The sequence below is a fragment of the Jaculus jaculus genome, chromosome X (genome assembly GCF_020740685.1).
Source record: "Jaculus jaculus isolate mJacJac1 chromosome X, mJacJac1.mat.Y.cur, whole genome shotgun sequence".
NCBI lineage: Eukaryota > Metazoa > Chordata > Mammalia > Rodentia > Dipodidae > Jaculus > Jaculus jaculus.
In genome coordinates this window covers 135403689-135475777 of record NC_059125.1, presented here as the reverse complement: position 1 = coordinate 135475777, position 72089 = coordinate 135403689, and positions in this window count along the sequence as shown.

The window sequence follows — 72089 nt, the reverse complement described above, 5'->3', positions numbered from 1 at the left end:
AAACTCATAGCAATCTAACTTACACTCTTACCTCTGCCTCCTGAGTGCTGGGATTAAAGGCGTGCACCACCATGCCCAGCTTAAATCATTATATTTATTAAGGTTACCATTTTATCTTTATTTTTATTTATTTATTTTAGAGAGAGCATGAGAAAGAGGCACAGAGAGAAAGAGAGAGGAAGAGAAAGATAGAATGGGAATGCCAAGGCCTCTAGCTACTGCAAATGAACTCCAGATGCATGAGCCACCTTGTGCTTCTGGCTTACGTGGGTCCTGGGAAATTGAATATGGATCCTTTGGCTTTGCAGGCAAGCACCTTACCTGCTAAGCCATCTCTCCAGACCACACTTACCATTTTTACATTAAAGTTATTTAGTCTTTATAATTAAAATTATAATGATTGCCATATTTAGGATTTTTTGTGTGAATAGTTATCATCCCAAGCACTTTACATGTATCACCTCATTTGAAATGTGGCCTAGTTTTCAGGTGAAAAACACAGTCACAGAGAGATTGAATCACTTGTTCAAGGTCCCCTGGCCAGTTACTGGAAAATTTGAAGTTGGGCTCTAAAACCTATTAGAACCTTTGGATTTAGTCTACAGTTATAACTAGACAAGCTCTGTCCTCAACATGCTTATAGCAGTGAGGAAGATGGAGTAGGAAACAGACAATTATTACACCATAAGCTGCTAGAATGAAAGTGGACAAATATGTTTTTGCTAAGGGTACTAATTAGAAAAGGGCACGATATCAGATGATTCGGGTTCTTTTTCTTTTAAGCCAGGAAATCTCTCAGGCTTATGTAAGAGATGGATAACATAATACCTAGCATCTTAAAGATATTATTTATTTATTTATATGAGAGAGAGAGATTGAGAGAGAGAGAGATATCATGGGCACACCAGGGCATCCAGACACTGCAAACATGCGCCACCTTGTGCATCTGGCTTACAGAGGTCCTGGGGAGTTTAACCTGGGTCCTTTGGCTTTGTTTTTTGCAGTTTAACTGCTAAGCCACCTCTCTAGCCCAATAACTAACATTTTAAAGTGGACAAGAGAGTGGATGTGCAATCACCACCATCCATGTTTCAGAGGGAAACTGTGTTCCCATTAAATAATACCCTCATTTACCCCAACAGTGTTCTGTCTATCCTAAGTATTTTGCTTAAGTAGAGTCATATTAACTTATTTCTGCTAGCATCAATAATGCATGTTTCTAATTTCATTCATGTTTTAGTGCCTATTAAATATCCTATATTGGTTCACACCTTTAATCCCGGCACTCAGGGGCCTGAGGTATAAAGTTAGGAGGATTTTGTTCAAGATCAGCCAGAGCAACAGAAGGAGTTCCAGGACAGCTTGAGCTGCAGTGAGACCCTGCCTCAAAGAAAAAGCCTTATATTTTAAAAGTTGAATAATATTCTACTGTGTGTGTGTGTGTGTCTGTGTGCACACATTTAACATTGGTTGATAGACATTTGAGTTGTTTCTACTTTTGGCTGCATGAACAATGGTATTACATACAAATGTCTGAGTCTCTGCATTCAATTTTTTTGGGTATGACCTAGTAGTGGAACTGATGGCCATCTGGTAGGTCTAGGTTTAATCTTTTAAGAAACCACCTGTTTTCCACAATGGCTGTATCATATAAAATTTTCCCTGCCTTTGTCTGAGAGTTCCAATTTTGTCACATCCGTGTTTGTTTCTTTTTTTCTTTGGCCATCTGAGTGGGTATGAGTTGTTATCTTATTGTGGTTTAAATTTGCATTTCTAGAGAAGTAATGTTGAGTGTCTTTTCACATGCTTCTTAGCTATTTGTAAATCTTTGAGGAAATATCTACTTACAACCTTAACACATTATAAAATGATGATCTCTATTTTCCTTATTGATTGGTAAGAGTTTTTTTTGGTTTTGGATTTTGTTTCTTTTTGAAACAGGGTTTCTCTGTATATCCCTGCCAAGGCTGGCCTTGAACTTGAGATCCTCCTGCCTCTGCCTCACGATTCCTGGGATTTTAAGCACATGCATTGTGCCTAGCTTAGGAATTCTTTATATTTTGTATGGTAATCAAATCTGATATATAATTTACAAATATTTTCTCATATTTGATAGTTTGTCTGTTTTGCTTTCTTGATAATATCCTTTTAAAAATATTTTTATGGGCTGGAGAGATGGCGTAGCGGTTAAGCGCTTGCCTGTGAAGCCTAAGGACCCCGGTTCGAGGCTCGGTTCCCCAGGTCCCACGTTAGCCAGATGCACAAGGGGGCGCACGCGTCTGGAGTTCGTTTGCAGAGGCTGGAAGCCCTGGCACGCTCATTCTCTCTCCCTCTATCTGTCTTTTTTTCTGTGTCTGTCGCTCTCAAATAAATAAATAAAAAAATTTAAAAATATTTTTATTTATTTGAGAGAGGAGGATGGAGGAAAACAGAGGGAGAGAGAGAGAGAGAATGGGCATGTCAAGGCCTCCTACCACTGCAAGTGAACTCCAAATTCATGTGCCATTCTGTATATGTGGATTTATGTGGGTATTGGGGAATTGAACCTGGACTGTCAAGCTTTACAAGCAAGCTCCTTTAACCACTGAGCCATGTCTCCAGCATGATATTATCCTTTGATACACACACACACACACACACACACACATATATATATTCTATTAATTTTGGTGAATTTCAGTTATGCTACTTGCTTTTTGTTGCCTGTGATGTTGGTATCACATTGATGAAGTTATTGCCAATTCAAAAACTGTTAGGCTCAGTGGTTAAGGCTTTTGCCTGCAAAGCCTGGTGACCTGGGTTTGATACCCCAAAGCCAGGTGCACAAAGTGGCACATGCATCTCGTGTTCCTTTGCAGTGATTAGATGTCCTGGTGCATCCATATTCTCTCTGTCTCTCTTTCTGTCTGTGTCTCTCTGCTTGCAAATAAATAAATAAATTTTTCACAAGTTGTGAAAATTTTATCCCATATTCCATTAAATCATTCATTCACTTCTCTCTTTTTTTGAGGCAGGGTTAACACTGCAGACTAGCCAAGAACTACAGATCTTCCTGCCTCAGCTTCTGGGGCAGGCATGCATCATGATATCTGGCTTTTCATCCAATTTTTACAGATGTTAGTGTGTAAAAATGTTAATAATGATGAGATTTAAATGCCTAAAATATGTTATTAAATGGAAAAAGCAAGTTGTTAAGCATTAAGTCGCCAACTATTTTTTTTTAATTTTTTTTTTTTTTTTGGTTTTTCGAGGTAGGGTCTCACTCTGATCCAGGCTGACCTGGAATTAACTCTGTCATTTCAGGGTGGCCTCGAACTCATGGTGATCCTCCTACCTCTGCCTCCCGAGTGCTGGGATTAAAGGCGTGAGCCACCACACCCGGCTTAAATCGCCAACTATTTTATATGTATTATCTTTTTGAAATGTATTAGTATTGTTTCACATATATGTAAGAATTAATTATCAAGACACAAAATAGAATCATTGTTAAAAGGAGCTTGACAAGAAAAGAAATGGAAAAAATCAAACAGTACAAACTTGCAGTTCCATAGAAGAAATATGTCTAGAACTCTAATAAAAAGTATGAGCATAATTTAATTATAGTATTTTATATCGCATATAAAACATTATATTTTATATAATACATAAACGTATGTAGTTGATAGTTATAACTGTATACTTAATAGTATTGTATTCTATCCTGGAAATTTTCTAATAGAATTTGGGGGAGCTAGGCGTGGTGGTGCACTCCTTTAATTCCAGCATTTGGATGGCTGAGGTAGGAGGATCGCTGTGAGTTTGAGGCCACCCTGAGACTACATAGTGAATTCCAAGTCAGCCTGGCCTAGAGTGAGACCCTACCTCAAAAAAAAAAAAAAAATTTAAAGTAACTTTGGGAGGAGGGCTGGGAATGCAGTTCAGTTGTAGAATGCTTACCTAGAATGTGTGAGGCCCTGGGCTCAATTATTCACACAGGAGAAAAACAAGAAAGAGGAAGTTACTGTATGAGATGATGGACATACTCATTTCCTTTAATGCTGTAATCATTTCACTAGGCATATGTATATCGAAACACAATGTTGTATACTTTTGATCCATTTTGAGTTAATTTTGTATATTGAGTAGGGGAACTAATTCTAATCATTTACATAGAAATATTCAATATTTCCAGCACCATTTATTTACCAGATTTTCCTTAACCCATTGAAGAGCTTGGAAAACTATCAAAAATTAATTCAAGTTCTGTGTGATGTCATCACATCCCTGTAATCCCCACATTGGGAGAATGGAGGCAGGAGGATTATGACTTTGAGGCACCCTGGGCTACATAGCAAGACCTAGACTCTAACATCAGCAAAACCCATAGCAAGACCTAGATGCTAACATCAACAAAACAACAGATGAAGGACCAAATATGTGCATGCTAGTTCTGAGTATGGGCCACTCACTATCATGACCTTCTTTCTTTCTTTCTTTCTTTTTCTTTTTTTTTTTTTTTTTTTTTTTGCTTTTTCGAGGTAGGGTCTCACTCTTGCTCAGGCTGACCTGGAAATCACTCTGTAGTCTCAGGGTGGCCTTGAACTCATGGCAATCCTCCTACCTCTGCCTCCCGAGTGCTGGGATTAAAAGTGTGCACCCCCACGCCCGGCCTATTTCTTGAATCTACTGGACTGAGAAGGGAAGGCTCATGCTTATGAGGCTTGAAGTTTGCTGTACAAAATAGAAAGAGGTTACATTTGCCTGTCATCTCAGGGCATAAGGCAGCATGACTCAAAACAACATATTCTGTATGTAGCAGCTACATTCATGAGCTCTACCATGTATATTGTGGGTACTCAAATAAGTATTTGTTGAACAACTATTAAAGCATTCTATTCACTTGGGAACAATATAGTAAAACACAATTTATATGTTTAAAGATACCTTACTTCCAGAAGAAGCAAATGGAATACTTCAAATTAGAATCTGTGACATTTTCAAATATTCTGATAACTTCCTAACTTTAAAGGAGTTTTCTGAGTTTCAAAGAGTTCTTTGATTATTCAATCTTCCTTTTCCCCCACATCTCTCTTTTTCCTTTGGCCTTTATGTTATACAACACAGTAAAGACCCTGATCTCTCTTTGATAAAGAAAGATATTAATCTTTCTCACAAATAGGAAGCCAGTACATAATGACACAGAGTAAATAGGTTTCTTTTCACATTTACACTTCATAAACATGATGTGGTAATAGATTAAACTGTTCATGTTTTCTACATGGCTATAATAGGCTAAGCACTGTATAAGCAGAATGTAATGCTCCATTTCAATAGTGCTGCATTGCATATCCCACTCTGACAAGATTCTCTGGTGTTCAATGAAGCAGATGGGTCCCATGCAATAACAAGGCACATTCTTTCTTACAAACAGGCTTAACCTAGTTCTTTCCACAGCAAACCTGAAGCCATTTTCAGGAACTCATTTGAAAAAAGGTTCCAGTGATTTCCTATGGGCAGATAGTAGGGCCTGTCTAACAGGGCCCATTTTGTGACTGACTGCCGAGCCTCCATCAGAGAAGATCGATAGTTGGCATGGCAACGAGCTCATTTCTCCAGAAATGAGTTCCTTTTATTAAATTTTGCCAGCTATTGATCAATTCTTGATCCACATATCAAAACATGATAGGCAGTTTATGACTTACAGATCTGGTTGAATTAAACAACAAATGTTCAAGAGAATTAGGGCTGAATCTTTATGAGTTTTGTCCAAGAATTGTAGCACAAATAGTAACCAGTATAGTATGAATCCATGTGATAGGATGTAGATGTAGTGAGACAGGAAAATGGAATGAATAAAATACACTTTCACAGTAAGTTTAAGATTGCATTTCACTCCCTTTTTTCAATACTTTTTAAGCAAAGCTATTTTTCACATCATCCATGCCCTTATTTTCCAAGTTTTATGCTGAAAGACAGAGTACCTGGCTAATCTGGGGCAGACATGGATAGTTCTCCCCTACTTTAGCTGTTAATGGTACCACCACTCTTCTGCTTGCCTGCAATTTTAGGCTCTCAGGCTCTGTGCATGAAAGAAGAAGCTTGGAGCAAAAGAAAGGATCCCATTGTGAAAAAGAATGGTCAAGACCATGGAGATGGCTTTGACTCATTCTCTTCCCATTTTCCTTTCTTCAACTTCTTTCCATTTTCTGGCCACTCAGCACCTCTCTTCAGCTGATTTTTTTTTCCAAACCAAATAGAAGACTGATTTCTCCTGTAAGTAATGCTTTTAGGTGAAGATCCTCAGGGGTTCATCTTCTTTCTTCCATTAGCCAAGCTCATGTCACTTTAAAGAGTGAAAATAGCTTAACACTCTCCAGTGTCCAAACTGCAGATTAAAACAACACAAAGGGACTTGGTAATTTCAGACAAGCCACAAAGCCCATTATGAAACACCAAGCCTTTGAAAAAAATAGGTATGTTCCAAACCCCATTTAAATGAGAGTTAGCAGTATCGCCTTCAGTTTCTTCATATAATATTTATTAAGATTTTATTTAATCTAAAATCTTGTGGTTTGGGGCTGTAGCTCAGTGAAGAAGTATGTGATCAGAACGTGTGAAGCACTGGGTTTTATCCCTGGTACCATAATTACATTGGAAAATAAATAAATATAATCAATCTCACTGAAGTTACAGATTATCAGTGATCCAGGGGTCTCCTTCCAACTCCCATGAACAAACTTGGTATAGTTTAAAATCTACCAGCTTCTTATTTACTCATGAAATCTAATGTAAGTAACACTACATGGCAAATGCAGGGAAGGACTTACTTTATGAAATCATTTGTATGAGAAGTGTGTGTGTGTGTGTGTGTGTGTGTGTGTACACGCTGCTTGGGAATGCACTCATGGCCTTGTACATTTTGGATTAATGCTTTGTAGCAGTCAGCTTCGCTTGCTGAGATGAACTTTCAGACCAGACACAGTTTATGGGAGGAAAAAGGGATTTATTTGAAGCTTACAGATCCAGGGGAAGTTCCATAATGGAAGAAGAAGCTGGCCCCTTTACATAGATCCACATAGAGAGAAAAACCACCACCCCAAAACAAGGAAACACACTTTAGGAACCCCAGGCAAAGCTCAAGCACTTTGCATGTCTTTAGATTGCAATTCCAAATCTATCCCCACCCTTAGGGCTGGACCCTAGAAGTTGCCCAGTGACATCTCCCCCAGCCAGGTGGCTGCAGATCTAAATTACAGACTTTAATAAAATCTTGAATATATTGGGGGTCGATCCATTCAAACTACCTACATCCCTTACCTCTTGTCTAAGAATTTATTACACATAAAAATTCCTTTAATAATGACCCTATTGAAGGAACAGCTTTGAGAGCTATGGTAGAGATTCAAAATGAGCTAAAATAGACTATTTTGCATAGAAGGAATTAGACCTCACATTATGAATAAGTGATTCCATTATATTTGATACTATCAAAGCGACTGCTGGCAAAATCGAAAGTGATTAGCTACAGAGAATAAATGATGCCTAATTGCTTCTTGGAATGTCTAAGGACTTTAAAATGCAACTGGTAAAAACAAACTAAAACATTTTATAACTATGTTATAAAATATATATGTGTATATGTGTGTATTTGAATATTTATTGGGTATTATTATTTTTCATTTACTTATTTATCTTACTTTTTATTATTATGAACTTTATAGCATAAAATACTGTATGTTAGTCATATTGCCATCAGGTTGTAAACTCTTATATTGCCTCTCCCCAGACCTCATTCCTGTGAGAGATTGCATCAGTGGAATTATTGTCATTCACTGTAGCTTCAAGAATGTATCAGTCAGTGTCTGTGTGTGGGAGGGATACAATGCCTCCATCTATCCCCTCCATTTGCAATGTCCCCTGAGCCATAACAGGGATGTTATTTATTTTATTTAAAAACAAGGTTTCATTCTATAGACCAGGGTGGCCTATAACTTAGTATGTAGCCCATGTTGGCCTCTTGCCTCAGCCTCATTAGTGCTAGGATTATAAGTGTGAGCCACCATGCCCTTCTTCTGATTCTTACTATTATTATTTTTTATCTTTATGTGTATGTGTGTGTGTGATGCATGTATGTTTGTGTATGGGTACAGGTGCACACATTCCACAGCACATGTGGATGTCAGAAGATAACCTCAGTTGTTGGTTCTTGCCTTCCCATCTTGTTTGATTCAGAGCCCCTTGCTATTCCCCACTGTATACACCATGCCAGCTGGTCTCAAGCTTCTGGAGACCCTCCTGTCACCATTTCCCATCTTTTTTTAAAAAATAATTTTATTTATTTATTTGAGAGAGAGAAAGACAGAGACAGAGAGAATGGGCACTCCAGGGCCTCAAGCTGCTGCAAACAAACTCCAAATGCATGTGCTACTTTGTGCACCTGGCTTACGTTGGTCCTGGGCAATCAAACCTGGGTCCTTTGGCTTTACAGGCAAGTATCTTAACTGCTAAGCCATCTCTCCAGCCCTTCATCTCCCATCTTACAATAAGAGCACTAGGATTACAGTTGTTTACTACCTTATCTGGCTCTACATGAGTCCTAGGGATCTGAATTAGTCCCTTATACTCATGTGGCAGTGTTTTAACCACTGAACCATCTCTCAAACCCTGGTTGTTATTTCGTGAATCACTCAGATGAATCCAAGCACAAGTGGAAAATTGCAAGGAAATACACTAGTGGTTTCAAAACACTAAGTATTTGGGTAGTTTGTTGTACAGGGCTAACTGAAATATTTCCCAAACAATATTGGAAGCAATGAAATCCATACAATGGAATTTTTTATAATAGACCTTGATTTTCAACCAGCAGACACAAGTCTAGTGGAAATTATGAAATGAGAAATTTAGTTAACTCTAAAAGGCATGCTACCTAGCCCAGCTCAACAGAGGAGTGTAGAGGAGGGACTCTATAGTCTATAGTGAGAACCATAAAGCAGCCATGAGTGTCTAGAGGCCTGCCATCAGAGGATATTTACAAAGAGTTGCAGCCTGTAACTTAAAGGCTGTGGTGGGATGGGTAGGGGTGGTTGTGCACCTGGTAGTCTAGTAGGGTACTATTGTTTATAAAGAACTTGCTAAATGCAGACACTGTGATCCATATTTTTAAATACATTATCTCATTTAAACCAGACAATATTGTGAGGTAGGAATTTTCTGACTCAACTATTTTAGACACATAAGTAATGAGACAATTCAAAACTTGTGGACCTACATCCCAGGCCAAGAAGTAAAGGGTAGAAATATAGTTGAAGATCTCAGTGCACTCCTCACTGATGACTATCATGTCATTTATCTCTGTGTATAGAGGTAACCACTTCTTAGGAGTTGGTGTTTATCATTCCTGTGCAAACCTTTTTAGTCTTACTGCAGGCTTTATATTTGTACAACATAATATTCTGAGTCCCTAAGAAAGCTGTAGTATGGTTTTACATGTTTTAAATTTCATAAAGATGCTTTCATACCATGTGCTTTCTATTATAGGTAAGGTTTTAGCTAATATTAAGTTTTAGAGATGCATCCATGTTTTGGCATGTAGTTTCAGTTCACTTCTAATCACAGCTAAAGTGTATTCCATTGCACAAATATGCTACACTTTGTGTAGTAGTAGTTTGAATGTCTGTCCCCCATAGAATTAGGTGTTTTATTAAAGGTTATAACTTGGATCTACAGCTGCCTGGATGAAGGAGGTGTCACTGGAGGGAGGGGGTTAATCCTGAGATCTAGCCCTAAGGTGTCACTAGGGGCTGATCTGAATTCCAGACCAAAGTTGTAAGAGGTAAGTCTGAGATCTGAGATGCCTGCTTGCTGCCCATTTGTGCCTGCTGCTTGTTGTTTTTATTGGTTGTTTGATTGTTTTATGAAACTGCTTCTTCTGCCACTGATAGAACTTCCCCCTAGATCTGTAAGTTTGAAATAAGTCCTTTCCTCTCATAAACTTTGTCTGTTTGGAAGTTAATTCCAGTAATATAAAGCTGCATACAACAGAAAGTTGGGACCAGAGAGGTGGGGTGTTGTGGTGCCATGAAGCTGACTATGGGGATTTTGGTATTGTGAACATGTGTGTTGGGGGAGGAATATGTATGGACTTCAAACTTATAATAGCAGAAGATTCACAGTATGATAAGCCAAAATTTATGGGCTATTTTGGTGACAGTTTGAAAATGCTAAATGAAGGAAGAGTTGTATTTGGAGGCTTTGCTTATGAATGTCAAAGGGGAAGGAAAGACTGTAGAGAACTATGCTGGAATTGGGCTACTGGCATAAAGTTAATTGTGTTCTGCCTAAGCCCTATGAGTATGATCAAGGTTGAATTTGAAAGTAATGGACTGATATGATAGCAGAAAATATAGAACTGAGAATTATGAGATTTAAATTTGTAAAAATTTAAGGAAGTTCCAGGTTACTGGCACAGAGACTTGGTTGCTAAAGTTACTATTGTTAAGGAGAGTACCACCATTGACTGCTTTACAGTAAAACAATGGAAAGGTTACCTAAGGTGATTCCCCCCAGGAAAGACTAAAAGGTAAAAATGTAGACTCTTTTAAAAGGAAGAAGCCTGCTCTTCAATGCCAGAATTTATTTCTTCCTTAAATTAACAAATGGATATATGGTTATATGTATTGTTTTCAGAAACATGAAAAAATGTATGGAAGTGTGTCATGAAGTATACAAGTTTCCAGAAGCTGCTACTGAAGTTTGACACATGAAACAGGGTGACATCCCTCTATTGAAAGCCAGTAAGGCCACTGTAATATGGCCTGTGGTTTTCAGTGGAGACCCAAAGATGTATTGGCTATACTAGGACTGTGAAAAGGCTACCATGGAGGGCTGTTGGCTCAGAAAGGAAGTTTTCCCTTGCTATACTGCCTAGCTGGATGGAAATTGGAAATCCAGAGACTTTTGTCACTGGTTATGGATGTCAGACTTGAATTACAGATGTTTGATGTTTACTTGATAGTTATTAACTTTGCATTGGTCCTGTTCCCCCTTGTTATGCTTTATAGCAATGAAAATGTTTACTCTGTGCCATTATATGCTGGGAGTATGTACTTTATTTTGATTTTACAGGAATCACAGTTAAGAGACAGTCTTAAATCAGATGAGATTTGGAATGATCTTAAAGTTGGTAAAGTTGGCAACCTTTGTAGTTGGACTGAATAAAATTTTCAATGTGAGATGGTCATGAGCCTATTGGGGGCCAGGGGCAGAATGTGATAGTTGGAATATATTTCCCCCACAGACTCCTGTGTTTCATTAATGCTTGTAAATTGAATCTCTAGCAGCCTGGTTGGAGGAAGTGTCACTGGGGTAAGATCCTAGAATCCAGTCCTTAGGTGTCTCTGAGGGAGGATCTGACTTAGAGCTCAAAGATGTTAGAGAACACTCTGAGCTCTGGAGTTCCTGCTTGCTGCCCATTTGTGCCTCCTGCTTTTGTTTTCTTTAGCTGGCTGTTTTGTTTTTTCACTCTGCTTAGATGTATGGAAGCAACCTCTTCCACTGTAATGTAATGTCCTCTTGGTTCTGCAAGCTTGATAGAAATCTCTTCCTGCCATAAACTGTTTCTGTTTGGAAGTTCATCCCAGCAATGTGGAACTGACTATTACAGTTTATTTAGCTATCCTCTCATTGTTAGACATTCTTTCTCTAATTCTTTTTCTATCTCAAACAGCATTGTAGTAGACATATTTATTTTGTTCTTCTGGGACTAGAACACAGGGCCTTGTGCAGCTAAGCAAGCACCCTACCAGTGAGCTATGCCTCCAGACATGGAAGAAGAAATTATACCAGAGCAAAGAGTTACTATGGTTTAATGTGCTTGTTTACAATTTGGGTTTCCTCTTGTCTGAATTGCTTCATCATTTACTTTACCCCATTTACTTGTGGGTTATCAATTTTCTTTTAGTTGGCTTTAATATATATATGACATTCTCTTCACCTGCACAAGGCCCTGGGGTTTGATTCCTGGCATAACATAAACTGGATGTATTAGTTACACAGCTGAAATCTAAATACTCAAGATGTAAAAGCAGAAAGCTTAGGAATTCAAAGTCATCCTCAGATACATAGTCAGTTTGAGACCAGCCTAATTTACATGAGATCTAGAAAGAAAGAAATAGCAATGTTTCTGAGATCACAAGCAAGAAAGAATGGAAGGAAAAAGGAAAGAAGAAAGAAGGAAATAAAAGAAGAGATGTTCTGAGATCACCAGAATTTCTTTTTCTACAATCTCTTATTCTTGGAAGGTTGAATTTAATATCTTAACATAAGAGAATGAAAAGTAAATTCAAATACTTTTCACTGTCAGGTTCATATGATGGTGGATTAGTTTGCATCCTTCATAATTCCTAGAGGCAAATCAGTGATGCATAGATTTTCCTATTCCCACTAATAGTACCTATAGAGCCACTGATACTATTAAAAAGCTGTTTATTGCTGGTTATGGTATTACCTGTCTGTATTCTCAGTCCTTGGGCAGCTGTGGAAAAAAGATGATAAGTTTGAGTCCAACCTGGGATACATATTGAGACTGCCTCAAGCAAACAAAAGAAAACAAAACAAAAAAGCCGTTAATATTGACAAGTTTTCATAAAGAATGTTTCACATTGTATCATAGCTGATTTAACTGACTACATTATTAAAGGTCAAGGAAAAAATCTCCATGAATATAAGAATCTATTGATTCCCTAAAGCTATGTGGATATAACAACCATATGCAGACAAATACATAGTCACTGAAAAAAAAATTTATCTGGCCTCAAATTCGTGGAATTATTGAAGAACATTTCCCAAGGATCTTTGGGTTGGTAATAATAAAGTTAAATAATAAAAGGAAATCAAATTTTAGAATAGGAGAAATGCCAAAATAAAGTAATTGAATAATGTTTATTCATTATTTTTTTTCCTTTCCTTTGCAGTACATCATTGTGGACCTACTATGGCTCAAATTCTACTCCTATCCTTCTGGGGCTAAGTAGTGATGAGGAAGTGAATAACCATAAATATCTATATCCATAGTCAAGGGAGAGATTACAACTAGATAAGTGCTATGAAGAAGTATGAAATACATCCACAAACTGGAAAAGGAGTGTTTTCCAGGAGAATTAAGTATCTGATGTCAGTCTGGCCCTGTGGGTGGAAAATTCCTAAGAGATAGTAAACAAAGAGTTACTGGGACCTAAATAGGGAAAAATGGAATGAACAGAGTGCTGTGCTAACTAAGTAGTACCAGAGTCAGCTAAGCATAAACCAGGTTAAGAAAAGATGCCAGAAGGGTGATGATAGATTTGTGTACTTCTGTTACTGTAAGGGAGGTAGTAATTACTGAAGATGTCCAAAGGTCAATGAAGAAGAAGGTGATCCCAGAGGAGGCTTCAAGGAAAACAAAACAAAACAAAACAAAACAAGAATAAGGAAGTGAGGCTTCCAAGAGGTGGCAATCACAGAGCTAGAATGGGTGCAAAGGAAACAATTTGCTGCAAGCTGTGAAAGATTGGGCCAGATACACACAAGAGGCCTTGGGGAAGCAGGTAGTGGGTTCAGGCAGGTGACTCTGAATGTTACAGTATTAAAGGCCAATTTTTTTCTGTCTTAGGGCAAGCAAGGAGCTTTAATATGAATAAGGGTTCTGAAGTAGGAAAGAAGAATGCATATATGGTTTAATGACAAGAGTCAAAAAATGCTCACTTCAGCAGGAGACACTAAGAGGCCAGGCCCTGGGACAATGAAGTGTCCATTTGACTTGAGCCAGAATAAACTTGCCAAGTCTCTTGATTCACAGGGGGCACAGCTTTTTCATTTTCCTGCCAAAGACCATCTCCTAGGATATGGAGACCATCTGTGTCAAGGAGCAAAGCCCTTAAAGATGATTTCAGTGTAAAATGTGGCGTGACGGGGGCCATATTGTCTGACACTGTCCAACCCCTTTCGTATTTCAACAAGTTAAGCACAAAGGAAGTAAAAAACGGCCAGCAACAATGAACCAGAATTCCCAGACAGCTCCAGGGGAGAGGGAGAAGGCTTTGACAGAATTAAGACAAGTCAGTATGGATGTGCACAAAGATATCTAACACCACTACATACAGTGTTTGAAATGAGCAAAGAAAGATGGCCAGCTCAGTGAGAAGCCACAGCCATGGGCCCCACACTGCCCCAGCTCCTTGCCACTTGGGATCACAGTGGGAAGGAGAGAGACTGCCTTCCTGGCTCACATACAGGCTAGCAGTTTGCATGAGCCTCTGTCTTGAAAGTCTTTACAGCTGCCAGAATTAATTCAGTTCTGTTCAGGTCATGCCACTTTGTTGCAGTGGCTCAGCTGGGCTTGATAACACTAACTCCATGATACACAAACTCTTGGTTTTGGCCCTACAGTGCTAACAAGTTGAAATAATATGATGCTTGGTGCTTGCTTCAAAATAACCCCAGAGTGGCCGGGCGTGGTGGCGCACGCCTTTAATCCCAGTACTTGGGAGGCAGAGGTAGGAGGATCATCATGAGTTCAAGGCCACCCTGTGACTACAGAGTGAATTCCAGGTCAGCCTGGGTCAGAATTAGACCCTACCTCAACAACAACAACAACAAAAATCCCAGGGTGAGGCGGGCAGATGAAAAAAGATTGCTATGAGCTCAATATTGCTGTTGTTGGAGAGAAGCATAGAGATGTTTATGATACTATTCTGTACTTTGTGTGTTTTTTTGTTTGTTTGGTTGGTTGGTTTTGGTTTTCCAACAGTCTCGTGTAATTGAGTCTGGCCTTGAACTCAGTATGTTGCCAAAGATGAACTTGACCTTCTGATTCTCCTGCATCTATCTTCTCAGAGCTAGGATTAGAGATATATGCCATTATGCATGGTTTCTGTGGTGTTTGGGATCCATTCCAGGGCTTCAGGTCTACTAAAACTCTAACCACTGAACCATATCCCCAGCCATATTCTCTCCTGTTGCTGATAGCTCCATGTTGCTGGGATAAACACCCAAGTCAGACACAATTTAGAGGAGGAAGGGATTTATTTCAAGCTGACAGATCTAAGGGGGAAGTTCCACCTATGGTGGAAGAAGCTGGCTCCCATTCATAAATATAAACATTGAGAATCCACCAGCATCCAGAAAACACCAGAAGCAGAAAGCACTAACTGGCAACAAGCAGGGACACAGGCAGAGCTCAAACCTCTATGCGTATCTTTGGGCTAGAATTCAGATCTGCCCCCAACACTTCTTTGGGCTGGACCCCAGGATCTGCTCCCTGGTGACACCTCCACCATGTTACAAGCTTAATAAAACACCCGATTCTACAGGGGACATACTTTCAAACTACCACATCTCCTTTTTTGCATGTTAAAAATTTAAAAATTCTCATTAAAGAAGGAAATCCAACCAGGCATGGTTGTGCACACCTTTAATTCTAGCACTCAGGAGGCTGAGGTATGAAAATCAGTGAATTCAAGGCTAGCCTGGGCTACATAGTGAGTTCTACATCTGCCTGGACTAGAGTGAGATTCTGCCTAAAGAGAAGGAGGATGAGGAGGAGTAGGAGAACAATGGCAACAACAATAATACTAACTCTCTTTTCTCATCATTTTATTCAACAAACATCTCTAGATCTGCATTTTGAGCCAGACATTATAGTGGGCATCACGAGGTAAGCAGCTAGAGGAACACTTCGTTCATTCTTCAGTCACAATCTCTTAGAAAGATAGATGGAACATCAACAGATGAGACCAGAGAGATTGAGAGAAAAGTGGCATTTTTGGAAGAAGACAGGCTTAAATTAATCCCCTAAAGAAGTCACTGTGTTGGTGAGATATGGATGGGTGGGAGGGCAACAGGCAAGTCTACACCTAAAATTAGTGAGGCTGGGAAAAGTCTTTTCTTAGACAAACTAACAAAGTTGTAAATAAACCAACTTTATCTTTCTACCCTGATAAAACAGATTCATAATCGTTTGAAAGTCCAATTTGGAATTTAAGCTCTTGTACTCATTGAAAATCTGGGCTGAAATATGGTCATATGGGGAAAGCCAGTCTCTGTCCTCAATACCTCAGTCAACAGCCTCTCTCTCCTTTCCTTATCATAGGTTTAGTACCTCACCACAGGGGCTTTATATACATGCAAATAGATGTGTCAGTCCTCACAGGTAAAATTCATCAAAACTTCACAGCCACCCTGAGGTCACTCCTTAGAGCTAGGAGTACTTTCACTAGCTATACCACTATTTACTTGTGAGAGAATAGATTGCTATGAATTCAAGGCCAGCCTGAGACTACATAGTGAATTCCAGGTCAGCCTGAGCTATAGCGAGATCCTACCTCAAGATAAAGTAAAATGAAATAGTAAAAACCAAGCAGAGAGCTAGCCAGGTCTTGGAAGAAAGTTTACCCTCATTAGGGCAGAAATATCTGGGGACCCACATCTATTCTGTTTGGTGTATGAGCAAGGTAAAGGTCACCCAGGTTCTGGGTGGATCCTCTTTCTTGGACCTTCAGATTTCTTTGATAGCCTGATGAAAGCCCTCCAAAGCACAAGAGCCCTTCTTGTGACTCTTTGTGTTTCCAGTAACAACTCTTCAAGCCCTTATTCTTTTAAATCTGCAAAACACAGATGATTGTGTGACCTAATTTATTGGGAGTGGATAGCAAATTAAACTAGATGATACATAGAAAACTTCTAGAATGGCACTTGGCATGTTACATTTATTCCATGAACAAAAATCAAGCTACTTTGCTTTTTCTCCTTCTGAACTGACTAAGAAGATATTTGAGATTGTTTTTGCTGGGAGGTGAATGGGAAAGATATAAAAATGGCTTCAAAGAATTTAGCAAATACTTTCATGAACAAATCTTAAGCATGAGATCATTTCTCTTTTGCAAAATAATTAATTTTGAGTGTGCTGAATTAGTCTACCACAGATGGAAAGGAGGCTGGGTAAGCCAAATTCCAGTGAATCAAAATAGAAGAAAAGAGGTTACGAGTGTTATTCAGTGGTACAGCCTTTACCTAGCACGTGGGAGGTCCTAGGTTCTGTCCTCAGAAATTAGCACACATATACACACATACTAAAAATGAAACATTTGCTTTCTCCTTGGGGAAAACAAGTATAGTTCTCCTGAGTTTTGGCCTCTCCTGGCAGCAGTTTGCCTGCAATTACAATTAGTTGTTGACCATTTGTGGTAGGAGGGGAGTAAGAGCTTGGGAAGGTTATAAGGACCAAGTTTGAGGCACTGAAGCTGTATTTCATCTGCATATTCTACAGCTGACTGTGTGAAGGCTATGTAGCAGTGGGGTTAAGCATGCGGGCTCTGAAGCCAGATGGCCTGGGGTTATGCTCCAACTTTGTCACTTGAGAACTATGTGACCATAGGCAAGTTCTTTAACTTCTTTGTCTCTGTAACTGATGACAATAATTATGGCACTGATGATCCCTATTTCATAGGCTTGTCTTGTAAATCAAGTTAAAATATGTATAGCATTTGAAATGGATCGATATCAAACTCTATATAAATATAATTTAGATATCATTGTAATGATTTTTTGACATACTTACTTATGTATTTTTTTGTGTGTGTATGCACATGCACATTGTTGTATGTGAGAGGACATGTGCATGGCACAGCCATGATACATGTGGAGGTCAGAGGACAACTTTTGGGTTGGTCCTCTCCTTCCACCTCGCTTGAGGTATTCCATTTGTAAGCTTCAGGAAAATTAGCCTCTCTCCACGCCCCCCCCATAAGTGCACTTGAATTACAGAAACCTGACACAGCTTTGGGCTTTTACATAGGGTCTGGGGTCCGAACTCAGAAGGTGAAGTGTAGAGCCATCATGGAATTAAACAGGCCCCAGGCTGCTACAGAGTGTGGTTGGGATAACTGGATGATGACAGAAGCATTACATGCAGACTGTGGCTGGTGGTTGCATGCTCAACATAGCAGTGTTTATGAGTAAGCATGATGATTTGTCCAATAGAATAGATTGAGAACTAGGGGCTCCTTCTCTGGACAGACCTCCAGTGGGGAATAAAACCTGCTGTGGAAATGTATTCAGTGGGCCACTGGTAAGGAACAGGCTCAAAAGTCTATAGCTGTTCAACCGAGCATGGTTATTAGAAAGTTGTCATTAAAGTAAAGTGGAATGGATGGCCAGGTCCTTGAGGGGAGAAGCAGTCTGGAAACCTGCATAGTAGAAACAAGTGTCCTGCTTAGAATCCAAAAAATCATAGACAGCCACTTGGAGATGCTTGCAATGAAAATCCATTCACATAAGGAAAACCTGAAAAATGGAGGCTTTGAGATGGAAAGCAGCTTTGCTAAGCTCACATGGCATGCTTCTCTTCTCCTTAGGTTTGCATCTACTGTGGGGCAACCTGGGGCAACCTCCCTCTGGCATGATTGTCAGCTGTGCTAAGTCTACACAACGAGAGTTTCTCCTCCATTTAAAGCTAATGTTGCCTCACCAATTTGAAATTGAAGCCCCCAAAAGGATCGTTTCCTCACTGGGATAATTTTACTACAAGCTTTTCATTAATCCAATCATAAATCCAATAATGCTGTTTGGCAGCTTACTGAAGTCTTCAGAAACCACGGGGAACTGGAGGCATTGTCTGCTTTTATGACAAGAAAAAAAAAAAAAAAGGAAAGAAATAGCAGGCCAAACAAGCTCAACTATAAGATTGGTTTAGTTTCATGCAATGATGGGAGTTTACTCATGGAGCTAACAAATGTGTTTTGAGCACCTGCTAGGTGTAAGATGCTGTGCTAGGGAGGCTGAGGTTGATGATGAACCATCCAGTAAGCAAGCACTCACTGGCAGCTCTTTAAGGACTTTTCAGCCTCCCAAGAATAACAATGTATTAATTGATCTCCCTAAGCCAGTCCTCTGGTGCATACCACTAATGATAGCACCTGGAAGACAGCAGGAAGATCTAAAGTTCAAGGTCAACATGGTGTACATAGTGAGTTCAAGGCTAGCCTGGGTTTCACAGCAGAGCCTGTCTCAAAAAATATAAGCAATGGAAAAGTTGATCTCACTACTATAGAAAACCAGGATGTAAGCAACATTATGATGTTTAAACAAAGTTCAGGAGTTGGAGAGATGGCTAAGCAATTAAAGGTGCTTGCTTACAAAGCCTGCCAGCATCAATTTAATTCCCCCCTTGTAAAGCCAGATATGCATGTAGAGTTCGTTTGCAGTGCAGGGGGTCCTGGAATGCTCATATTCTCTCTCTCATTCTCTCTCTCTCTCATTCTCTCTCTCTCCCCCCTTGCAAATAAATAAATAAATAGTTCAGGGTTCAGTCATTCCATATGAGACCAGGGAAAACTTCCTAGAGGAGGTGGTATGTGATTAGGCCCACAGTCTAGGTAAGATTTTAACTTGCACATAGTCCTGAAGGATATTCCATGTGCAACAATGAAGTATTGGGGTATTTTAAAATCTTATATTAAAAAGGTTTATTCTGGCTTACAGACTCAAGAGGAAGCTCCATGATGTCAGTGGAAACAATGGCATGAGCAGAGGGTGGACATCACCTCCTGGGCAACAACAGATAGACAACAGCAACAGGAGAGTGCCCTATTCGTTGTTTTGACACAGAGTATCATTTTTTTTTAAATTATCAGGCTAGTCTAGAACTTTCTTTTCAATGCAGGGTGGCCTTCAAACTCAAAATGGTACTCCTGCCTTAGCCTCCGAAGGGCTAAAATTATAGGCATGAGCACAAAGGCACCATGCTTGACAAGAATATCATTTTCAAATTGGGTTTGATAGAGCTGTTTCAGAGAAAGAAGGTGAGCCAGGCATGGTGGCACTCGCCTTTAATCCCCGCACTCGGGAGGCAGAGATAGGAGGATTGCTGTGAATTCAAGGTCATGCTGAGAGTAGTACAAAGTTAATTCTAGGTCAGCCTAGGCCAACGTTAAAAAAAAAAAAAAGAAAAAAAGTCAGTTAAGAGGAACTGTAGGAACCCCAATCTAGAAAGTAGGTCAAAGCTGAAGTGCTTTGGTTGAGTGCGCAAAGGAAAATGTGTTCAAAGATGAGTGGCATATGCCTGTAATCCCAACCTTTAGGAGGTGGAGGCAGGATCAGAAGTTCAAGATCATCCTCAGCTACATAGTGAGTTGAGACCAGCTTGGGAAATATAAAAACAAAACTAATTAAAATGAAATAAGAGCTGGAGGGATGGCATAGTGGTTAAGGTGTCTGCCTGCAAAGCCAAGGGACCCAGGTTCGATTCCTCAGGACCCACATTAGCCAAATGCACAAGGGGACACATGTGTCTGGAGTTTGTTTGCAGTGGCTGGAAGCCCTGGCGTGCCCATTCTCTCTCTCTTTCTCCCCATCTTTCTCTGTCAAATAAATAAATAATATTTTTTAAAAATGAAATAAAATAAAAGGTTAGATAGGAAAGGTAACATGGAGGGTCTTATAGGCATATCAGGAATTTGGGATTTTATTTTGAGCGAGTTAAGAAGCTATTGGATGATTTGGGGCTGGTGAACTGGCTTAGTGGTTAGGGTATTTGCTTGCGAAGCCTAAGGACCCCAGTTCAATTCCCCAGGACCCATGTAAGCCAGATGCACAAGGGGGCACATGCATCTGGAGGTTTTTTTTGCAGTGTCTGAAGGCCCTAGTGAGCCCATTCTGTCTTTCTCTCTGCCTCTTCCTCTCTCTGTCTCTCTTTCTCTTTCTCAAATAAATAAAATATTAAAAAAGAAGCTATTGGATGATTTTGAGCACATTAGTTACGTAATATAATTTATAGTTTTAAAGACATCAATCATTTTGCAATTTCTGTGGAACATAAACTGAGAGAGGTAAGGGTGGTTTGTTACATAGGAATATTTGACTAAAACTCTGTGTGTGTGTGTATGTGTGTGTGTGTGGTGTTACGTGATAGAGTGATGGAGAGACTTATTATGATACTCTATTTTGGGCAATTTTATACATGTATATGATAATTTTTTATTATATTCATGCCCATTGCCCTCCCTCCTCCCTTCCCTCTTCTACTAAATTCCTTTGTCTCTACCAATCCTCTTTCTATTTTCATATATTTTGTGACCCACTGAGTTAAATTAGTGTTGCTTGTATGAGCATGGATGGAGGGTAATTTACTGGAGTATGGGTAATTTAATAGTGGTTATATCACTGAAAAACATGACTATCCCTCCTCCAGCCACCATTAACTGCCAGTAGCTTTTATGAGAGGAGTGGGGACTTGTGAGCCCCCCACCCATGGTGGACCATTGAGGGGTTCAGTCTTGTACAGGAAGCCACATCTTCTGTGAGTTCATGAGTGTAAAAGCCATGCCATTTGCAGAAGACAGACTTCCACGGTAATCCCCCCAAATCTTGAGGCTCTGACAGTATTTCTGCCCCTTCTTTCATGATGTTCCCTGAGCCTTGGAGGGAGTGATATATATTACTGTCCAACTTAGGGATAGGCATACAATAATCAACTGAACTTTTTTTGAGATATTAGAGATTGAGCCCAGTGCCTGACACATGCTAGGCAAGCCCTATATCACTGAGTCACACCCCCAGCCCAAAAAATTGTTTCTGATTTCTGGATCCAACTTATTGGACTATTGAGCTCTTTTATGGGTCATTATAACGTTGTTCTCATCACTCTGGATGCATAATAAGCCTTATTAACTGGCAGAGTGATGCTAAGTTTTGGTTTGAATATAAAATACCCCCTAAATGCTCAGATATTTGGCGTTTCGAGCCAAATAGAGCGGGTATTTTGGGAGTTTGTGGAGGTGTGTCTTAGCTAGAGGAGGCAGTTCAGAGGGGTCATGCTTTTGGGATTGCACCTTTCCCCAGGACATTCACTTTCCTTCTAATTCACACCTACAATGTCACCAAAAACCTCTTCCACCACTCATTCTAGCCATCAGGATCTTCTGCCTAAGCTCATGGGTCCTAGTGATAGTGGACTGGAACCACTAAAACTATGAGCAAAAATAAATCTTTCCTCCCTTAATTTGTTATATAACATATTTGTGGTCAGTGATAACAAACAACTAAAATAGCCTACAATCTTGATAAATCTTTCTTTGCAGCATTAAATTAAAACTAGGTGATATTTTAGTAGAGGACTTGTGTGTGAGATTTAGAATTCATATAAACCAATACACTACTCTTTAATATAAATACCTCAGTATTGAAATGAGTTGTTTAGAGTTTTCGACAATTGGATGTCTAACAAAATACCTGGCCTTTTATCCCTGGTTTATCTGTATCTGTTTGTGAAGTAAACTTGTCCTACATTCCAGCCACACCAGATATGCCTATGTTCTACATTTTATTTTTCCATGTCTTCCTTTGTGCTGCTTCTGCCTGGATACTTCCAGCTTCTTAGGGCAACATATGTCACCTATTCCACAAGATTCACCTCAAATACCAGTTTCCCAAAGAAACCTTTTATGATTGATACTCCCTCTCCAAATCTCAATTCCACTTGCTGGCAATTTATTGTCTTTCTCTTATGCTGGACCTAGTTAGAGTCACTGGGACATTTTCTTTTATTTGTAACCTTTCTGTTACCATCATTAATACATAAGATTATAAGCCTACACAAAGATTTTTTTGTTTTTTGGTTCATAGTTTTAGAGGTTCCAGTTCATGATTGGTTGGCTTGTTTGCTTTAGGATTATGGAGATGGAGGCAGCACATTGAATCAGAAGTGTATGGTAGAACAAAACCACTAATATCACATGTGAGAGAATGAAAAGAAAGGTAAAGAGACCAAGATATTCATGTAGGAGATTCTGCCTTGGCAAATAAACTTGAGAGTAACCAAGGAAAACACTTGTTATCAACCTCCACACACATGAACACACACACACGTGCATGCACACATGCAAGCACATACACAGTACACAAACACATACACATAAAAAAAGGAATATACTCTCCATGTCTGCCATTTGTCCCCATTTTCTAATAGCACTACATTGGGCACCAAGACTTTTAAAACATAAATTTAGGGAGACAGCCAACATCCAAGACATAGCATCCCTTGAGATTGGGTCTTTGCTCATATTGTTTTCATGTTCCCTCATCACCAAACAAAACATGCATCAGGTGCTTAGTAACTACCTTGAGAGCTGAATTTGGTGGAATACTTCAGTTGTTGACATCTGATCAGATACCTTATTCCTAGACAGAATGAAATCTGCTTTCAAGAACAACAACAAAAACAAACAAACAAACAACAACAACAAAAAGGTGCTCTGAAATGTTGAACACAGATTCAATCTTCTGTCCCCTGCTCCCTAGTCCTCTTTGTAAAGGAAGGTTGTTTACTGATAGGACTTGAAACAAACTGCATCCATGAGAAATTGAAAATGTGCTTTCATTGACTCTCTGAAGTGTTTCATGTCTACCATCTCCATGCCCTCTAGACTTAGCTTTAGTGGCAGCTCAATGTTGAATATGAACGGATTTCTTGACTTCACTTTGATCATACCTCTGATGGACTGGCCTTGCTTGGTCATTGAGCAGCCCTCACCACAGATGGGTGACCAAAGACATACATTGTGAGGCCACAGTTTGACACTAACACCTTCTTTCCTGTTTAAGGATAACATGCCCAGCTGGTACTCAGAATTGCTGCATTTTCAGAGACACAAAGAGAACAGTAGTATATTCAGAGCTATAAACAGAAAGCTATGCTTCCATGGGTCTCTTTTATGTTTTGTGAAATGCAGTAAGCATTTTCAGCTTGAATTATATTTATTTTGAAAATTACACAGATCTTGTTGACAAAGAGGTGGATTATATCATTCTTTTGACCACTGTCATAAGATTAAAACCTTAGGAACAAGGTTGCACAGTGGTGGATTTAGAGGTGGAACTTACTGAGAGACTATTTGCTTATCATGCATGAGGCCATGGATTTAGTTCCCAGTAACCACCCTCCAAAAAAGGAAATAAAAAATGACACAGTAGAAAGGAGCTTTGTCCTTATACAGGAACATTTCTTTCAGCTTTTTATGTGTTCCACCATAGGCTTTGATGACTAATCGTTTTTTATTTCAAATGTTTATTAACAACTTCCATGTTTATAAAAAATATCCCATGGTAATACCCCCCCCACTTTCCCCTCTGAAACTCCATTCTCCATCATATCCCCTCCCCTTCTCAATCAGGATGACTAATCTTTATTGTTGACTGGATTTAGAATCACCCTGGAAATACAACTCTGGGTATGTCTATGAGGGTGTTCCCACAAAGGTTTAATCGAGGAAGGAAGACTCACCTTGAATGTGGTCAGCATCATCCCGTGGGAGGGGGGATCCCAGACTAAATAAAAATGAAAAAGCAGGCTGAGCCGCAGCATTCATATTCTCCTTCCTGACTACCTTGATGAACTATACACTCAGACTGTGAGCCAAACAAGCCCTTCCTTCCTTATGTTGCTTTTGTCAGGTATTTTGCCACAGTCATGAGAACAGTAACAAGTACACTGGCAATGTAGAAAAACATAGCCTGCATTACATGGGACTTGCCAGAAGTAAAGTGTCTAGCACATAACATACCCTTAATATGCAAACTACATTCTTTCTTTTCCTTAAGTACATGTTTAGGTACATAGAAAAATGTAATCATTTCCAAAGTGAGTCCTATATCCTATAAAGGAAGACAACATTCATTCCTGAATGAATAAACAGTCCATGGTCAAAGTATACCCTGAAGACCAGCAGTCGCAGTGGCATTATTCAGGACCTCATCAGATATCTCAGTCTCCGGCCGCACACAAACCCACAGAAAACTATCACAACACAAAACAAAGGTAAATTTTTTTGTGGTGCTGGGGATTGAACCCAGGACCTCCTGTATATGTATATGTCATCTGAATTTTAAAAAGATCCCAGGATGAGTCATACCCACATTACAGTTTGAGAAGTATATCTTAGAGAAAAACCAAGAAGCCCTCCAGAGCTCCGACCTGGGTGTTCTTAATACACATTTTAATTAATATATAACTAATTTATAACATCTTAACCAATGATAGCACACCTGTGATCATAACAACATCGCTGTCCCTTACATCTTCGTTTGCAATGTTTAAGTAAGCTCCACAACACAAAAGGGGGAATGAAATCCAACTTCTCAATCTCCAAAGTACATGCGTTCATTTTTATGTTTTTATTTATTTATTTGTAAGGAGCGGGGGAAGGGGAAGAAGGGTAGAATGGACATACTAGGGCCTCTTCTGCTGCAAACAAACTCCAGATGCATGCACCACTTTGTGCATCTGGCTCTACATGGGTACGAGGTACTCACACCCAAGCCAGCAGACTTTGCAAACGAGCACCTTTAACTGCTGAGCCATCTCTCCAGCCTAGTACATGAGTTCCTAGAAAGTGTATCAACTGACTCTTTTCCTAGACATTATCATGGAACAGTCTATTTATGTAGGCAGAAGAAGTATTTAAAATGAAAACAGGCATTCTGTTTTGTTTCTTTCAGAAAGGCAGAGTTGAAATTATGTTTCGAATGCATAAATGTGGTTTGTAAAGTTTACAGGTATGTTTTTGTACCTAAATTCCCAGATTTGCATGGGTGAATCTGCACATGCTAGAAACCTTTCCCAGTCCATGGTAGGAACCTAACATAATAGTTCACCTGCTGGGACTAATTTCCAAAGAGGTGGAAGTGCCTGGCGACACTGTCTTTTAGCCGAGCAAATTACATAGCTTCGATTTTTAAAAAGGAGTTTTATAGGCTTATACTTTTACTTTGCCACTCAACATATCAGGCTACTTTCAGTCACAACCAAGACATAGAATACATGTGCAGACATTAGGGAGGCTCAGTACTTCATCATTATGCAAAAGCCATCTTCATGACCACCTTCGCAAGTGTCAAGGTAGATTGTTTATGCCTTCTAAATATTTATCTTTGTTCCCACAGATTAGTACTGCTTGAAGTCTCACTCACAGAAGTTTCTTATTACAATGGACAATGGTTAGTGCAGAGAGGCAGAACTAGTAAAATTGTCAAGAATAAGCGACTATTATGTGCTCAGCTTCAAACAGAATATATAAACCCCCTTCTTCAGTCTCAGGGGACCTCACAGAAGAGGGGATGGAAAGGATGTAAGAGCAGGAGAATGGGGAGGAGGGCCGCAAAACACTGTCTTCTGGAAACAACAGGCCATTATATTCATGAGTTCATAGCAGCTGTAGCTTCCTCCACAAGATTGTGCCTGCCAATATTTCACTATCTGTGGCATGGGTACATGAGACCCTACACCTCCTAGAGTAGCTAATGGAAGCTAATGGTTGCTAGGAGAAGGGGAGTCAGGTTCATCAGTGGTACAGCCACTGTTAAGTTGTCCATTCCACAGTATGTATTTCTTTCTTCCTTCCCCCCTTCCTCTCTTATTCCTTCCTTCCTTCCTTTCTTCCTTCCTTCCTTCCTTCCTTCCCTCCCTCCCTCCCTCCCTCCCTCCCTCCCTCCCTCCCTCCCTCTCTCTCTCTCTCCCTCTCTCTCTCTTTCTTTCTTCCTGATTCAGGGATGGGGATAGAACCCAGGATTTCATGAATGCTAGTCAGAAACTCTTCCATTGAACCACACTCCCGGCCCTTCTCTCTTTTATTTTAATCTACTTTTCTACTTTACTTGGCTCTGTATCCATTCCAGTCCTTAGCAGGAATTGTGTGCACAAATGACCTCTGTAGTTCCAGGTACTCAGGAAGTGGAGGCAAGAGGATCACTGGAGCCCAGGAATTTGAACCCAGACTATGCAATGTAGGGAAACTCCATCTTGAAAAAAAAGAAAAGAAAAAAAGAAAGAATACCATGCCCCAATAGATTCAGGAGTTTATTAAAACTTCTTGGATTTCCTGCCACCTGGATCGAGAAGGTGTCACTGGATGGATCTTAGGGGGCACCACCCTAAGGTGTCATGGTGAATTTGAAGTTCCAATATAAAGATAGGCCAAGTGCCTGAGTTCCTCATGGAGTTCCTGAAGTGTGTTTGTGGTTTTGCTTTGGGCTTTTTCTCTCTCTGCCTGGTCCTTTAAGAGGGGGCAACTTCTTCTGCCATTATGGAACTTCCCCTGGATCTGTAAGCTTCAATAAATAATCTTCATCCATAACTGTGCCAGGTCTGGAAGTTCATCTCAGCGACCTGAAGCTGGCTACTACATATCCCAATAAAAAATGGATCTTGAGTGATAGTAAATCCAAAACTATAGAAGAGGTTTAGAAAGATATGTTTTTGAGCCAAGTATTCTGGCTCAAACCTGAAATCCTGGTACTAGGAAGATGGAGGCAGGAAAATCACGAAGAGGTCAAAATATGTGTGGTCTATATAGTGAGTTCAGGCTAGCCTGGCCTATAGAGTGAGTCCCTACCTTCAAAACCAAACAAAAAAGGAGGAAAACGGGCTAGAGAGATGGCTTAGTGGTTAAGCACTTGCCTATGATGCCTAAGGACCCCGGTTCAAGGCTCGATTCCCCAGGAACCACGTTAGCCAGATGCACAAGGCGGAGCATGTATCTAGAGTTCATTTTGAGTAGCTGGAGGCCCTGGCGCACCCATTCTCTTATCTCTCTGTCTATATATCTCTCTCTCTCTCTACCTCTTTCTCTTTCTGTCTGTCACTCTCAAATAAATAAATTAAAAAAGGATAAAAGTGTTTTTTTCAAAAGTGAGAGTGTTTTCACTGATTAAGCTTAGCAGTGAATTATTTTTGTGCATCTTTGTCCACAAAGGCACTTGCTAAATAAGGCTTTGACAAGAATTTCAACCAAACACTGACATATTTACCAAGTAACTACTAGCCATTTAACTATTGTATTGACAGGATTATCTGGGAAACAGAACTGACAGGATATAAGAGAGAGAGATTATTTAGAAATGATACATGGATATCAATAATAGAAATAGGGGGCTGGAGAGATGGCTTAGCGGTTAAGCGCTCGCCTATGAAGCCTAAGGACCCCGGTTCGAGGCTCGGTCCCCCAGGTCCCACGTTAGCCAGATGCACAAGGGGGCGCACGCGTCTGGAGTTCGTTTGCAGAGGCTGGAAGCCCTGGCGCGCCCATTCTCTCTCTCTCCCTCTATCTGTCTTTCTCTCTGTGTCTGTCGCTCTCAAATAAATAAATTAATTAATTAAAAAAATAATAGAAATAGGCAGGTAGATGATAGAAAGGTATAAGATGTGTAAGAGGAGACTTATGGGAATCAGTTCTTACGATCACAGACACACAAGAGACACGGAGATCACTAGAGAATTACTCAATATCCAAGCTGGAAAACCAGAAAGCCAGCAGTATAATTTAAGCTGAATGTCAAGGTCAGAGAGTCAAGGAAGCCAATGATGCAACTCAGTTAAAGGCCAAAGGGCTTGAAAAACTGGATGGCTACTTGTAAAAGTCCTTTACTTTTACAGCCTGTGAAATTGGACTTCTGATGTCCTAGGGAAGAAGATGGATGTCCTAGCTCTGAGAGAGAGATTCACCTTTCCTTTGCTTTTGAAAAATTTTATATATGCCATCAGCTAATTAGGTTGTGCCCACTCATATTGGTGAAAATGAAGCTTTTTTAAAAAAAAATGAGTCCACTGATTCAGAAATACCATCATACAAACACACAGGAATAATGTTTCACCAACTATCTGCAAATCTCTTAATCCAGTCAAGATGGCACACAAAAGTAATCATCACAACCACCATTTTGGTGCCACTGTCTGCAAGTAGCTCCCTGTCTTCCTATAGAAAACGATACTAAAAATACACACCATTGTCCAATGGATAAGAGATAAATAATGTTCAAGTCTACTTCAATTATATTTGAGATGACATTTCTTGTCATTATTATAATTTTTGCCTCTATGAATTTCCTCCCCCTCCCCCTTTTTATGCTTTTCAAAGCAGGGTCTCACTCTAGCCCAGGCTGATGTGGAATTCACTATGTAGTCTCAGGGTGGCCTCAAACTCACAGCAATCTTTCTACCTCTGTCTCTTGAGTGCTGGGATTAAAGGTGTGCACCACCACTCCCAGCCATCTACCTTAAAAAAAATGTGGACAATGTCTCAACTAGTCCAGGCTGGCCTCCAACTATCCATGCACTTGAAGATGACCGGGAGTTTATGATTCTCCTACCTTCACTACCTAAGTGCTGGGGTTATAGACATATATCACCATACCCAGCTACATTAAGTCTTCTAAGGAAAAACATATACTCAGATAATCTAATATATGTCCACTAGACACTGATAGAGATACAGGTCAAGTTTGTTAAAACAGTATTTAGCAAATGATGTCACTGTCTGTTGAATTTGTATTAAAATAGGTTAGGACTATTAGTGAAAATCATACCAAGTTACATACACTACTGAAGTTAAATGTCTAGAGAACAAAGGACATGAACATCAATAGCCTAGATCTTTCTCCTAAGTTCCATCTCCATACGTTCAGCTGCCTGTAGAACTCTGGTCATCTCCAAAGTTGTTTATGAAATGGCCAGAACTGAGCTCATCCCCCCCACCCCGGGTCTCCCCAACAACTGTATCTTGTCATGGATGGTCTGGACCTGGTAGTGCTACACTACACACTCAGTGGCTTGCACAAGAAACCTAGACATTGCCTGAGCTCCCTCCTTCATCCGATTTTTCATCAGCCTCTTATGAAAACAATGAATCCTGTCAATCCTCCTTTCTTGATACATGTCTTAGTTGTTATTGTCATATTTGCCACTACTTTATTTCAGGCCATTGGCACTTACACCTGGGTTATTTCAGCAGTCTCTTTTTCCCATTCCTACTCATTATTTAAGGCTCCTTCTCACAGAAACTTTCCTCACCTGGCTTATCTCAGCCAAAGGAAAATTAGGTGTCCTTACAAAGTACATCTACATTCTTCAATGGGAACAGTTCTCTTGCCATTTTATAGTTGCCCATTTGATTTGCTAGTCTGTCTAATATTTGAGTGGCTTGAACCAGGGAGTTTATTTTCTACATCATTCCCAGCACATAGCGCAGTGCCTCTCACAAAACTGACTTTCAGCAAAGTGCTTGATAAATTGAAAAGAGACAGCAGCACTGGAAAACAATTCCCAAATACCAGCTGCTTCTTCATTCAATTCAGTGGGAAAACATCAGCCAATAGTTCTTTATTTCAACATTTTATTCATTTATTTATTTAAGAGAGAGACAAAGAGACAGATAAAAAGAGAAAGAATGGGCATGCCTGGACCTTTAGCCACTTCAAATGAACTCTAGATGCATGTGCCACTGTGTGCATTTGGCTTTTCATGGGTACTGGGGAAGTGAACCTGGGTCATCAGGTTTTACAAGCAAACACCTTAACCACTAAGCAATTTCTCCAGCCCCAGACAGTAGTTTTTGATGCTAAGTAGCAAACTAGCTAGGTGAATGGGGCTTTTCCCTGCTTATATCTATGCCCTAGTATGGAAACTAATCAGTTGTGTTCATCATGACATATCAAAAACCTAAATGAAGCCGCCAGAGAAGGAGAGTAGGAAGAGCAATTGCAAGTATCTCAGAAGCATGCCCACAGCTTTCTCTGACGTAACCTGAAACCAGATGATGCAAACAAGTATTAATCAGTACTATGCTACATTTGGATGGGGAGGCAAGTGAGACTTGTAAATTATTATTTTTGTCTCCCAGAAATAGTTGAACCACATGACCAAAACTACAAATATCATACCTGAGAAAAATTCTGTGGCCTAAAAGAAAGAAACCAATGTCAAATCAGTCTACATATACTAAAATGATATTTCCCCAAAGTCTCATAGCCCACATTGTGTCCATGAATGTGTTGTGTCTAGGTATTAAATTCCTTCATTGTGCTGATATACATCACAGCAAGGAGTACTAAATAACAATACCATCCTATACTTATAAGATATCAGTCCAAGAAAATCGACTTCGTCTGCCAATTTTGAACCAACCCAAAGAGGCATGTTTGTTGTGATTACACTAGAATTTGGTTCAAAAGCAAAATCTCAGCCTAGTAGTGCCCAGTGCTAAAACCTGGTCAGGGGTAAAATAGTTTGCTGAAATTAGTGCATTTTCATCCCTTTGAAGCTAACTATTTTCTACACTTTTCCTGCTGAAAGTGATATGTGTATGCTATGTTGCCTGTTTTGCCCGTGCATAGGCTATTATGATTTAATCTTACCAGTCAAATTTAACCACCTTCGCAGCATCTACATTGAACTCCAACACTGAGTAGGTACAGGGCCTCTATGTAAAAGGTATAGGCAGTCTAAACTCTTCCCTGAACTGGGGGAAAGCAAGCTATATGGATCAAGGGCTGATTGGAAGTTAATCTCTACTATGTAGCTCAAGCTAGAACTGTGCTTGCAATACAGTGACAGCTAGCCACATGCCAGCTCAAATTCTAGCACTTTCAATTTGGGGAAGAAAACCAGCCATTCCTTTTTTTTTTTTTTTTGAGGTAGGGTTTCACTCTAGTCCAGGCTGACCTTGAATTCACTATGTAATCTCAGGGTGGCCTTGAATTCACAGAAATCCTCTTACCTCTGCCTCCCGAGTGCTGGGATTAAAGGCATGTGCCACCACACCCGGCTTCAGCCAACCATTCTTAATGCCAAGTAGATAAATGGGTATGGGAGTGCTTAAAATGTGGCTAGTTGGTATAGAAATGTACTCTAAGGGTAAAATAAGTATCAAGTTTGAAAAAGTAGTATGAGGGAAAGTAAATTATTTCATTCATACTTTTATATTGATTTTATGCTGTAGTGATATTTACTGATGTATTGGGCTAAATAAAATATATTATCAAAGTTAATTCTAGCTATCTCTTTTCATAAGTTATTGCTGTTTACTATCCTGGGAATAGAACCCAGTGTCTACTGAGCTATAACCCCAGCATTTCCCTCACCTTTTGGATTAATAGAGCTGCTGAAAAGATACAAATTACATATGTGGCTTGAATCTTATTTCTATTGGTAGCAGCTGATCTAGAATCTTGAAATGTGGAGGCATGAAGTGAACCCCAGGAATCAAGTTGCCATTCAATAGTTAAATATCTTAACTTTCATTTCCTTATCCATTTATTTCTGGTAACAGGGGCCTACTCTTGCTTCAGAGCATGGAAGCTTGCACAACTGGGAGATATATTATTCACTTGCTGGTGCTTGTGGAAAATGCTATGTTGCCAAATGCCACTCTCAGGACGTGAAAAAAGAAAACCTTTCAGTTCATCTTCAGAGACCCAAATAAATCTTGTGTCCCCCCCCCCAACAAAAATATTGCAATAATAAAGCATTTGTGTCAACCAAAAAGTATCCCAAAGTCTTTTGCGCCTGTAGTGAGACCTGCTGCCAATAAGGCATTAAATCCGAGGGAAACATTTCTGCAATTACTGATCAAATACAATACAGCTAAATTTCACCTCCAGCATATCATTTTGATAATGGGTATGGAAATTATCCATTCAATAGCTATTCAAAAATAACTCAGGAAGATTGGTTACCAGATACTTCACAGACCTTCAGAATAATCCTTTCTAATCAGGCTGGTGGGAATTCAATAGGCAACATTCACCTTGGACAAAATATTCTTTTGAGGGGTTGCAGGGCCATAAGCTTGATCCTTCTCCCTCTTGCTGTCCAGGAGGTAAAAGCACAAACATGCAAAAAGGCAGGGACTGTTTCCCTGTGGCTGAGCTGCTGCCCAATACCCACCAAAGCTCAGCGCAGACAGCTGTGCCTGCAAGTTAAGTGAGGCGCCTTAGTACTTATCAATCAGGAATCAGCAGGGCTTCTTGAGTTGTCCTCATTAAATTTAAAGTATATTCTCTCCCTCACAGCAAACGTCTCCATTGCCATCCATTTCTGCACAGCCAATTTTAGGCAATCAAAAGAGTGTTGGCTTCATCACTGTCTCCGAGCAGATTTCTAGCTTGACACAGCTCTTCCTAGCTTCCCAGATCTCTGACAACCATTAGCACTCTTCCTCTGGTCACCACCATCTCATTCCTGCTTCCAAGCCATTTCCTATTGCTTTGTCGTATGGACGTTCACAGGCCCGGATGCTTTTGTTCATAAAAGATGCCACTGCTACCTGTCCTGACAGAAATACTTAGCCTGTGGCAGGTGCTTAATATTTTGCTTACACACTTAACTCCAGACAACCATTTGGTGAAGTTGAAAAGAGTGAAGTTACTCACTGGGGTTAGAAAAAAACACTTTACTCCTGTGACACCCAGGTGGGTACAGTATGTGCCTCAGCTTCCTTTCCTGTAACCGGGGAAATTTATACTCTTTACTCATAGAATTACTATGAGACCCAAATGAGTGATTATAAATGCAAAGTGAAATGGACTTTAGTTCAATCATTAATCAAACATTTAATGACCCTCTATTTTTCACAAGGCACAAGGTACAGAGCCTAACTATTGAGTTCATCAGTCTTCCATCACTATAATAAAGTACCTAAGACATACAAGTAACTTACAAAGAGGAACTATATCTCTTATCACTCATAGTTTTAAATGCAAAGATTTTTTATTTTAACTTTTAGGTTTTTTTAAATATTTTTGTTCATTTTTATTTATTTATTTGAGAGTGACAGAGAGAGAGAGGGAGAGAGAGACACAGATAGAGAATGAGTGCGCCAGGGCTTCCAGCCACTGCAAACAAACTCCAGATGCATGTGCCCCCTTGTGCATCTGGCTAACGTGGGTCCTGGGGAATCGAGCCTCGAACCGGGGTCCTTAGGCTTCACAGGCAAGTGCTTAACCACTAAGCCATCTCTCCAGCCCTAACTTTTAGTTTTTTGTTTGTTTGGGTTTTTTTTTTGTTTTGTTTTTTGGTTTGGTTTTTTTTTTTTTTGTTTTTCGAGGTAGGGTCTCACTCTAGCCCAGGCTGACCTGGAATTTACTATGGAGTCTCTGGGAGGCCTGTATCTCACAGCAATCCTCCTAACTCTGCCTCCCAAGTGCTGGGATTAAAGGTGTGTGCCACCACACCTGGCTCAAATAAAATATTTTAAAAGATCCAATACTTAAAAAACTAAAAGTTAGAGCCGGGCGTGGTGGCACATGCCTTTAATCCCAGCACTCGGGAGGCAGAGGTAGGAGGGTTGCTGTGAGTTCGAGGCCACCCTGAGACTCCATAGTGAATTCCAGGTCAGCCTGGGCTAGAATGAGACCCTACCTTGAAAAAACTATACATATATATATATGAAAAAGAGGCAGAGAATGCATGTGCCACCTTGTATATCCAATTCTACATGGGTCCTAGGGAGCCGAACCTGGGTCCTTTGGCTTTGCAGGCAAACGCCTTAACCACTAAGCCATCTCTCCAGCCCATAAAAGTATTTTTTTTTTTTTTTTTGGTTTTTCGAGGCAGGGTCTCACTCTGGCTCAGGCTGACCTGGAATTCACTATGTAGTCTCAGGGTGGCCTTGAACTCACGGCGATCCTCCTACCTCTGCCTCCCGAGTGCTGTGATTAAAGGCGTGCGCCACCATGCCCGGCAAAATTAATTTTTTAAAAGATCCTATATTATAGGCTGGAGAGATGGCTTAGCGGTTAAGTGCTTGCCTGTGAAGCCTAAGGACCCTGGTTCGAGGCTCGATTCCCCAGGACCCATGTTAGTAAGATGCACAAGGGGGTGCACACGTCTGGAGTTCATTTGCAGTAGCTGGAGGCCCTGGCGTGCCCATTCTTTCTCTCTCTCTCTCTCAATCTCTCTCTCTGTCACTGTCAAATAAATAAATAATGAACAAATTTTTTTAAAAAAATATTATTTTTATTTATTTGAGAGAGACAGACAGACTACGTGAGCCAGGCCTCAAAGCACTGCAAGGGAACTCCAGACATATGTGCTACCTTGTGCATCTGTCTTATGTAGATACTGGAAAATCAAACCTGGGTCTCTAGGCTTCTCAGGCAAGTGCCTTAACCACTAAGTCATCTCTCCCACCTATAATATAGGATTTGGATAGGTAGGGTCTCACTCTAGCCCAGATTAACCTGACTTGGAGCTCACTATTAGTCCCAGGCTGGCTTTGAACTCAAGGTAATCCTTTTACCTCTGCCTCCAGAATTCTGGGGTTAAAGGCATGAACCACCACACCAGGTTCTCACTCATAGTTTTAGAAGTTTCAGTTCATGATCCCTTAATCCTGTTGCTTTGAACATGTAGCAAGGCAGCACATCATGATAGAAGAGCAAAGATGAGCAAAGCCATTCCCCTCATTAGCCAAGAAGCAGAGTGAAAGAGGCCAGGGTCCTACAACCTTCTTCTAGGCCATTCATCAAGAGACTTAAATACATTCTGTAAGGCCCCACGTCACTAAGGTTCTACTGCCTCACAATAGTGCCATACTTGGGACTAAGCCTTCAGTACCTGATATTTTTTGTTTTCATTTTACATGAACATTTGAAGGACCCTTATGATCCAAAGTATAGCAACTGTGACTAGCTAACATGGGCTACTTCTTATCTTCAAAGAGCTCTCAGACTGCAATACAACATGACATACACACAGATAACTCTGGTAGCTAGAAAATTGACATGAGTACAGTAGATTGTACAAGTAGTTACTATAACCATGAGAATCAAAAAACAATGAAATTCATTCTGAAGTTGGGCTTTGTGGAGTAGAATAGGGAAGCAAGAGTCCAGAGAGGAGTGTGTGTGTGTGTGTGTGTGTGTGTGCGCGCACACGTGCATACTGGAGATTGGACTCAGAGCTTATACACATGCCACTGCTGAGTCATGTATATCCCCTTTCCCAGAGGGAATATTTGTATAATCATGCTGGAAAGATGGCAGGGTCTGTGACCACCCAAAAAGGAGGGTGGGAATAGAGTGAATGTGTCAGAAGGTCAGTGACCAATTTGAGAATCATCTGAATACCTTGAGTGGTTGGAAAGCAGGGTACGAGAAGAATACAATAAGACATAAATGGTCATAACTAAAAATGTAGTCCATGACTAGCTGGATCTGCCACAAAAGAAAGGGGAATTAATTGCCTACCCAGTTCATTGTGCAGCTACCCTTCAAATGCATGCATCCTATACTCAAGAGGTTATCTTTTAAAGTTGGCAAACTTCACAAAAACTCATTCCCTTTCTATAGCAGATAGGGGAATCAGAAAAGGGCACTTAACACGGAAAGTTCCAGTCTTCCCAGGGCAGATAGGAACCAATGCACAGTAATGACAAATATTCTATTTTATTATTGTGCTAAATCATAAACAGGAAAGCTTAAGATAACATTATGGCCCAGCCATCCATAACATCTTCTTGCAGCACTTGACATGGTCTCCATGTCAGGTTGAAAAGCCCAACATGTCATGGTAGTTTCTCTGGAATGGGCAAAGGTCTGTTCTTCCACAGCACCATAGTAAGGTCTGGCTCACCTCTGAACCAGAGCAGCAAGGGAAAAGGAACTTTGAGGCAAAGATCTTCTGGTCTTTCCCAGCCCAGAGCTGGGGAGATAGTTTGATTAACTTTCTCCCTATATTTTAGCTGAAAAGACATGAAAATTAGACCTTTGATTCAATCTTCTTCCATCTTATTAGAACTTCAGGTTTTTAAAAAATCTTTATTTATTTGAGTGAAAGAGAGTGAGAAAGAGAGAGAGAGAGAGAGAATGGTCATGTCAGGGCCTCTAGCAACTGCAAATGAGCTCCAGATGCATGCATCTGGCTTTATATGGTCCCTGGGGAACCAAACCTGGGTCCTTTGGCTTCACGGACAAGAACCTTAACCACTAAGCCATCTCTCCAGCCCAGATCCTTAGTTTTGAAAACACACTTCCCTTATAATAATAATGAAATTCAGACCCAACTTCATGAATCTACCACTCTTGGAAGTTCCTTCAACTTAAGAAACATATCTTCATACATTTCTACTACTGGAAGTGGGGAAAGAGTAAATTTTAACAGCTTACATGGCTGAATATCATTCTGTATAAGCTAATACATGTAAATAAATAGAAAATGAATATAATCTCACCTAGAAGCAGTTCTTTGGTCACCGTGCATTCCTCAATGAAAGTAGAACACTCTCATGGGCTAAGGGTATGGTTGAAGGGCAGAGCAATTGCCTAGCATGCACGGGGCCCTGGGCTCCTTCCCCAGCACCACAAAATAAATAAATAAAAAGAAAAATAGAGCACGTTCATAGTGTGCATTTATCATGACATTCGGTATTCATTATTTGGTTGATTTTGCCATAAAGGAAAGATTAATTAATGACCTCCACAGTTCAATGTGTAACTATTCTTCAGATGTATCTATCCACTCATCCTTTACTTCATTTTCTTTGTTGCTTTCCAATAGAAGAGGCAACAGGGTACATACTACTGTAGAACAATAGATTATTATCCTAATTATAGTTGCCTGGTGTTTTCCACACTTTTACTATTTTATTAAAATCAATTATCTGAGAAGAACCAATCTTTTGCAATACCTACCCTATTGTTCTCATTTCTCTTGAATCTGATGAGGTCTTTTCAAAGGGTATTTTATTCATAATTATAGACTATAGGGCAATTGCTCAGAAACTGAGTCTGGGAGTTATGTTGTTGAGATTAATTTTTTCTTGTACTTCTTGATCCAATTACACACACACACACACACACACACACACACACACACATATACTGCTAGGGACTTAAAAAACCCATTTCTTTTCTGTAAGCCAGGCATACTATTAGCAACAATTAACATTAAAGCATGTTTTCAAAGAATGAATATTTTAGAAATTTATGAAATGCTAAATATGTTTTCTTGTTTCATACATTGAACCTATCCCTTGAACATGAATTTTCCCTGATTATAGTAAGCACTAGGTATTTTATCTAGACATTTACTCACCTTGAAAAATCTATAGCATTGGGTTTGTGCTTTTATTTTCTATTTTTATTACAAGATGGAGTCCTACTGTGTTGCCCAGGCTGGCCTGGAACTTCTAGGCTTAAGCATTCCTCCTGCCTCAGACTCTGGTAGCTGGGACTTCAGATATATGCCACTGTACACCTCACTGGGACCGTTTTAAAGTGAGGCTTAGTCAAAATGTACCTGGATGAAAAGTCTAATTGGTCTAAGATGACAGACAATCAGAAAATCTGGGTTAGGAGCTTTAAGTGAACAAAGCCCTGCCAAATCATGGAATCCAGACACAAATTTCAAGACCTCAAATTTTTCATCTTTCAAACATTTTGGTCAGGTCCCAGGATAATACATTTAACAAAACCATCTGCATATGCCGGCACAACACACACACACACACACACACACCAGTCATGTGTTTCACAGCAAAGTTTTAGTCAATGACAGATCACATCTACAATGGTGATCCCATAAGTTTATGTCACCCAATGATAACATAGTCAACTTCCTTTTGTAAGTACAATCTGTGATACCTAAACAATGACAAGATCCCATAACAAAGAATTTCTTAAACTGTGCCCCTGTCACTAAGTGATGCATACTTCTTATACCTACCTACTCAGTGGCTATCTGGAAAAAGTCCATGTTCTATCAGACACTATTCAGGTCCTATCTAAACCTATTCTATTTTTTTTCTTTTGCATTAAAAAAATAGCTGAATGTAATTTCATGACCTACTCATGGGTCATTACCAGCAGATTCAAAAGTGCATGTCTTTATAGGAGTGTGATAGGAGAGGGGCCATGCAATAGCTAGTAACAAAACTCCTTTTGGCTATTTGCTCTGCATTTCCCTAGCCTGACTTCATTGAATGAGGTGCTTCATGGTGCATTGGGAAAGGAGATCTCCCTGATCAAGAATTATTGCTCTTGGGGCTGGAGAGATGGCTTAGGGGTTAAGGTGCTTGCCTGCAAAGCCAAAAGACACAGGTTTAATTCTCCAGGACCCATGTTAGCCATATGCACAAGGGGATGCATGTGTCTGGAGTTTGTTTGCAGTGGCTAGAGGCCCTGGAGCTCCCATTTTCTTTCTCTCTTCCTCTTTCTCTGTAAAATAAATAAATAAATTTAAAAATAAAATATTTTTAAAAGGAATTATTGATCTTCATATAGGTTTTAACAACTCAGTATTAGGGCTGGAGAGATTGCTTAGTGGTTATGGTGCTTGCCTGCAAAACCAAAGGACAAAGTGGTGCATGCATCTGGAGTTCATTTGCAGTGGCTGAAGGCCACTCCCTGACTCTGTCTCTCAAGTAAATAGATATAAATTTAATATAAATAAATATAATATATATATATCAGTTTTTTAAGTTTTTTGTTTATTTTAATTTATTTATTTAAGAGCGACAGACAGAGAGAGAAAGAGGCAGAGAGAGAGAGAGAGAGGGAGGGAATGGGCACACCGGGCCTCCAGTCACTCCAAACGAACTCCAGACATGTGCGCCCCCTTGTGCATCTGGCTAACGTGGGTCCTGGGGAATCGGGCTTTGAATTGGGGTCCTTAGGCTTCATAGGCAGGCGCTTAACCACTAAGCCATCTCTCCAGTCCCCTATCTCAGTTTTATAAAGTCCTTTAAACAACTCTGCAGACCCCAAACATATCCATTTGTCCCTGTTGTCTTCCATCTTGCCCTGTAATTGCTGGGCCTAAGGCTGGACCTGTATCTGGTTATAGGTGTTCTCTATGGGTAAAAGACATGTCATGTAAGAATGAATGTAGTCTAAATCTGAGTGTCCACAAACAGCGATAAGACTATTAACTGTCCTTTGCTTTCAGCTTTCTGCCTTCATATGTGATGTAGAAAGGAAAGTATGATAACAGATGAAACATTCTTAGGGAAAAGACAAAGTCACTACATACATTTTTAAAAATTAATTGCATTTACTTAGCTATTTGAGTCCCACTTCAAGAACAAGCTATAAGTGCTTTGTTTTACACTCTTAGAGGTTCTCTGGGCTTTGAGGAGAAACTCCTTCTTTAGGTCTTTATGTTGGTTGAATTTTATTATATAAAATTTTATTAGCATATATTAATTAGATATAATAGTGAGTTTCATTATTATATTTTCACCCATGTATATAATGTATTCTGAATGTATATAATGTATTCAGAAGTTCAAGTTCACCTTCAGCTACATATCAAGTTCAAGAGCAGTTTGAAATACATGAGACCTTGTCTCAAAAGGAAGAGAAAAGAAAAATAAATATTGTTTTTTGTCTTTTTTGAGACAGGTTCTCACTATGTATTCCAGGATGGCTCCAAACTTATAATGCTCCTGCCTCAGTCATTCCCCTCCCATCCTGTTTTGGGATTCCAGGTGAGAACCCCACCAGCTAAGCAAAAATATTTTTTGGTAAGGCTTTTAACATGTACTTCAGTCATAATCAGGTACCACTCTGACTTTACAGATGAAAATGTTTAATTAACCAGTGCATCTAACGTGCTAGTACTATCTCTGTTCCAAAGAAAAAATCATGTTTTAAAATCTCTCTGACCCTATAAACATTATCACAGCAATTAGGCATTTTCCCTAGGCTGGCAAATCCATGCAAACATATGGTACTTTGAAAAACAGGATACTATTAAATGCACAGAAGTTTCATTTTGTAATATATTGTGAACATCTTTGCATATTTACAAAACTAGACTGAAATAACAATTACCATGGCTACAAGATATCCTACTATACAAACTGTTCATCAATTCTGCAAACAGTTTTCTGCTGCTGTCTGTGTAGGTTATTTCCATTTTTCACTCTTATAAGCAAAACTCTTATAAACATCCTTGTGTAGACATCTGCTCATAAATGTAAAATTATTTCCTTTACATAACTACTTAGAATGGAATTGCTAGATCAGCATGCACACTCATGTTAAAGGCTCTCGATAATTATTTTCCAAATGCCCTCCAGAAAGACTATGCCATTTTCTATTTGCTTGTTTGTTTATTTATTTTCTTTTCGGAGAGGGTGTCACTCCGTAACCCACATGAGCCTAGAACTCATTATGTAGTGAACCTGTGATCCATCTGCCTCAGCCTCCCTAGGGTTGTAACTACAGATGTTTGCCACCGTGCCCAAGTAGGATGTACCAAATTAAACTCCACCTATGCAGGCAGTAAAATAATATATTGCCTCATACTTTTACCAGCAATAGTGATAAGGATTATGAATTATGTAGCTCCCATTTTGTAGGCAGCTAGTCAAGGTTGCAGGTCCCAAAATAAGCAAACATGTATATGGGTGACATTGCCCTCCAGCATAAGTCTTCAAAGCAGAATCTGAAAATTAAAAAAAAGAAAAAAAATTATAAAGTCCTGACTCATGCTAACTCCCCAGGATGCTAGTTCCTAATATTGTGGCTAGAATCTCCTGTCAATCTTTTGCTCTCTGACTCCAAGATGCTAGGTATGGCAGAAGCTGTCAGGTATTGCCGTAGTTGTCCATAGCGGTTTGGTTCACAGTGAAAGGTGGTAGTATCCTGTGATTCTTTTGGGCATAGTGCGCTTAGAGTGGGCACTTGTCACGTAACTAAAAGAGAAAAAGACTGTATGAGGAACCTTGCCATACCAAGCCAAGAAGATTTTCTCCTGTTTGATATTGGCATGTGTTGTATACCTGTATTTCCTCCTTATGAAAACCCTCAGGAAGGAGGGAATCCCTGAAGACTCATAAAACTTTCAAGAAACTTGCAAGGCTCAGTATACTTACAAAACTTAGCAGATTCATGGGACTTTCCCTCCATAGAGGTTACATGAGCACTAAATAATTGCTAGGAGAGAGAAGACTCTGGTGGTATAGCTACCTACAAGTTGCTCAGGGTGCTACAGTGATCTAGCTTTTGGGAGTTGTCATCCATGCTGGGATAGATTGTTTTTGTGAGGCAGCAAGTCATCTGTGCTCCTATAAGTAACCCAAGTAAACTCATTGGTTCACCAAGCTGGACTTAGAATCTTTTATTTTTCTACCCAGGAAAAGTCATACAAGGATGGAACATTCTGAACAAAATAGATAATCACTTCAAGGTGGACTCTCTGGGGGCCTCCAGCTCTGAGCAAAGGGCAGCTGTGAGTCCTAATTGGGAAGGCATAGGATTTACATGATCTTCTCTTAGTATGATTTATACCTGTTCAGTAGATTTCTCTGAAATGATGAACTCGGTTTCTGTGTATGTTACTGTTTCTGTTAGCGCACTCTTCAAGAGTGTGGTGGTTTGATTCAGGTGTCCCCCATAAACTTAGGTGTTCTGAATGCTAGGTTCCCAGCTGATGGAGATTTGGGAATTAGCACCTCCTGGAGGGAGTGTATTGTTGGGGGCGGGCTTATGGGTGTTACAGCCAGTTTCCACATGCCAGTGTTTGGCACCCTCTCCTGTTCCTGTTGTCCACTTTATGTGGGTCAGGGGGTGATGTCTACCCTTTGCTCATGCCATCATTTTTCCCTGCCATTGTGGAGCTTCTCCTTGAGCCTGTAAGCCAAAATAAACCTCCTTTTCCCACAGCTGCTCTTGGTTGGGTGATTTCTACCAGCAATGCGAACCTGACTACAACAGAGTGGACTGTTATGGCTTAGATACAAAGTGTATTTCCCAAAATTTTGTATGTTGAAGGCTTTGTCCCCAGATGGTAGTTGTAATCTTTGAGATGTGACTGGATCATGAAGGCTCAGACATAATCAATGGTGTGATTCCACTGATGGATTCACAGTTTTATGGCATTAATAGAAGATGATGAAAACCTTTATAGGTGTGGCCTAGTTGGAGGAAGTAGGTCTCTTGGAGGGGTATCCTTGTGAACTATATCTTGCCCAGTGCCTCTCTTTGTCTTACTTTCTATGCTTTCTGAAAACCACGAGGCAAGCAATTTTACTCCATCATGCCCTTTTGCGAAAATGTTCTGCCTAACCTGACTCAACAGCTGAACATGACTGAAGCCACTGAAACCATGAACCAAAATAAATTTGTCTTCTTTTTAAGTTGCCTTTCTCAGGTATTTGTCACAGTGGCCAAAAAAAAAAAACAAACAAACAAACAAAAAAAAAAAAAAACAGCCTTGTTATGATCTAGATTCCTGGCTCTAGAACTTCTGAATCAGAATCTCTGTGGTGGTATTTAGGATTAAAATCCTAAGGATTAATCTGGGTGTGGTGGCACACACCTTTAATTCCAGCACTAAAGAGGCAGAGATAGGAAGATCACCATGAGTTCTAGACCCTCTGTGAGACTTCATAGTGAATTCCAGGTCAGCCTGGGCTAGAGTGAGACTCTACCTCGCAAAACCAAAAAAATGAATAAAATGAAAAAAATAAGAATCTTAAGGATTGCCTCAGATGTTTTGGAAGCACTTTGAAATTTGAATAAGAGCTCGGATAAACTATTTCTTTTTTTTTGTTTGTTTCTTTGAGACAGGGTCTCACTCTAGCCCAGGCTGAACTAGAACTCACTCTCTAGCCCAGGCTAGACTTGAACTCACTGTGATCCTCCTACCTCAGCCTCCTGAGTGACTGGATTAAAGGTGTGTGTCACCACACTTGGCTTTGTTTCTTAATCCTAAATATATGCGTTGTTATGGTTTGAATAGATCTTCTAAAAATTCATGTAATGTGAACGTATTTAATTTCTGGCATCATATCCTAATTGGTATTTGAACGCAGGACCATTAAAGAGGAATGAGGTCATGAAATTGGAGCTCCACAGAGGCATTAGTGACTTTATAAAAGGAAGTAAGTGCCAGGTGTGGTGGTGCATGCCTTTAAGCAGAGGTAAGAGGATCGACATGAGTTTGAAGCCACCCTGAGACTACATAATGAATTTCAGGTCAGCCTGAGCTAGAGTGAGACCCTACCTCAAAAAAAAAAAAAAAAAGAAAAAAAAAGAAGCAAGACTCAAAGTAGCATTCCTTACTCTGTCTTCAGCATCATGAGCCAAATATACTTCTGTTTGCGCTAAATTGCCTGGTCTTGTCAGACATGGTTGTGCAACCCATACTCAGAAGGTTATGGCACCAGGAACTCAGCTTTGATGCCAATCTCAGCTACATAGTAAAATTTTGTATCAAAAAACATATTATATGGTTGGGGAGATGGCTTAGCAGTTAAGGTGCTTGCCTGCAAAGCCTAAGGACCCAGGTTTGAATTCCCAGTGCCCACTTAAAGCCAGATGCACAAAGTGGCATGTGAGTCTGGAGTTCACTTTTAGTGGCTGGAGGCCTTGGTGTGCCCATTCTCCCTCACTATCTGCCTTTTCCTCTCTCTCTTAAATAAATAAATAAATAAATAAATAAATAAATAAATAAATATTTTTAAAACATATTTTTATAGCAACAGACAATGTACTAAAACATAAGTCACTTGGAATTAAGTTAAAATGTGGGTTCTGATCCAGTAAGTCTTAGATGAGGGTCAGAGATTCTCTGTTTCTAACACATTCCCAGGGAATACTTTGCAACTTGCCTGTGGACTATACTTTGTGTAGTCAGACTCTGATCCGTACTCTGTTGCTGGCTAGTTGAGATTACTTCTTCGTCCTGAAGTATCAGGAACAAAAATCATAGACAATATTGACATTTCAGCAGGGTTTGAAGACTAGTAAGAGCAAGAGAGAGCCAGGGAGTAGTAGTATTTCTGAGAGATCAGCTGCTCTTAGCAAATTTCAATTTTATTTTTTTCTATTTATTTACTTATTAGACACACACACACACACAGAGAGAGAGAGAGAAAGAGAGAGAGAGAGAATGAGCACACCAGGGCCTCTAGCCACTGCAAAAAAAAAAAAAAAAAAGAAAAAGAAAAACTCCAGATGCATGCACCACCATGTGCATCTGGATTAAGTAGGACCTGGAGAATTGAACCTGGGTTCTTAGGCTTTGCCAGCAAGCACCTTAACCACTAAGCTATCTCTCCAGCCCAACATCTTTTTAAATTTATCTATTTATTTGCAGGTGGGGGATATGCCGGGGTCTCTTGCTGCAAATGAACACTTGTGCCAATTTTTGTGTCCAGCTGTACATGGGTGGCCGGAGGATTAAACTCTGGTCAGCAAGCTTTGCAAATTTGCCTTTACTCACTGAGACCTCACTCCAGTACCAATTTATCGCATTAATAAGAGTTTAGGGGCTGTAGAGATGGATCAGTGGTTAACGGCACTTGTTTGAAAAGTCTGGTGGCCTGAGGTCCATTCCCCACTACTACATGAATCTAGAATTCATGTGCAGTGGCAAGAGGCCCTGGTGTGCTCTCTCTCTCTCTCTCTCTTTTTTCTTTTTTTTTTTTTTTTTTTTTTGGTTTTCTAAGGTAGGGTCTCACTCTAGCTCAGGCTGACCTGGAATTCACTATGTATTCTCAGGGTGGCTCTCTCTCTTTCTTTCTCTCCTTACAAATCAGTAAAAATATCATTTATTTATTTACTTATGAGAGAGAAAGAGAAAGAGGATAGGCATGGGGAACTCCAGGTGAATTTGTCACTTTGTGCATCTGGCTTTACGTAGGTCCTGGGGAACTGAACCCAGAGCATTAGGTTTTGTAAGCAAGCATTTTTAGCTGGACGGCCACCATCTGGCCAACTCCCTAAATTTACAACTTTACTTTCTCTTGGAACTCGCACTGGATCAGTTCCTTTCTGTAATCTTAACCTTGTAGATCAGCATCTTTAAATCATTTTAGTAAAGCATGTCTTCAGCAGCTGGCAGATGTTAAAGAGAAATCATTGATTTCCTCTGAGAAATTTAAAAAAATATTTTTGTTCATTCTTATTTATTTATTTGAGAGTGACAAAGAGAGAGAGAGAGAGAGAGAGAAAGGGAGAGAAAGAGAGAGAGAGAATGGGCGCGCCAGGGCCTCCAGCCACTACAAACGAACTCCAGATGTGTGCGCCCCCTTGTGCATCTGTCTAACATGGGTCTTGGGGAACCGAGCCTCGAACCGGGGTCCTTAGGATTCACAGGCAAGCGCTTAACCACTAAGCCATCTCTCCGGCCCTCCTCTGAGAAATTTTTGTTGTCCTTATGGATTAGTGATACAGACTGCTTTTTAAACACCCACATCTCAATGACTTAGAAAAAATTTTAAAGTTTGACTTGGCACAGGGTTGGGGAGGAGAATGAGTTAAGTCTTAATTATTTTACTTGAGATATCACACTAACTTTAAGTATACAGCTTAATAAACTCTCATACATGTGCATGTACTTGTAACCACCACCCACCCACATCATGATAAAGAGAATTGCCGTCAGATTTCCTCAGTGTGTCAGTGTAATCAACACCCACTACTATCCCATCAACTCAGATCATAGATTTGTTTTGTGCATTCTTGAATTCATGGCTGGAAACTATCCAGGAAGATATTTGTAGCTATTTTTGGTCAGTTTCTGAAGTTCTTCTGACTTCTGGCATGAACTCTACGTTCAAAGGGATGTTGTTAATTCTCCTAAAATATTTTGCAATTTTAGTTTTGAGAAAATGGGAAATGTTGAAGCTTCTTAAAGGGGAATGACCACAGAGGAAGCCAAATAACTGATAGGAGCACTTGAAATTCCAGAAGGCAATATGTCAGTGTGCTTGGCATCTCTGGCTTTTCTTCTTCCTCTTCCTGGATAGCATTTACTATACCAGTTAAGACCTGCCAGAAGCCACTCTCGAAAGTATAAGCCTTGTGCTGAGCAATCTTTAAATCTTCTACCGCCTTCATTCATCCATAGAGTTGGACAGAAGACATTTGTGCATCCTGTTTGGAAGGCTTATGGCTTACATTTCCCATAAGCCTTTTTGAAGGTCTGAAATTATGATTAGCAGCTATTCAGTAGATACCCCTGTTCTCCTAGAGTTTTCATTTTGCACTAAGAAGCAATCTTGTGAGGATAAATTTAACATGAGAAATGTTAAAACATCAGAAAAAGGCCAGGCATGGTGGCTCACTCCTGTAATCCCAGGCTGACCTGGAATTTACTCTTTATTACTTACTGGCCCAGAACTAACTTTCTTTTTTCCTTTCTTCCTTCCTTCCTTTCTTCTTTCTTTCTTTCTTCTTTCTTTTCTTTTTGTGATGGAGTCTCATGTATCCCAAGCTAACTTTATACTTGTTTTGTAGCTAATGTCTCCCTTGCACTACTGTCCTCCTGCCACGACCTCTCAAGTACTTGGTTAATAGTTGTACATCACCATACGTGGCTCTAAAACCTAAACTTTTATGGGGGGAAATGTTAAAGGACTGAGTTGCCAATGATATAATGCATGGCATCAACTACTATGGACCATATTTGAGGATACAGAGGGGCCTGGTAAGCAGAGGGAAGAAGTTTTCTGGCTAAGGTTGCTAATGTGACAGCCCCAAAGCACTACTGTGGGATGCCTTAGGTAATGGGGATAGTCTTGCCTTAAGCAACATTTTGGAAAGCATTTCTACCCAAGACAGCTTGGCCAGGTAGGCACTAGGACTGGCAAAATGGCACAAGACACAAGACACAAGAGCCATTAGTTAAAGTCTCACTGAAGTCTTTGACCAGTCTTAATCAAGCAACCCTAGTGTTTTCTTTTAAATGGATAGATCCATACAGCTTTGGTTAGCTGATATTCCTTAACAACTTAATAACAACCACTGTGAGGTTGTGATTTTTTTTGATGGTGAGTTTGACAGGGTCTAGAAGCATCTAGAAAACTAGCTTCTGAGCATGCCCATGAGGGATTATCTTGATTCACTTAATTGAGGTGGGAAATCCCACCTTCACTGGGAGCAGCATCATTCCATGCACTAGGATCCTGGACTGTAGAAAAAGGAGAGAGCTGGCTCTCTACTTCCTAATTATAGACTAAATGTGATCAGCTATCTACAGTCCATGTTTTCATGCCTTCCCTGCCATGTGAACTATAACCAGGGACTGTAAGCTGAAATAAACTTCTTTCTGATTGGGTATTCACAACAATTAGAAAGTAATTGATGCAGCAGTCATTATCTTAGTTATAAATGGCCAGTGCTACCTGGAGAGTATTTTAAACAAGATTTTGGAGTTAAAAATTGCATTGTTTAAATTATCTTTTTCTAAAGAACATGATGCCCATGCTTTTTGTTTCTTACTTTAATTTTTTTTTTTTTTTAGCAAGCACTTTTTCCTAGGAGGAACTGGTGTTGAAACAATCCATTTCCTACTTCTTCCTGCCCAGGCTGCTACCCATCCCTCCTTTTTGCCTAAATTGACCTGGGGGTTCCCTTGATCATTTACTACACTTTTGCTGCAGGAATTTAAACCAGATCTTAATGAGTTTAGGAGCAATGTGAGAACTTGTCTAAAGGACAAACTGTAGGAGACTCAGGAGAAAGCTAGCTTCTTTCATGTAGTTTTAGTTAGGGATAGAAAACCAAAGAGGAAACTGGGTGTGGTGGTGCACACCTTTAATCCCAGCACTTGGGAGGTAGAGGAAGGAGGATGGTCATGAGTTCCAGGCCACCCCGAGGACTACAAACTGAATTCTAGGACAGCCTGGGCTAGAGTGAGATCCTACCTCAGAAAAAGAGAGAGAGAGAGAGAGAGAGAGAGCCAAAGAAGAAACCAAAAGATGCCAACCCCACCTTGGCAGGAATACAATTCATGTCTGACCAAGATTCATCCACAGCAACTGCTGTGCCCCCTGCTGCCCACAGTCTAGGGTACTACCCACTGCTGGCCTTCACTACCTAGATGGGCTGGCCTTTGGGGTGTGTCCTTTAAATCTATAAACCAATCAGGTTTTCCCCCCTTACAGCCTGAATCTGATATAAGAATCCATTTTCACTCTACTACAAAGGCTTGTCCATGCTGCTTCCAGCCCTCTCTCTGTCTGTTTCTCCCCACTCTGTCCTGAGATCTCTGCTTGTATCCACATGAGTCTGGCTCCCACCCAACCGGGCAGAATACTGTTTCTTGACCTGGGTAGTTTTCTGCTTGCCTTTGTTTTATACTTTACGGTAACTTCTCTCTTTAATTACATGACTAATTTTCCTGAATCAACCAGGTGTATATTTCCCTTACATACTAAATCTACCATGGGAGTATCTCCTCTAAGCTCTGGGCCTGCTACCTGTGTCATTTCTCTAAACTCAGGGCAACCATAGGTATAACTCTTTACTACTCATTTCTCACTGCCTAGCATTTTTTCTCTCCTATTCTCAAACCATCACCACTTACTTTTTAACTTTCTTCCATGGAGAAACCTAACATCAATGTGGTGCCTTTCACATGAATGCATGTTTCTTCTAAATGTCTTCTCTCCCCTGTGCTCTGCTCCAGCCTCTTTCCTTAAAGGCCTCCGTTTCTCTTTTTTTATGAGTGGGGGAGGGAAAGAATTGGCATGCTAGGACATCTAGCCAATGCAATAGAACTCCAGACTCATGCGCCACCTTGTACACACGTGCGACCTTGTGCACATGCACCACCTTTTGTGTCTGGCTTACATGGGTTCTAGGGAGTCAAACCTGGGTCCATAGGCTTTGCAGGCAAGCGCCTTAACTGCTAATCCATCTCTACAGCCCAGGACCTCCATTTCTCTTAAATGAACCTCATGAACAATGCTGTGCCTTCCACATGGGTGCTTGTTTTCTACTTTCCATGTGCCGTGACTCTGCTGTAGCCTACTTTCTAGTTCCAAATTTCCCTTAAATAAATCTCAGAATTTGTGATTTCTCCCTGAATAAACCAAATAACGCATAATCTTCCTTGAGTCTTTTTTTTTTAAATCAATTCTTTGTTAGGGCAAGACCCAAAATTAAGGTTTATAAATTTGGGGGATCCCTCCTGAATGCCAAAATCCTGCATAAAATCTTTACATTAACTTTGGTTAAATTGATTAGAAAAGTACTCACTTTTTAACCAGTTACTACCCAAATGTAGAAATTATATAGCCGAGCACCCGAGTTATGGCATAAATTCAATCTAGATCTCAAAGGATAAATGGTCATGGCAATCACTCCCAAGGATCACAGGCTTTCAACTGTTCCCAGAGTACTGTCACAAACTGGAGCTCATTTTATCCTCATAAGACTCCTATGAGGAGAATAGAACAAGAAATGTTATCTCCATTTTATAACTGAGGAGACTTACCCATAACACAATCACACATGAAACACACTTATAATGCACACATAATCTGTGCACATGAGAGGGTGAAGATGATGGGCTTCTTTGAATTTAAGAGCATGGGAGGAGGAAAAGACTACAGGAAGAGGACAGAAATCAGTGTTTCCTTTAGAGACAGGAGAGTGATTACTGTCTACTTCCTTATTCCATCATTAAACAAAAAATCACAAAATGCACAGAATCACTGTTTGTTCACAACCTAAAAGAAAACCGTGCCATAGGAACATCCAACAGTGGCTGAAGAGGGAAAACAGGACCCACTTGTCTTTAAATAGATCTCACATTTACAAATGCTGTCAAAGCAGTTAGTCTCCTCAGAGCTCTGGATTTTTTTCTATTCCCCCAGGAGGCTATGGGGGAGGGAAGAGAGGGAGACACAAAGAAAAGGGACATCCTCTTTAATTAAACTGGTAAATCTTTTCCTTTGAGAAAAATATAGCTTCTTAATATTTGATTTTCCAACTTGTATATCAGCACAAATGCCAGAGAGTCAGCGTGGGTACTGCAAAGGGCATTGCTTTTAAGGCTGTGGAGGCATATTAACCACCTCCCAGAGGGTGGCTATTTTACATAGATCCTGTTCACAGGAAGGCAATATAGGCAGCCACCATTTTGCTCTAGTGTATTTGCTGCAATAAAATGGTGGCAATAAATGAAAACTTTCAGATCAAACACATTTCAGCTGTCTTGTCATCACCTCTGGCTTCTTCCTAATTGACATGTTGATATTGGATGTCATCATACCTAAAATAATATTAAGGGGATTCCCCCCTCAATTTAGTCCTGTAATATTTTAAATCCTCTAACAGACACAGACATGTAATGCTTTTATCCAAAACACATTTCATTCTCACCTTTTAATTATAATTGCATTTGTAGGAAACACTGAGGAAAAAGAACAGCAACAATAGAGGCTAATTTTAACATGGAACAAAAAGAAAGAAAAATATCTTCAAAGATATCCTACAGTGAACCTTAAGACTAAGTCCTAGGGCAATGATTTTCCTTAATTGTTTTCCAAGAGCCTCCTCACTTTAGTAGCAGAGGCCATGCTGCAAATACAATCTGAAAGTAATGTTTGCTAATTTTCATTAGTCATTAATTTAAACCACAGAATCCAGAGGGTGTGCTACAAATGCACAGAAATCAATTCTAAAGGTTTTGGCATGCTGTTTTCTGCTGGGTGATAGTGAATTCCATAGATGTTGATTTGTTCCTTAATGATGACATCATCACTTGAGAAGTGTTTTGCTAAGGGACAAACATTGCTGGCCACTGGAAGTTGTCTTTCCCTGTAGGAGTCTGAGCACATCTTGGTCATTATGGCTTCTAATTGTCAATCCAAAGCTGCAAGGCATCACAAGGGATCTTGGGCCAAATGAATTTCGACTTTCTATTAGGGATATAGACTACCATTTAGATGTTCCTGGGTCTTTCTGACTTTCCACTTGTACTTCTTTCTGGTGTACTTAGTCTATATACATCTGTGAATGACAGCATATTTTCAATGACAGCCCCACTTTGCAGTCAGTAGTTTCTTTTCCAGCCCTCTCTCCATCTCTGAATATTCATCATACTTAAACTGCTAACTGGTGGAAAAGGAATTCAGTGAAACTCCAGCTCTGTTTACATCACTCCTGATTTCTGACCCTTTTCAAAATAACAGTTATATTTTCACAGAGTTGTAATGTTTTGTATTCTGGGTTTTCCAATTAAGATTATTTCAGGCAGACATTTCCACACATGGAAACGACCCACCTGCTTGATGCACAAATGGCTATGCAGCACACCACGGAGTTGACACGATCCTCTTGATTTAGCCAGTCTCCTTACTGTTGGCCATTTGGATTGTTTCCAAGTTCCCCTTATTATAAATGGCTTTGTGATAAATAGCCTTGTAAAATTACATTTCCTTTTTTGGATTATTTCCTGGGATGGAATCCCATAAGTGAAGTATCAGGTCACAGGATGGGTACTGGTTTAAGGTCTCATATAGACCTCTGTACCTTTCAGCAGCTCTTATCTAAATCCTCTGACCCAATAGTTTCAGATGAGTTGAACTATTTTTGTAGTTGAACTTTTTTTCATACTTCTTTTTCAGTGAAACATTGTTCATTGCAGCTTTTAAGATTTTTTTTTCTCTGACTCCCTCCCCTTTCTTATCTAGAACTAAAAGTATTAATTAGTCAGTGCAAAGGATGACCAGATCTTTTGAGGAAAAAACACATTAAATACTCATTTGAAAATGAAGGATTTCATTTGCACCCTGTGGCTAGCCAGTGTGAGTCAGCCAATAGCCTCTAGTCATTGCACACAGGATGGCGCTCTGTCAGAGCCTCCTGTGGGCTTGTCTGAAACTGTCTGATTTCATTTTTCTTTCTTTTTTTTTTTTGATGTCTAGAAATAAACTTTTATTCTTTGAAGACTGTTTTCTTTGTCATTCATTCACTCTACAAACATTTGTTGGCTAATCCCCATTTGCCCTTCCTTGGGTGGGTGCCATGCCAGGCACTTATAGAGTGGGCCCCAGATTAAACAGGGTTGGTTAAAGGCTGCTGGGGGAGGGGGAAATACTGGCTGTGCTGCACCTTTGGGCACAGCTGGCCAAGTTCTGGCAAGCCTGGCCTTCACCCCGAACAGTGCGCCATTTATATCGAATTTTTAAATTGCAGACACAATTATTTACATGCTGAGTTCCATACCTTTGCAAGGGCTCAAGCTGTCAGCATAATGTATCTCATTACAACCAACACTGGGCATGGGAAAAGATTATTTTTCAAGGCTGTGTGTGTTATAGACAGAACAGTTAGTTGGCATGTGTTCGAGATTTTGCACCTTTGGGAGGGAGGGCAAAATGTATCTACTTAATCTTTCATAGCTGCATCAAATGAGAAAGGAGAAAACAAAACCACTCAATTTGGGTTAGTTGATTCTTTAATCAGCCAAGTAATTCCATGCCGTCCAATTAAGTGCAGATGCGCAGGGCGATGACAGCTAGGAAGGTGGCCTCTTCAATATGCCTTCAATATTCCACTCATGGGTGGAAGGCTACAGAAATCAATAGCCGCTTTCTTCAGTTTCAGTCCTGGGAGCTGCAGCTGTCCTGGAGAAACTACCCCTCCTTGTGTCACTTTTGATTTCTTTCCTCAAATAAGAGAAAGGCCAGACTCAACCAACATTGACTAAGTACCACTATCCAAGTATGAGGCCCCAGGCTGTAGACTCAGGGGGTTGTTCAGCACAAAACATTCGGTAAGCAGTTCTAACCCAATATTCCCTCTTGTTCCTGTAATGGAATGATTCAATTCAGTGGTGTGAATTTGGGACAAAATCTGAGAAATGTGAAGATGATCTGAGTATTACATGGTAACAAGTACTTCATTGTATTAGCTATAAGATTTTGACCATCAAAAATGTTTAAACCTTTCTAAAAGATTTCATGACAGGATTATGCTACTTGTGTTTACATGGTGAGATTCCCCCCACAGACTGAACAGATAAAGCACATCTGGAAGCATCATAATTGATATTTAAGCTCAAGGGTCAGTGGGGCCAAGGAATCAAGAATTTGCTTTAGGGCTGGAGGGATGGCTTAGCGTTAAACTGTTTGCCTGCAAAGCCAAAGGACCCAGGTTCAATTCCCCAGGACCCACGTTAGCCAGATGCACATGTGTCTGGAGTTCGTTTGCAGTGGCTGGAGCCCGGGTGTGCCCATTCTCTCTCTCTCTCTCTCTTCCTCTTTATCTCTGTCAAAGAAATAAAAATAAATAAAATATTTTAGAAAAAGAATTTGCTTTACTTTGTATATTTTGAGAATTTTCCTAGTAAAATGAGTTTTAAAAGGAATGGGTTAAGTTGAACACAGGTACATTTGATTATTATGCTGATAGCAGTTTGGAGGCAGATCCTGTGGGATGGCGAGGCTAAAATTAAGAGCAGCACTGTTTAACACAATACAATCTCACATTCTTGGGTGTTTAAAGAAACCATTTGCCAAACTGTGCACTGCAGCAAACTTACTTAACGAATGCAGCCTGTAACATACAGATGTATAGGCACAAAACGTAAATACATTAAAAAATGCTATTTCTGTATTGGTGGGAGTGGAGTGGAGCAGGAAATAACAAGGTTACCACTGAAATCAGCTAAAGGTAGAGACAGCTATGGCTGTACCCTTCCTTGTCTTTAAGTACGATGCAGGGACTAAAGCAATTGTTAACTCACAGGACAATTCATTTGAAAGGTACTAACAAGCTTATTCATAAATACAACACTGGAGTTCTTCAGCTTAGCAAGAAACTGCCAGAAGAGTGAAAAACATTCAAATCTCTCCAGGTGATATGAACTGCATTCCTTGGTCGGGTCCATTATGAAAACTGTTTTTCCCTACATTTGGGAGAAGGATTCCTTTGTTGTTTGTGGCTTCTTTGCTCCATCCTGTAGACAAGGCTGCTCCGCTTGTTCGTTTGTTCAGCTGGGGCTCTCCAGAGTCTACAGATGGAGTGTGAGGTGAGTTTGCTGCCACCTGAGTAACTAACTCTGGGTCCTGTGGGAGTGCTTTTCCTTCACATCCCCCACCCAATACAACTTCCCCACAACTGGGAAAGATCTCTTTGCATAAGAGATAGTAGCCACAGCTGGGGTACAGCTCAGAGGTAGAGGGTTTGCCAACTTCAGTTTACAGAAGAGAAAAGAGGGGTGGGAGAGAGAGAGAGAGAGAGAAAGAGGTATTTCTTTTGATTGACAAGGATGTGTTCTGATTAATGGACTTAAAATAGACTCGTATATCTAGCAAGAGAGTGTTACCATGCTAGGAGGACGACTGGCATCAGGTTGTAAAACTATTGTTTGGCCCAGCTGCGAGACCTGGATGGTGCTGATCTGGCAGGCTATTGAAAAGAAGTCCTCTGTAAGACTGTTCAGGGGACAAAAGCAGAACTGTGAGACCATCCAAGGGTCATTCATAAAATCACCCATTTAGAAGCTCCTGAGTCTGATACAGAATTGAGCAACATTAAATATTCTTCTTTCATGCATTTAGGAAAGTTTGTACCTACATTTAAATTTGAATATAATCTTAGGCTTTGAGAAATCATTGTTACCCCGCCAAGTGACAAAAAATGATTGATGTGGCATTGATTGCCGCGAACAGAGACGTGGCCCCCTAGCTGCCTTTGGAGAGCAGCCCAAATGGCAGGGAACCAGCCACCTCGGACACAGATGCGTTTGCCTTTTCAGAATGGATGCCGTCCAGAACTGTTGGCTTTAATGTCTGCTTTTGTAAATTAAACCATATTTCCCTCATCAACCTGTGTCATAAAGTTATAGCTGCTTTCATGAGGATTCTCTGGCTACTGAGAAGTAATACAAATCACATTTTAGAATGTGACAAAAGTGTGTATGTGTGTTTTTACCCAAAACATGTGACAAGGCTTTCCAAAATCACATTCAAGACAAATCCTACTTTTATAGTGAAGGATTAGAAACACATCTGGTTACATCTGAAGAGGAAGGTGTGCCTCGTGTGTTGCTTCAGTTGTTAAATGTACTCCTCTGCTCACCTCTCCCTGGATAAATATTTTCTTTGAAAACCTAAAGCAATTAGCTGCCCCTCTGTAAAAGGACTTATCATATAGGAAATCTCTTAATTGTTTATTTATTCAGTCCTCCTGTTCAAGGCTGCCAGTAGTGACCATGTTTGCTCAATGCCCTTTTAAATTCAGCCTTAAGATACTTTATCTTTCCGCCAAGTTGAGGCCTGGGATCCTAGCTGAAGGATAATTTCCATAATGTGTCACCTCTGTGGTGTATATTCCACCCAGTGAACTATACATAAGTGTGATCCGCCTATATTTGGAAAATATCCATGACCAGTCTGACAATTCAATTCCTTAATTAAAAACATTTTAAATTTCTTTTCAGTTATAAAACATCTAATATATTTATGTGACCGTGTAATATTTCATTATATATAATGTGTAATGAACAAATCAGTTTAGTTAGCATACCATTACCTCAAACACTGATCATTTCACTATAGTGATAACATTCAAAAATCTTCTTTCTAGCTATTTTGAAGTATGCAATGAATTATTAACTATCATCACCTTAATGTGCTACTATAGAACATTGAAACTTATCCTCTCTAATTTTTGCCATTTTGTACTATTAACCAACCTCTAATTTCTGTCCTAGTCTCAGTCTCTGATGATCTATTCTACTTGCAACTTCTGTGAAATAAATTCTGTTAGCATCTACATGTGAATGAGCACATGCAGGATTTGTATGTGGCTTATTCTCCTGGTACACTATCCCCAACTCCATCAACATTGGCATAAATGACAGAAGTTAATCAGTTTTATATCCAAGTAGTATTTCATTGTGTGTGTACATACATATGCATATATTCTTTTGAAGTTTTTTTTTTTTTTTTTTTTTTGGTTTTTCGAGGTAGGGTCTCACTCTAGCCCAGGCTGACCTGGGATTCACTATGGAGTCTCAGGGTGGCCTCAAACTCATGGCAATCCTCCTACCTCTGCCTCCCGAGTGCTGGGATTAAAGGAGTGTACCACCATGTCTGGCTTTTGAATATTTTAATAATTCAAAATTTAATTTATTTTTAAAATTAACATACAAAGCAATGTGTTTAATTAAGAAATTTTCATATTTACTTTGTTGTTGTTGATCCTCCCCTCCTCATACCCCTTCTCCTCCCTCCTGCCCCTACCTAGTTGTTCCTTTCTCCCTCAGTAATCCTACTATTCTTTCAAGTCACATGTATTTTACTCTTTTCCCCCCTTCTCTCTTTCAGATCTCTTTTCCTCCTTTTATAGTCCCATTTCTAGTTTCATAATCCATATCCCCACGCACATGTACACATTTATAAAAATCAAAATACAGGCTCTGCATATGATAAAAAACATGTAGTATCTGTCTTTCTCAGTCTGGGTTACTTTGCTTAATTTAATTTCCACTTCCATATGTTTTCCTATAAATATGATTTCATTTTGCTTTAATGCTGAATATAATTCCACTAGGATAAAGAAAATGTAGAGCATATATACAGTGGAACTATTAAAATAGACAGGTTGCAGGCTGGAGAGGTGGCTTAGCAGTTAAGGTACTTGCCTACAAAGTCAAAGAACCTCGGTTCGATTCCCCAGGACCCATGTAAGCCAGATCACAAGGTGGCACCGGCACCTGGAACTCCTTTGTAGTAGCTAGAAGCCCTGGCGAGCCCATTCTCTCTCTCTCTCTCTCTGTCTCTTTCCCTCTCTGCCTCTTTCACTATCTCAAATAAATAAAAAAAAATAGGTTGCATTTCCTAGCTATTGAAAATAGAGACATTGCAGGAATTTGGGGGTGCTTTAGAGAGCAATGGAGCCTATCCCAGCTCTTGGTTGCACTCAAGAGTTGGGGTGCCAGACATTCACTGCCACACAGAACTTGCGCAGTCAGTAGCCTGCAGGCTCTTACCACATGAATTCAATGAATGAAATCCATGGACCATAGACAGTGAAGCTTAGGAAACTTATATTAAAGAGTTTAAGAAAAGGAAAGAAGCCAATGTTCCTGTATAGCAAGAGGGCTTCCCAGAAATGGGATACCATTAAGAAAGATTTTAAAAAGTAAAGCAGAAAGCTCCTGAATTGGGTGGGGTCCTGAGATGGTAATCTGCATGGTGACTTGGACTGGGGTTTCTTATAGGAATAAAGCTTTAGTGAATGGGGGTAAGGGAATGAGCTGGTCCAGCCAGTTTCCATGTCAGGTATTCAGGAGTTTTATAGTCTTTGTCTCATTTTTATGCCTGATTTCTAAAAGGGGACTTCTTTAGGGAAAATGAAATAAGGTAAAACCAGATTCCCTCTTACAGACTCAAGGACATTTCCCACTTTTTGTCAAGAGAAAAAACAAAACAAAACAAAACACTGTTCACTTTCAGGTCCTTTACCCTAAACTGCCTATTTTCTCCACAATTTTGATCATGAGGTGGTATTGAATTTTGTCAAAGGACTTCTCTGCATCAATTGAGATGATCATGTGGTTCTTTTGATTTAAGTTGTTTAATGTGGTGTATTATGTTGACTGATTTCTGTATGTTGAGCCATCCCTGCATCCCTGGGATGTAGCCTACTTGATCAAGGTGGATAATGCTTTTGATGTGCTGTTGAATTTGGTTTGTGAGGGTTTTTGTTCAGGATCTTTGCATCTGAATTCATCAGGGATATAGGCCTATGATTTTCTTTTCTTGTTGTATCTGTCTGGTTTTGGTACTAGGGTGAGTTGGGGAGTTGGTGAGTTGGTTTCCAATTATGTGAAACAGTTCTGGAAAAATTGATTTTCAGTTCTTCAATGAAGGCTTGATAGAATTAGCCTGAGAAGCCACCCAGTCCTGCCCTTTTATTTTTGGGGAGGTTTTTTATTACCTTTTCAATCTCCATTGATGTGATAGGTTTGTTTAGGAGATTAATCTGCTCTGGGTTTATTTTTGGTAGGTGGGATATGGTTAGGAATTCATCCATTTCTTCCAGATTATCCAATTTTGTGGATTTGAGTATGTCCTGATGATTCTTCCAATTTCACTTATGTCTGTTGTGACCTCTCCTTTCTCATTTTGTTAATTTGAGACTTTTCTTTCTTTCTTTTTTTTTTTTTTTTTGCTTGATCAAATTGGCCCAGGGTTTTATCAGTCTTGTTCAGTTTTTTCAAAGAACAAGCTCTTGGTTTCATTGATTTTAAAATTGTTTTCTTAGTTTCCAATTCATTAATTTCCGCTCTGATCTTGATTATTTCTTTCTATCTGGAGCTCTTAGGGTTGGATTCTTCTAGTTTCTCCAATGCTGTCAGGTGGACAGTTAGTTTATTGATTTGGAATCTCTCTGTCTTTGTTATGAAGGCATTTAGCATGATGTATTTTTCCCTTAGGACTGCCTTCATTGTGTCCCATTACTTTTGGTAACTTGTGTTTTAATTATCATTCAATTCTAGGAATTTTACAATTTTTTTTTTAAATCCGGGTGCGGTAGCGCATACCTATTTTTTTTTTAATTTTTTATTTATTTATTTGAGAGCGACAGACACAGAGGGAAAGACAGATAGAGGGAGAGAGAGAGAATGGGCGCGCCAGGGCTTCCAGCCTCTGCAAACAAACTCCAGACGCGTGCACCCCCTTGTGCATCTGGCTAACGTGGGACCTGGGGAACCGAGCCTCGAACCAGGGTCCTTAGGCTTCACAGGCAGGCACTTAACCGCTAAGCCATCTCTCCAGCCCAATTTTACAATTTTTAAAAAATTTCTCCCACAACCTATTCATTGTTTTAAAAAGTGTTGTTCAGTCTCTAGGAGCAGGTGGAGTTCTTAGTAGTAGGCATGTTCATATAGTCATTTCTGCAAAATACTGGAGTTTTAGGTTGTTAACACTTCTCCTAAGAAAAAATTATGATTAAATTATATAATAAGAAGTACTATGTGAATTTTTTCAGGGTTAGTTCTCCAACCTAGAAGTTAAAATAATGTACTATATCTCTATTTAGTGTTTATACTGGCCTCCTTGAAGCTCTTCCCCAAAGCCATATTTTGCTGAAAGTTTTCAATCCTGTGGCAATTGCTTTAATTGGTTGCTATGTATATTTATGTTTATATAACATGTAAACACATATATATTTACCATAAACAATTTCCCATCAAAATGAAAGCTCTGAAAAGTCTCTGTACATGAAACAGTGAAAATAGAAATCACAATATCAAAATAAGTCATAGAAAATAAAAATCATACAATGCAAATAAGAAACTTCTCTATTCCCAAAATGTGACATTTCTCACAGGACACTATAGAGTGAGCTTTTGTCCATACTTATCTAATGCTAATTATTTGAATTAAAATGTATAAATAACTCTTTCTTAGCCATACAACAATACATTTTTGTGCACATCCACAGCATTGACTGTTCCAGTCAATTTAAGCTATGTAGAGGGAGCCAATGCTACATGCACCAAAATGCCAAGTACTCAATATCACCCAGATTTAATTTCCTCCATAATTAACATGACACTAATTAATTTGACAGTGCATCTTTTGCTGCTTCCAATGAAAACACATATACAAAAGATTCCAGTCTGAATTTTAAATAAGAACCTGCATCATATTGGAATCAATCACTTGTCTGATGTTAGTAAATTGTTTCTATTTTATTTCAAAAAATTAACTTATAGAATTGTCTTTCCCTGTGAGTCTCACATTGTTGTTAATAAGTGTTTTCACAAATATGATTATGCAAAGAACAAATGAATATTGATTTAACTGAATAATGCATTATTTTCTAGGATAAGTATATTAAATTAACACAGTGAAGAAGCAGCCTGAATTAAACCAGTTGTTTGGAAGCTGTTACTACCTTATTTTTCACTGCTATGAACATTCAGACTGAAATTTGAACTATCACTTCAATTATTTCTATTTTTGGGTATGATTTCAGATATGTTTGTATGTAATCAGGCTTCTTTTTTTTTTTTGTTTGTTTGTTTTGAGGTTTCACTCTAGTCCAGGCTGACCTTTAATTCACTATGCAGTGTCAGCGTGGCTTTGAACTCACAGTGATCCTCCTACCTCTGCCTCCCAAATGCTGGGCTTAAAGGCATGTGCCACCATGCTTGGCTTTAAGTAATCAGGCTTCTCAAAGGAATGTTGGAAAATGCAGATATTTGGGAACTTAAAAATAAACACAATATACTTATTATTCAGACCTAACCACTTAGTAACTATGCTTTCAATTTTGTTGTCAATTACAGAGTTTCAACTGTCTTTTTAAAAAGTTTGTTTTCTGCATTATGATACAAGTGTTAAAATTTGGCCTGTTGTTTTTCTTTACCCTTTTGTACTTTCTTAGGTCACAGTTAATGCAGTACTGAACAAAACTCATCACATTAGAAAACAAACCAGTTCTTTCATAAACCCAAGCATTGGTTTGTGGGAGTTTTCCAAAACATTATTCTAGAGACATTAATGATCTCTCAAGGAATGTTAGCACACTTTACCATCAAGCAATCCTGTGAATTAGGTACTAATATCCTGATTTTCCACTGAGGAGGTGGCATCTCCAAGAATTTCTTTGAATTGCCCATAATCTCACAGCTGTGTTGCAAAGTCAGGTTTTGAACTCATGAGCCTATATTCAAACCTATCCCATGTGATAGAAAGGTGTGATTCAAAGAGGTCTTTCATTGTGCTGAGCATGTTCTGGCCAGGGCTTCCACCCTTTGGATCTAAATAGATCCTGGACCAGAGAAAAGGCTGGAAGTGAGAACTAGCTGCATCAGTATAGCCATCTGTACATAATTTAATAATATCGGAGAAAAGACAATGCACAAGGGAATGCAAAGACTTCAGGCCAAAGGATGCAGTGGTGGTCAGATAAGGTCAGAGTATCTTTGGAGGATAGAAGGTTGACATCTTTAACCAGAAATAAAGATTCTTATAGAGAGAAAATTGGAGGTAAAGTTGAAGAAGTAGGTAGGTAGAGTTGAGGAGATGGTTCAGGGGTTAGAGGCACTTGTTTACAAAGCCTGCTAGCCCAGGTTTGATTCTCCAACATCCATGTAAAGCCAGAAAAAAGTGGTGCAAGCATCTGGCATGTGTTTATAGCAGCAAGAGACTCTGGCACACTCATTCTCTCTCTCTCATAATTTTTTTTTTCAAAACATAAATAGGCAGGGGCCAGATGTTAATGGCTTCAAATGTGCTATTGTAATCTAACAATGAGGCTGAAAGCTTCAGTCCTCCAATCAACAGACATTAGTTGAACATTTGTGATGTACCAGGTATTATCTTCGACTTTTGGGATATTAGGCTCTACCCAGGGAGCTGATAATCTTGTGAGTTGTGTATCCACAGAGTACAGTATTTATGCACCCACTATATTTGTGCATACGAGTGTGTGTGTGTGTGTGTGTGTGTGTGTGTGTGTGTGTGTGTGTGCTTTAACTGCTGGACCATCTCCAAAGTCCTGCTCTTATTTTGATTCAAGAAGCTATTTTTGCCGATGGCAATGACTATTGGGGAGACTCACAACTCATCAAGGGGCTGAGAATGTGATTGTCAGTGCTCAACACTAAATGAAACATCTTTATCATACCCTTGAAGGTCCAGGGAACACTGTACAAGAGGTAGCAGGGACAACAGAAAAGAGGGTACCAACACATGATGTATCCATATGAAATATGTTGGTAATAGTAATAATAAAAAGATTAAGAAAAAGAATGTAAGATCCAGAGTACAGAGAGGAGTACTTTGGAAAGCTGTTTTCTGAACATGGACATGAAGTGGCCATTGCATTCATGACCTCACAGAGACTGTTGTTACCTAAACAATACCTGACCAATATTAGACCTACTAACATGTCATGGGTGATGGAGGAGGGCAAATAAAAAAGCACCAAAATAGAAGAAGTACTAGTTTGAAAGAAGAAGGTGTTAAGGATGTGGATGGGTGGATGAAAGAAGGTAATGGGAAGCCAGGCATGGTGGTGCACACCTTTAATCCAAGAACTCGAGAGGCAGAGGAAAAAGGATCACTGTGAGTTCAAGGACAGCCTGAGATTACATAGAGAAGAGTTAGACACTAACTTGAAATAAAGGAAAGGTAATGGGAGGAGATTATGATCAAAATACATTAATGTACCTGCATGAATGTTGTCAATAAAAATTTTAAAAATATGTGCATATTAAGCAGTGGTATAAAATTGTGAGACCATTAGAAATGTATGTTTATGATGAAATAAGGAAGGAAGGAAGGAAGGAAGGAAGGAAGGAAGGAACAAAATAAGGAAGGGCCACAACTAGAATGAGGCCAGGGACTATATCTCGTTTTGTCCATCATGTAAACCCACTGCCTTGAAGAGACATCTCATGACACACACTATACTCATGGATTTCCACATCACATTTGTATCCCTCCCTAACCTACTTCTTCCTGTTGTCTGTTTCTGAGCAATGGCCCGACCATTCAGTTTCTGTTCACTCCCTTGATCCATCTTTGCACCACCCCTGCATGCGATGCTTCAGCAAGTCCTCATTCCATCCACCTGTCTCCATCTCTTGTGCTGGACCTCCAGTCCTCTCCTGCCTGAAAGACATGCTGCAGTGGCCTCTGGACTATATCGCTGCTAGTCTTTTTTAAAAATAAACCATTTTTATTTTATTTATTTATTTCAGACACAGAGGGAGGCAGAGCGAGCAAAAGAGAGAATGGGCACTTCAGGGCCTCCAGCCACTACAAATGAATTGCAGAGGCATGAACCACTTTGTGCATTTGACTTAGGCGGGTCCTGGGGAACCAAACCTGGGTCCTTTGGCTTTGCAAGCAAGTGCCTTAACTGCTAAACCATCTCTCCAGCCCTATCTCTGCCACTCTTACTCCATTCCATCCATTGCCCACCTTTGCAAAAATTCATGTTCATTTTCCTCAAGACTTCCTAAGGTTCCCAAAGCACTTATAATAGGACCTCAAATCTCTACAGTGGCCCCTGTTCACCTCTTTAAATCTCATCAACTTTCATGCCCTGCCCCTCACTTCTCTCTTGTCTCACTGGCCTTATAACACTTCTACTACAGCACAGCCCAGTGCTGCCCAGGAGCCTGAGCACTTGAGCTCCTTCTGCCTGGAATTGGTTTTAGGTGGTTCAGTTCCTCTTCAGAAAGGGCTTTAACTTTTTGTCTTTCTTTTTTAAAATTTTGTGTTTATTTTATTTATTTGAGAGTAACATAGAGAGAAAGAGGGAGAGGGAGAGGGAGAGAGAGAGAGAGAGAGAGAGAGAGAGAGAGAGAGAGAGAGAGAATGGCCACACCAGGGCCTCCAGCCACTGAAAACAAACTCCAGATTCCAACCCTGCCCTGTGCATCTGGCTAACGTGGGTCCTGGGGAATCGAGCCTCAAACCAAGGTCCTCAGGCTTCACAGGCAAACGCTTAACTGCTAAGCCATATATCTCCATCTCACTTTTTGTCTTTCTAATACTTATTCTTATGAGAAATTAATTTACAAATGAATTATGTCTCAAATTGATTTGTTTCAAACCTCTCTAAGATATAAATTCCCTGAAGGCAAGAGTCTTGGTGCTTTTGTTGCCTCTGTTATTATTATTATTATTTTTAATTTAATTTATTAGTTTTCTTTTCAGCAAATACAGGCCGTTTGGTTCCATTGTTTAGGCTCATCCATGATCTACCTCCTCCCAATGGACCTTCCTTGTTGTTGTAAATGGGTCGTGCATTGTGGAGTTAGTCCACAGTTATTGGTACGATAAATGTCTCTGCATATCATGACCCAACATGTGACTCTGACATTCTTTCCACCCCCTCTTCCGCAAAATTTCCCTGAGCCATGTTGGGTTCATTTTTAGTCTGCTTCAGTGATGAGGTGTTGGGGGCCTATGAGGCTCTGGCTCTCTGATTTGGTAGGAGTTGATTTTTCTCTGTGTTGGTCTCCTTCCCCTTTGTGCTGGTATCCGGTTCATCAGGAAAACATCACCCTTGCTTGTTTCGCCAATTTCCTTTAGTTTCATTCGGGCCCCTTTTGAGGTATGTTGGGGCAGCTGTCTCTTTAGGATCTGCTTCTATCTAAAGAAGAGAAGCAGATTCTCCATCAGAGAGTAAGTTATCACCCATAAAATTGAGATAACACTTTTTTGATAGAGTTTAATAGGTGTAGGCCCTCTTGTACCCCATGATTGATGGTAGCTTGTTATTGGAGAGTGGGCTTATGTTTGGATATGGTTCTGACTTGTTTCCAAGCTCCAGCTATGGGTCTCGTACCACTGAGGGGATCAGTTAGCCAAATCAAGAGCAGTTGGTTCCCCACCATGGCTGTGTGCCACTATTGCACTTGGGTGGGCATCACACCAGGTTATTTGTTGCTAATTAGGTTAGACCATGAGTTTCTTGGACAGATATTGGTCATTTCTCCCAGTCGCCCATGTAATACCTTCTGGAAGTAGACACGCTGACTGTCTGGGGACTGACTCTCTCCTGGCTTCCAGCCATGCCGTTCCATTTTATGTGTCAGCTGCGTATGAAGTCTTCAACAATAGGGTCTTACCACTGACCTTTGGTGTGTCATCAAGTACTCTGACAGAAGTCTGTCATTGTTTTAGGAAACCTTGTAGGTTTCTCTGATCAAAAGCTCATTGTGGATGGTAGCCCCATGCTGGTAGTGGGGGTTACAGGTCAGTGCCCACTAAGAAAATGAGGAAAAACATAACTAATATGCAAGAGTTAGCGAGGAGAGAGAGGTGGGGGGGAGGGGGAGAGGGAGGGAGGGAAGATGTAGAAGATTTAGGTTAGTTTTGATCCTACCCTCTCCAGTGTCTTGTGGTTCAGGTGTTTCCTGTAAGGGTCTAGTGAAGGTTCAGTCATTTGGTCTGTCTTTTAGGAAGTAGAATTTTATGGTACCATTGCCGTTTGGGTCCGGATTACTATTTTCCACCCTTTGAATCCCTCCCCGCCCACCCATCCATCTTATTATCTAGTCCATGAGACGCTTGCTGGGTATGTAAGGCATCTTGGGCAGATTCAGGTTAGGTGTGGCAGATGAGTGAGACTATGTGTCGATTTTTTTTTCTGTGATTGGGTAAGTTCACTGAGAATGATCTGTTCCAGGTTCAACCATTTTTCCTCAAATTTCTTTGTGTCGTTTATTCTTACTGCTGTATAGAATTCAATTGTGTAGATATACTACATCTTAGTTATCCATTCTTCTAGTGATGGACAACTGGGTTGATTCCAGCTGTTAGCTATTATGAATTGAGCCTCTACAAACACGGTTGAGCAAATCTCTCTGGCCTGTGGTTTGAAGATTTTAGGGTAGATGCCCAGTAAGGGTATAACTGGGTCTGTTGGTATCTCTATAGTCAGCTTTTTCAGTAGTCTCCATATTGCTTTCCAAAGTGGTTGTACCATCCTACATTCCCACCAACAGTGAATCAAATGAAAATAAATGCTGGCGAGGATGTGGAGAAGCCTCTGTTATTATTAACCTGTATATTACAAGGTGTGGTGGTTTGATTCAGGGGTCCCCCATAAACTTAGGTGTTCTGAATGCTAGGTTCCCAGCTGATGGAGATTTGGGAACTAATGCCTCCTTGAGTCAGTGTATCACCAGGGGTGGGATTATGGGTATGATAGTCAGTGTCGCCTTGCCAGTGTTTGGCACATTCTCATGTTGCTATTGTCCACCTGATGTTGGCCAGGGGGTGATAATGTCTACCCTCTGCCCATGCCATCATTTTCCCTGCCATCATGGAGCTTCCCCTCAAGTCTGTAAGCCAAAATAAACCCTTTTTTCCCCCAAAGCTGCTCTTGGTCAGGTGATTTTGGCCAGCAATAAGAACCTGACTGCAACACAAGGCTTTCTTGTGTTTTCAATAGGTATTTGTTGACTGAATAAATTCATTTTGAACAAACTGTTAGGATAGTAGAAAGTGAATACCATGAACTGTGACTTTGAGACTATCCTTGAACCTCTCTATACTCAGATTTCTTCATCTGGAAAATGGAGCCAATCAGATGGGACCAGTATGAGCTCTGAAATTACTAGTCACCCATTGCTCTATCACCTCTGTTTAATTACAGATTCTTCCTGCCTACAGAAGGTAAAGCTGGATAGGAAACAACATGCTTGTAACTGCAATCACCAAGTTGTTACACCCTCCTAACTGTCCAGCAGGATGTGAGGCCAGCCCATTCTGGGCCAGACACTATGTTAGCATGCATGCCAGGCACACTCAAAACACACACACACACACACACACACACACACACACACACACACACGCACACACACTAAGGTTGTAGAGATATTTCATTCTATAAAGTGCTTATCTTGCAAGTATGAAGACTTGAGTTTGATCTCCCCATTACCCACATAAAAATGCAAGGCATAGTAGTGTGAGCTTGCAATACCAGTGTTGAGGAGACAGAGACAAGAGGATCATTGGGGTTCACTGGCTAGCTAATTTAGTGTAATTGGTGAGCTTCACATTAAGTGAGAGATCCTATCTCAAAAAAGGTAAATAGTACCTGGTACATGAGGAATGACACCTGAGATTGTCTTATGGTTTCCACATGCATATATATGTCTGTGTACACATTTGAACACACACATCACATGCCAATGTCAAAGTAGATTCACTCGTATCCAAATTATTGAAGAAAAGAAGTGGCACCTTATCTCTGGAAATTTCGCTTCTTTATGAAAAGCTCTGATGATAACCTGCATGCCAAAATCCATCATAATCCATCCCTACTAAAAACTCAGGCCACAGACCTGTTCCTGGAGAAAATGATTTCACAGTGTGGAAGATTCCCTTCTTCATTTACTGGTCACTGAATAAAATTTCATGCCTGCTCCACTATTCAGTTATCTGAGGTAGAGTTGGAAAAGAGCCTAAGAATTCCGTGACATTATCAGTAGATATGACATGAGAATAATAGTAGACACCAATCACAACCCTGTGCCACATTCTTAGAGGAAAGCAGTTCTGGGTACTAAGCAGAGAGCTGTCCCCAAACTTTCACTCTGAGAACACTTGAGACATTTCAGAAGTTAGTCTGGAAAATGAGAAGGTAGGAAAAGCTGAAGGATCTGGCCTACACAAGGCCACTAGAAGAAGGGTATAGTCCCAGAAGCTTACTTTAATCAACTGTCAAGTTCTGCATGGCAAGACTATACTCTCTCTTGGGTCCTTGCCTAACTTCTTCCCCACTGTTTGTGCTGCCACCTCTATAATGAGTGGGGTAACAAGGCAGCTACTTGCTTGTAGGCCTTTCCTTTGGCCATAGGGAAGATTAACAACAGAAGTATGTATATGATGATTTATTAGTTTACCAAGTCATTTTAAATCAATTGTGTTTAACCATCCCAGTAGTCCTTCAAAATACTTATTCTCATTTGGCTCAAGAGAAAGCTGAGGCTCAAAGAATTTCTGGGACACTCACAAAGTCACAAAAGTTAAAACTTGTAGAGCCAGAATCACACCAGGTTTACCTATGAGATTAGATAATGCAAAATTGAGTTTCCTAAGTGCTATAGTTTTGGGATCTTAGGGGTAAATTTCGGGTTAGAATGATAACTAAGAGTTCAGACTCCTTCTGTAGCTTGAGTGTAATAGGACAGCAGAGAGTTGAAGTCAGTCTCTAAGTAGAACAGCCCCACATCATAGGCTGGCCATAGCCCCCTTGAGGGCACAAAAAAATTCATCCAGGAGCAGGTCTTGCTTGTTGCATGTGGTGATACACATTCAGCTCAAAAGCAAGATTCTTTAGAAACTTTTTTTAAAATTTATTTATTTGATAGCAACAGAGAGAGAGAGAGAGAGAGAGAGAGAGAGAGAGAAAGAGAGAGGGAAGGAGGGAGGGAGGGAGGGAGAGAATGGGCGCGCCAGGGCTTCCAGCCACTGCAAAGGAACTCCAGACACGTGCACCCCCTTGTGCATCTGGCTAACATGGGTCCTGGGGAATCGAGCCTCAAACCGGGGTCCTTCTCTCCAGCCCTCTTTAGAAACTTTTCAGCATGCTTTGGATGCAACCGAATAAATCAATGTTTCTGGTAAATTGCCCCAAGTCATGAATCATATGGTTTGGACTTTTGGGCTGTTTGCCAATACCTTGACAATGATGGTCACCAGCCTAAGGCCTGATAAATTGCTGCTTCTGCCAAGTTGCATGAACCTGTTCAAACAATATCAATAGAATAAGTAAGCTTAGCCAGAAGTGTGTGTGTGTGTGTGTGTGTGTGTGTGTGTGTGTGTGTGGTGTGAAGTGTCCATTTTAGGACACCATTGAATAAGAACAAAAGCTGTTTACTTGGGATCAGCTGTGTAGTTATGTAATAGAAATATGGTGGCAACTACAAATAGCTAGCCCTGTACATTGATCCCTGCAAGGGGATTATTTATTTATTTATTTATGAGAGGGAGAGAGAGAGAGAGAGAGAGAATGAGTGAGCCAAGGTCTCCAGCCACCGCAAATGAACTCCAGATGCATGTGTCCCCTTGTGCATCTGGCTCATGTGGGTACTGGGGAATCAAACGTGGGTCTGTAGACTTTGCAGAAAAGTGTCTTAACTACTAAGCCATATCTCCAGCCTGTGCAATGGAATTTTGAGTGGGATAAATGGAGCCTAAATAAGGCCTCTGCCCTTAGCTTGATTTTTGAGATTTGATCTCAGGAGTCCCCATCCTCAAACCGCAGTTCAGCCTCTACTGTTGGACTAGTATCCTCTGAACCTTAAGACTACCCACTCCTTGGGTCCTATAGGTCTAGGGGCTGTCAGGGTCTCTACCTCTCACTCTCTTGGCTTTTAAAATAGGGGAAAAGTCAAGCTTTCCTTTTATTTGGCTGACTTCCCTTCATAAGCATCAAGTCCATTTCATCTAGAATGCCTTCAGAGTCTTCATTTCCCTGCTTAACTTTCCTGTATAGTATAGATAGGTTCCTGCCCTGTGCTTCAGGAAGTCCATGTCTCCCAGCAGGAACTGCCACTCATGGGCTAAGCACTTGATGGCTTCTGGCATGGACAGAGAATTCCTTGAGCACCCTTGTGTTTATCCTTCCTCATTCTGGTGCCCAGGACAGACTGCACTATTGATAAATGTTCCCTGAGTGGATAAGTGAATGAGTATTGGGATACATTATCACTGTAGAAGGCTTGGAAATCAAAAAGAAGTTTGGAGAAGCACTAGCACATGACAGGCTATGTTTGCATTTTCTTCATATTGACCACACATTACCAAGTGTCACAGTCAGGTTTGCATTGCTGGCAGAAATCACCCAACCAAGAGCAGATTTTGGGACTAAAGGGCTAACTTTGGCTTACAGACTTGAACGGAAGCTCCATCATGGTAGGGGAAAGTGATGGCATGAGCAGAAGGTGGACATCACCCACCCCCTGGCCATCATCAGGTGGACAATAGCAACAGGAGAGTGTGCCAAACACTGGCAAGGCAAAACTGGCTATAACACCCATAAGCCTACCTCCAACAACACACTCCCTCCAGGAGGCTTTAATTTACAATTGCCATCATCTGGGAAGACTAGCATTCAGAACACCTAAGTTTATGGGGGACACCTGAATCAAACCACCACATTCTGCCCCTGACCCCCATACACTGACAACCATCCATGATGTAAAATGGAATGTAGTAAGTCCAACTTTAAAAGTCCCCACAGTCCCTATCAATCACAATGATGTTCAAATATCTCCATAATCCAAGGTCTTTTAACTGAGCCATAATACCAAAAAACAAAAAAACAAACAAAAAAAACTTCCCTCAAAACCCATAATGGCACAGAATAAACATTCACACTACAAAAGATGGCACTAGGCATAACAAAGAAATATTCAACAAACACAAGATTAAAACAGGGCAAACATCAAACTCTGCAGCTCCAAGTCCAACAACTCTTGTTAGTGACAAATCTCCAAGTCCAATAATTCTAACCAGCAACAAGTCTCTGGAGTTCCAATTCCACCGCTCCAGCTACTCACAGTCCTGGAAAACTTCATCTGGGGTCAGCAGCTCTCCTTGGCAGCCATCTCCTGGTCCTGGCATCTCCACTGGGTCTCCCTCCACTGCAAGCCACAGTTCATCCTCATGGCTCCACTGAATAACTGACTGCATAAATGAATTAATGAGGAAGTTCCCCAAGTGTTAGTCTTGCATGCTACTCTGTGAAGACCTGTCATCTGTGTGGGTTTTTATTCCAGATTTTTAGGATGAACTGCAAAGTATACAATCCTGAGAACCACTCCTCAGATACTCAACTTCAGCAGAGTGATCTTATGGGGCCCACCACACTGAGCAGCTCTACCTTCACCTGAATATTCTCTTGGAAACTGAATACTTAAGAACAAAAGTCTTTGGTTGGGTTTACACAAATCTCATGTTGTGGGTGTGCACAAGGTGCTTTGAGATTTCTTGCCTTCCTAATTTATTTCATCATTGAATTCAATGCCTATGGAGTTTGCTTACTTTTTTTACATAAGGTTCTATAATCTCTGTTTTTATCCTGCAAATGGGTTTAGCCTCAGCCCCCATAATCAACTGAACATAACCATATCCCAAGAAGAGACTGCAGTTTGTCTCAGAGAACAAATAAAATTATGGGGATGGATTTTTTTTTTTCCTGGGAAGGTATAAACAAATGTCTACTTCCTCCACATAGTAAACAGTGAAAAGCCCAAAGAAGTGATTCTGATAGAGGTTAGGAGCCAGGAAGCTCACATTGAATACAGTTTAGTCAGCATCCCAGGTCCTGAAGGAGAGAAACATAAATCTGCCTGGGTGTCAGACACTGATGCATTAGGATGCCGACTAGCCACTTGCATTTGTCCATTGCCTTCCCCATTTCCCAAATCCAAGCTCCTTAGAATTTTGGTGGGCTGCTCGCTTACTGACCTGCTTAGAATTTTAGTGGGCTCCCCTACAGCCTGTACAATCTCACTTACCTCTTCACCAATCAGAGACCCCCAGATGTACTTACATGGACCTGTCAAGATCTGTACCTGTCCAACGCCCAATTTCCATTATGTGTCTTCACTCAGATTCACTCCAAACCTATAAAAGCTGCTGCAGTCTCCAGTACCACCAGCAACTCTTTTCAGGCCTATTCACTCTACATGACGCTTTGTTCTGTCTCTTTTCAATAAATTTCTCCTTGCCGGGCATGTTGGCGCACACCTTTAATCCCAGCATTCAGGAGGCAGAGGTAGGAGGATTTCTGTGAGTTCGAGACCACCCTGAGATTACATAGTAAATTTCAGGTCAGCCAGAGCTAGAAAGAGACCCTACCTCAAAGTACCAAAAACAATAAAAATAAAATAAATAAATCTCTCCTATCCTTGTTCACCATTCTATGTAACTGAGAGACACAGAACATGAGAGACACTGGCCTGAACAGTTTTGAGTTGTGACTGTTGACTGCCCAGTAATCTAACACCCAAGCTATGCCCACCCAGAGCTGAGAAAGGCTCCGCTACCCTCAAAACCTAC